General features: G+C 33.1%; 3 protein-coding genes and 1 pseudogene across 3 annotated transcripts; 3 read left to right on the top strand and 1 right to left on the bottom strand.

Annotated features, from left to right (window-relative positions):
* The first annotated feature begins 29,213 nt into the window (after positions 1-29,213).
* Positions 29,214-41,654, top strand: LOC100806144 (GPI-anchor transamidase). Its single transcript, XM_006605501.3, has 6 exons — positions 29,214-29,485; positions 30,599-30,886; positions 31,192-31,249; positions 32,134-32,211; positions 32,347-32,435; positions 40,343-41,654. Exons 2-6 carry the CDS (start codon positions 30,615-30,617, stop codon positions 40,395-40,397), a joined length of 552 nt encoding a protein of 183 aa, XP_006605564.1. The 5' UTR covers positions 29,214-29,485; positions 30,599-30,614; the 3' UTR covers positions 40,398-41,654.
* Positions 41,655-48,896: 7,242 nt separating this feature from the next.
* Positions 48,897-53,966, top strand: LOC100805074 (ATP-dependent DNA helicase PIF1-like; annotated as a pseudogene).
* A 2,476-nt stretch (positions 53,967-56,442) lies between these two features.
* On the top strand, positions 56,443-57,228 carry LOC100526868 (uncharacterized). Its single transcript, NM_001248333.2, has one exon. The coding sequence runs from the start codon at positions 56,502-56,504 to the stop codon at positions 57,075-57,077; it is 576 nt and encodes a 191-aa protein (NP_001235262.2). The 5' UTR covers positions 56,443-56,501; the 3' UTR covers positions 57,078-57,228.
* Positions 57,229-62,263: 5,035 nt separating this feature from the next.
* Positions 62,264-64,864, bottom strand: LOC100804537 (myb-like protein Q). Its single transcript, XM_003556682.5, has 3 exons — positions 63,925-64,864; positions 63,140-63,748; positions 62,264-62,838 (listed from the first exon to the last, which is right to left on the bottom strand). The coding sequence occupies exons 1-3, from the start codon at positions 64,439-64,441 to the stop codon at positions 62,504-62,506; spliced, it is 1,461 nt and encodes a 486-aa protein (XP_003556730.1). The 5' UTR covers positions 64,442-64,864; the 3' UTR covers positions 62,264-62,503.
* Between the last annotated feature and the right edge of the window lie 7,225 nt (positions 64,865-72,089).

Genomic DNA, 72,089 nt, shown 5'->3' with positions numbered 1-72,089 from the left:
GGAGTATTGACTCTGCTGCTGCAAGTAATGTGGCTGCACACCTGAGCATTTCGATCTCTAGCATTAGTAGTATCTCTAGATGCATGGCCCATCCCCTTTCTAGGGACTACCACCCCATCAATGGCTCTTTTACCAAAATATTCATCCATCAATTGCGTACTCCCTTCAAATCTGTAACATGAAAGAATGGTTTACTACATCATCAAAAGCTCAAACAAGCTACACAATTGTACAAGACAATAATTTTTACTAGTATATTGATAACAATGACTTATGTGCAGACCTCAATTCAAGCCACAACATAAAAGACTGGTCAGACTCAGACTTAGTGCATAAATTTGGTTTCAGATTCCATCAGGGAATAGGACAATTTCCCACTAATATCTACAAACTTGACCTGTAACAATGATAAATGTCTTCATAGCAATACCTTCTTTACATAAAAATTGGAACAACACAATATTAAGTTTCATAATTGATGAAATAAAAAGACATGTGATCTCATAAAGACAAACAAACAATAACCATTAAACCACTTTTGGTAGGTGCTACAAACAATATTAAGTTTCATTTTGAAACACTTTTGATAATACTGTACTCACGTGCGAGCAGTCTTCTGCCACTTCCACTAACACCCACTCATAAAACTAACAAAAAAAAAAAGTAGAACGATCTTGCTCTATTTTAACATTGGAAAAAGACTTTTTTTTTACACTCACTAGGGTATTGCAAGAACAAAAGTATTGCTTACTCAGATCATCCAGTAACTGAAATTCAAGGTCGCAGAGACACACATACACAAACTTTCATTCCATTAACACATGACTTGATTCACTTCAAAGCGCAGTACTAGTTGAGGAGCTCCTGTTTATTTATCATTCACAATTTGACATACAAACATCTGAGCAGGAAATGGCGCCTAAGAGCAAGTGGCAGCAATTCAATGTAGTAAAATCAAAGAATGCTTACATGTAATGTATGGTCACAAGGAAACAGAAGAACAGTTGACAATGGAAGAGCCTTTGGGAATAGAAAGAACCTTCCCGAACCAACCAAGTTGACCCCACAATTCCCCATCCGAATTCTTCTTCACTCCAATCTCAGTGCACTAAATCTCTATTTCATGCCCATTCCCCTGACACTCCCAAACCACACACAATTTCCCACCCAAATCAGTCATCGTAGCCCCACACAGAAACCTGGGCAAACCCTTCTCCAACCCCTTCAACTCCTCCCACACCTCGCGCCCCACATTGAACCCTTTGATTTTCCCCAAATAATCATAGCAGTACAAAATCCCTTCCACCATGCACGCCCTCCCCTTCCACCCTTGATCCAATTCTACCCTACGCTCTCCCACTCGTCGTTGCTAAGCTTGTACGTGATGCCACCGTGATATGCCATCACGTAGATCCGCTCCCCAACGACGGTGTTGGCGTGCATCTACTTCTCACGGACCTCCATCGGACTGGCAACCCTCTCCCATTGGCCAGTGGCGGGGTCGAGGACCAGGTGTCAGCGACGCAGCCACCGAAGACATAGATCTTGTCATGGAGGACTCCCGCAGCGGCGAATTCGCAGCCAACGCGCATGGAGGGACGACCGTGGAGCTAGTGGTTGAAGCGGCAGTCAAGGAGCCAGATGTTGGGGGAGGGGACGATGGGGACAGCCATGGCGGTGACAACGTCAACGACCTTAATGGCAGCCTTCTAGAGAACGTTGCCAGAGACATTGCTTCGTCCCTCTCACAAAGGCTATGGAAACCTAAAAGGGGAGTAAAGAGAGAGGGGAAGTCTAAGAGTCAGTAGAAGAAAGAGTGGAGAGAGAAATAAAATTTAAAAAATAATGAAAAATATTCTAAAACGGTTTTTACAAAACCGTCTTAGTACCTATAAAAATTTAGCTTTTATTTACGATAGTGCCACCGCGCCATATATTAAATTGGTTCTCGGGAAACGTCGTAAATTGGACGTCGTAAAAATAATGTTTTGTAGTAGTGTGTGAGACATTAATAACAATAGAGTTTAATTTATATCCACTTACATTGCAAAAAGTTCTATATTCTTAACCAATCAAAAGTTATGATAGATATAATTCTAAAGTAATTATTATAAAACTCAATACACTAACCATACATATCAATTTATAATTAAATATCAATGCAAAAATTCTTAATACTGCCAGTGCAAACTATTTACCCTAAACATTTCAATACAAAATTAAGATGAATTATAAGATGGGTCAGCTTTGTAGGTAATCCACCATGAACCACAAATCACAAACTTTGAATTAATCTCTAGTGTATAATCCTACCTTAGACCCTCTCCACCAAACTTTTTCTTCTTTCTCCCTCCCTTTACATTGTTTTGTTCTTTGACTAACCACCAAAACTCATCGCCACTTACCATCGTTAGAGGTAATTTCCGACGGCAATAAACTTCTCTCTCTCTCTCTCTCTCTCTCTCTTTTCCTCACTTTGTTTCTTCTTCTTTCTTCCTCTTTCTCAATACAATCTTCACCTAAACACTTCTTCAATGCACACTTTTTTATTTTATCAACACAAAATTAACGGAAAGTTTTCACTCCAAAAATGTGAAATGAAAAGTCAATCAACAAAAACTTACTTGTAATAACAGTTAGGAGTTTCGGCTCGACGAAGGCAACACAAGCAAAAAAAACTAACATTGACAATGCTAGTTCCAAATCAAATGAGACATCATCAAAATCAAGATATGATATGCCTTCGCTCTCTCACACCTCCTCCACATTCCACAAAACCCAATCCGATGTTGCCAAACTATGCGACTCATCAATCATCACGGTATCCCTCCATGGCGGCATCACAGGTGAGCGAGGTTTTGGGTTTGGGTGAAGATCGTATAGAGAAAGAGGAAGACAAGAAAAGAAAAAAAAAAGAGGGAGAGAGGAAGAGAGGAAAAAAAGTTGTCACCACCGAAAATCACCTTCAGCAACAATGAGTTTTGGTGGCCGGTTGAAGAATGGAACAAAATAGGGAGAAAGAAGAAAAAAATTGGTAGAGAGAACCTAGAGTAAGATAATACACTACAAATTAATCCAAAAGATTGTGATGTATGGTGGACGACTGATTCACCTTAGAATTTGTCCAAAATTAATTCATTCTTTGCCTAAAAAAATCTTTTTTTTTTATCTTACATCTTTTTAAATGAGGATTGTTGGTATAATAAGTGGAAGATCCACATTTAAAAAATTACATAAATATCTTGAATGTGTATATTTTACTCCCCCTAGTTTTATATAGTTGAATCCCTTATCCTTAATTTTTTTTACTTCTTTTATGATAATAGCTATTAATTTTACTTTTTAAATAGATTGTTCTCGTGACTTAAGGTCCTAGATTCGCCACTAGATATAATGACAACACAAATGAGTTCCTATAAAATATATACCAAGTTCCTTTTTACTACTAAAATTGTCAGAAGCAATATTTTAAGAGAAAAAAAGGTTATGCACTAACCGTGTAAAATATTGTACACAGTCATCCAATCACAATCACCATGTACATGGTAAATTTGTTGACTTTTAAAATAATTATCTTAAAATAATTTCAAACGTAATTTGTGATTGAATGAAAGTATAAAATTATTTTATATTATTAGTACATAGACATTAAACTCAAATGTTAATGAGTCTTTTTTTATATAACTCATTGACTAACATGGAAAATGAGGATTTATTGTCACTTGGTATTATTTTATCACATCATGCGACATTTTAAAATCTAACAATTATAAAAATAAAATGTTAAACTTTATTTTATATTATTTTTTTATCCATAAGAATCTAAATTTATGTAATGGTAATTTACCAGAAGTTGAGGGACACCAAGGATGCATTGAGTTATTTCAACAGTCCAGATGTGTTGCCTCGATGAAAGTCGTGGTCTGGCACATGTCTGTTGATCTAGTGGAGGAATGAAGTGTACATCAAAGATGCAGTTATGATCGCAGGCAAAGAAGTTGATCAAGGTGGACTCGTAGATTTGTAACTGTGTTCTAAAGTCTTTGAGTCCATCCATTAAAAAAAATTTGCCTCGCTGCTGTCGGACTCGTATTTGGTAGAGAGCTCCGTCATATCTGAAGTGAACAAACTCGGGGTAATTTGGTGCCCATTGTCGATGGAAGAATGATGGTATTTCTATAAAAGTATGTAGGAAAAAATTGGGAAAGCTAACTAGTTATATATTGTATGATAATAATGAGGGAAAAAATGTAAATGAAAGTATAGTAAAATATAACTTGATCGTTATTGGATCAAGTGGCCTCAGAATAATTAAGAAGGGAGAGTTAAATTAATTATTAATGTGTCTTGACTAATTAAAAAATTATCCTTCTTAATATTACTAGATTCAATTAGGCTTTACTACTAAGTTATGAGGAAGTAAAGAACAAAAACAATAGCTTAGACAAAAGTAAAGTGAAAATAAAAGAACACAACGGAAAAGTAAAGAGTGTAGGGAAGAAGAAGACAAACACAAAATTTATACTGGTACGACCACAACCCGTGCCTACATCCAGTTCCCAAGCAACCACCGGTTCTTGAGATTTCCAATAACCTTATAAAATCCTTTACAAGCAAAGATCCACAAGGGATGTACCCTCCCTTGTTCTCTTTGAACAACCAAGTGGATGTACGCTCCACTTGAACTGATCCACAAGAGATGTACCATCTCTTGTTCTCAGTATTACAACTCAAGTAGATGTACGCTCTACTTGTACCACAAAGGATGTATGCTCAAATGTGTTAAGACAAAGAATTCTTAGGCGGTTAGTCCCTAGAATCTTTGTAAGGGGAAACAAAAGATACCTCAGGCAATTAGTCCTTTGAAATCTTTTGTTTAAGGGAAAGGGAAGAATCAAAAGAATTCTCAGACGGTTAGTCTTTTGAATATTTTTTCAAGAGGGGGAAGGGAAAATCAAAAGAATTCTCAGGCGGTTAGTCCTTTGAATCATTTGGCAAGAGGGAGAAGGGATGAAAAGATAGCACACTTTTGTTTTCTGCAGAATTTCCACTTGTAGAAAAACAAAGTTTTGAAACAAAGTTTAGAAAGCTTTTTGGCAAAGAAAAAGCAATGGGCAATAGTTAGAGAAAGATTGTGAAAAAGAATTGTTTGGAAGAATATCATATATGTATTGAATGTGTGCCAAAGTCATGCTTTTATAGACTCTTCATGTCTAGTCAAAGAAACCATTGGAAAAGTAATGACTTTTGAGAAAACCATGTTAAGAGTTATAACTCTTAACTTTTTCTTCAAAATTGTTCACTGGTAATCGATTACCACAAAGGTGTAATCGATTACACAATTCATTTTATGAAAAGTTGTGACTCTTCACAATTGGATTTGAATTCCAACGTTCAGATTCACTTGTAATCGATTACTAATATAGTGTAATTGATTACACTATTTGAAAATCATTTTTGGAACGTTGTAAACCATTTGAAAAACATTCTGAAAACCACACTAGTCACTGGTAATCGATTACTGATAACTGGTAATTGATTACCAGAGAGTAATCACTCTGGTAACTTAGAAAATTTGAGAAAATTCTTTTGTAAAACAAAACTGTGCTATTTGGTTTTTGAAAAAATGTTTTAATACTTATCCTATATGAAGTCTTGACTTGTTGCTTCTTGATTTCTTCTCTTAAATCTTGAATCTTGGATTGGATTCTTGATGCTTGATCTTGAAGTCTTGAATCAATTACTTGGGCTTTTGGCATCATCAAAATTGCTTGGTTCATCATCATGAAGTTTGCTTCTACAATCGTTGTGGAAGGCTTCCATGAATTGCATGATCGACGGTGGCCTCACAATCGGATATGACATCTGCAATAAGCCAGGCATTGAAAATTTAGAAGATGAAATGTTGTGGTTGAAGCTAAGAGAAAAAACGATTGATAGGAAGAAAGGAAATTTTATAAAGAGGGCGCTTACTCTACTTGACACAGTGGAGGATGTGATACTCATTTTGCTGCTGCTCTGAAGGTGAAGGTATGGCGAAAAGATGGTGAGATGAAGTTTGCAGCGAAACGTAGGGTATAGTGTGGTGCAGGATAGTTTAGTAGTAGGGTGCAGATAATTAATTGATGCATCTTCCCAATGGTGTAAGTGGCAGTAGATAGCTTTTTGGGAACGGTGCAACCTCAATTGTTGTCTCTGAAGCGCCAAAATTAATAGGTATATCAGCAGTTCTGAAGGTGAATAGGCACGCAAGTAAGTGAGGGGTTTTTTGTGAATGGTTTATGACGTTTTGTATGATTGGACTTTAGTGATAGAGGTTGATGATTATCACGTGCATGTAATAAGTGAAGTAGCAATGTAATGAAAGCATGGAATGCTCTGGCCCCAAATGGGTTAATTTTCTGCCATGAGCTATTTGGGTTAATGGATTAGTTTGATTAACAAAAGAGGAATAAGAAACCCAATATAGAATATTATAGTTGTAATATGATGATTGTCTTGTAAAAAATTTAGTGTAGAGGATAATAGGATAATATGATTTTTCGGTGGAATTTCAATGGCTAGAATGTAATTGGAAATTGAATTTATTGATGATTATTTATACTACTAGAAAATGGAGATACTAAGTTGGTTAATTTGGGTATTTTACGACGGTTTTTAACCGTTGTTGAAATGGGCGTCGTAAAAGGTGAAAAGGAAATTACAACGGTTATTTTGAACCGTTGTCGTAAACTAAATTTTTTATGACGGTTATAGAATAACTGTCTTAAAAAGTCTTCACAATCTAAAACGGTCATTTAAATAACCGTCTTAGATTATCACTATGTTACGATGATTCTTAGAATAACTGTCTTAGAAAGTCAAGTATCCGATGACATTCTAAACCGATTCTACAAACAACTGTCTTAGCATGTCCACCATACTAAGATGGTTAATCCAAGAACCATCATAGATTTGGTTTTTTTTATAATTCCCCTACTCCCCAAAAGAAATGGGTACAACAAGAAATATATTTTTGATTTATCAATTAAATATGTATATATAAGTAGAGACACATTTTTACCTGAACATACAATCATAATATATATATATATATATATATATATATATATATATAAATTAGTAGATAGAAAACAAATTAAGAAATTAATGTACCTCGTCCTCTTTGTACAAACTCTGTCTCATAAATTTTTTCCTCACCTACATACGTCACAAAACTAATTAATAGATCCATATTTATTTGTCTCGTGCAATTCCTTTTTTTTTTGTGTTAACATTAATACGTATATTTTTTTCCTTTTATATTTTATGTTGCCACACTAGTGGCACATATTTATTTTATATTACTAGACAATTTAAATTTTATTCAACATCCTAAAAAATTGTTGCACATAAAGCTCTAAATATCTGACTTCACTCTGTTCTAAATGACAGACGTTAGCTAGAATTAAAAAACATGCCTTATCTGTGAAATGTAGCTAGAAATACAATTCATGGGTGTTCTAAATGAGAGACCGTAGCTAGAAACTAAAATTAAAAACAAAATTTAGCTAATAGTGATCAGCAAGTAATCCCAAAAATAATGAACCATGATAACAATATGCCAGGAAAATTAATTGGGACTTGGCAACATCAGCTGCTTCTACTCAGACTTTTCTTTCATGCATTTCATGAAAATCATCTTCAACTTTGACAATATAATATCCAGCACTGTATAAAACCAGATTAAAAATAAAAATTCAGCAAAGGATTAAAGTATTTTTTTAGTAGTGACAAATCTAGAGGTAACGAAATAATTCTCATTTAACTAATAAAACTAACGTTTACCAAAAGATTCTCAATTAACTAATATGAATAACAAACTTAATTCCAAAAAGTGAACCATTCAGTCATAGAACCTTTCTCCTGTGAAGACATAAACAAACAAGAAAAAGTGAGCTTATAGACGTTAGCACAGAAAATAAGTCATAAAATAATAGTATAAAATTATTTAATATATTTTCAACATTGTCATGGAGTTTTCTTATAACTTTTGTTTATACGTGCCTGAATCTAAACTTAAATCAAAACAAGGATCAAAGAACCACTTTTTTTTTCCTTCCTTATTTTCCAATATTGAAATCCAATGGCAATTTATATGCAAATCATCTCAATAGTTGCATAGAAATTTGATCTCGTCCTAAAACAAGTAGATGGAGAAAGCCATCTATTTACAATAGGAAATTATATTTATACAATTTAAAAAATATATTTAATAAGAAGAAAATAAAAAATATGATAACTAAAAATGTATTTGTACAAAAATTTGTTTATATAAATTTATTAACGTGATAAAAAATAAAACTATAAAATCTAATATTACATTTATTAAAAAAATTATATCTCGCTACAATATATGTGTTGATTCCTTTTTAAGTATAAATGGATTGTTTTGTATTTTTTTTAAAATATATTAAATATACAAATCATGTATAGCATTCGTTAAGATTTAAAATTCAGCATTTCTATGTTCTCCTTATCCTTTTAGATTTTGGCATTTACTCCAATTTCCCTTCCTTTAGTTTTGGACACGTGATCTGAAGCAAGACTTTTCTTGCTCTATAATATTATTAAAAGTGTGTGAGATAATAGCATTTCACATAATTAAAACGATACACGCACAATTCTATATTACATATCAAGAAAATATATTTCGAGGATCTAAGCCTTACGATAATTATATGTATAGTGACATACTAGTCAAACTCATAATACGTTTATTAGTCACCATATTCGTTTTTTTATTTAAAAGTGAAAAATAGAAGTTCAAACAAGCAGGAAAAGGTACGCCAACTACCACACACACTGATCCTTCCCATTCCTTCCCATTTTCTATTGCGCCCCAACCTGGTTGCTGCGATGTGTTTCACTTTTTATACCCCCTAACACCCGGCACCCTCTCTCTGTCTCTCTCTTAGTAGGCCTCTTCTCGGCCCATTCCCCAATGGCCCATCATCCTCTCCCACTTTGTATTTAGGTATTCCCAACTTTTCAGGACAAACCAAAGAAGCCAATTCAATATGAAGACTCTAACTATTACCACTATAACGCCAATTCATAAATTACTATATAATTAAGAATCATTAACTAGAAATTGACAAATTTCTTTTATTATTCTAACTATTACCACTCTAACTATTATTCTATCGATATTAATATATTCAAATAGAAATTGACAAATTGTTTTTATTATACTATTAATTCTATCGCTAATATTTATACATGTTACTAAATATCCATACTAGTATTAGTAATGGGAGATTTTCTATACTAGTTCAACAAAGAATGAGCTAGACTGGATCACTGCCCAACACACCACAATATGAGATCCTTTCCAACAATTTTCTTTAAGTAAACACAGTAACACAAATATTATTAATAGAATACGGTGTCTACTGCTTCTGCTAATAGCACTTTATGCAGCACATCATTCCAATTTAGTACATTCAACAAATTCATATTTTTAAATTTAATTCTATATAAAATGGACTATGATATAAGTGAGGGTAATTAGGAGTTTAATTATTGTTTTCATATTAGCTGATGAAAAGAGAAAAAATATCACATAAGTGAGGGTAATTAGGAGTTTAATTAAAAACATTAAAATGGTTTCTAAAATAAGATATCCCAAATTCCACACCTAAAATTTAAAAAAATAATAAAAAATTTAAATTAACCAATTTTGGTCACAAGTCATTAAACCAGGAATCTGATAACCAGAGCATGTATGAACTAGAAATCATCAATCAGAGTATTTGAGAATAATTATAGTTCAATAGTGTGTCAAATCCAAAAATTCAAGCAGACAAGTAACTTGGTCCAACCATCATCTACATATCTGCAATGGCATTGAAATATTTAAATGGCGAAAAATAGAGCATTTTCCATGGTTTACCTCAACACGTGGCTGTCCAGCAAGAATGTTTGCTACTGCAGTACCTACTACAGCATGACCAGCTTCATGCCGTGCAACTAGAGCCTTCTCAATTCCTCTCAACTTCGCAGTCTTCTTTTCTAAGGCAAACTACAAGTTGAACACATTGAGCCGAAATTAGATTCTTAAAGCTCAATTAGACCAAAAAAAATTTAAGACAATAAAATTTTGACACTAAATAAGGTCAATACATACAGAGCAAAATGAGTATGGAAATACTCTAAATGTATGAATGCAATACACTTGTCCAGATTGAGAAATAAAAAACCATGCTGCGCCAATATTCTATCAAATTTTCTATCTTCAAATGATATTAATAAGTAATGCTCCCTACTTCAATTACAGAACAACCTAGCCAACTAAAAATCTTGTGAACATGATATGAGGTTATATAAAAGATATTTCATTACTGGTAGTTTTATTGCTTGATCACCAAATTTACCCTTGGATTTATATGATAACCAATATCATGGTATGAGAATGAAAGACTAGGTTACTGCACATACAATCTTGGTACCAACGGAGTTGCTGACTTTTAGTTCCACCACTTCCCCTATGGCAAATATTCCACCACCACGAATATTGTCAAGGCAATGTGAAAATACTTTTTTCACCTTTCTAGATGCAGAAAGCTGTGAAAGCATAGAAAAATTTGATTGCCCAAAACCAATTATTCCATCAAGGGCTTCTTCAGAAGATGAACTCAATGTCACAGATTGTACAGCACCACATCTGTCAGCAAGAGATTATCCAGAGAGATATAAACGAGGGAAAAGTTGAAAATGTAAGATTTTCATTAACTCTATCAACCTACGAACCTATTAACCTAAATATTTCTAATTAAAAATAATACACTGAAACTTCCTACTTGAAAATTCATAATGGCCTCTTCATTCTTTCCAATAATATTCTTCTACATAGACTAGAGGCTAAACGGGCTAGTCCATGATTATTTATTAGCGCAACCCAACCTATATTATATTCAGACTATTAGATTTTATAGCACATTTTAATATTTCTAAAACAAATTAATTAAACACCTCCAGCACATTACACATAATAGAAAAGTCAAAACCACCCCCTTTTGAATACACTGCCCATAGCAACCTCTAAACAGAATCTCCACCCCTTATATTAACCAAGCCAACAAAGAAAGAACCAAAAGCCAACATCAAACCGCCTGCCAACATTAACTACCACTTGCTTAGGTCACCGCGCCCTCAATATGCGGTACCACCACAAATAGGCAATAAGCGAAGGCAATAACTAGTAATAATCATAAGAAGCTTGATATGTTGCGTGTGTCATAGTAACAAATACCTTCAGTTCAAATGGAAACCCCCAACTTAAAACATAAGCAGATATTCACACGGATTAGAACCAAAGATGATGACAACATCTGAAATTGACTACAGATCTTGTTTTACCTAACCTGTTGGTGACCGGAGATCGGTAGCACAGTAGTGGTAGCAGCAAAACAAAAAGACAAGAAAGAGGGGGCTTTGAGCACGACACCAGGGATGTTCTTGAACACGATCCCTCTATATCGGTCGAAGGCCGCTCTGAGAATGGCGGAGCCACCGCTGTTTCTGGCGACGGAGAGGGTGAGCGCGGGGTCAACGGAGAGAGTGTCGGAGGAGCTTCCCTAGTTTGGCGGCCTCCTTCTTGGCGGCCTTTTTGCTGACTTGGGCCTCCGACGATGCTGCGGCGGCGGCGGCGGGGTTTTGGGAATTCGAAGACGACATCATTTTGGCGTGGGAGTGTGGGTTTTGCGAGGACGTGTATAGTAGACCTCGTTGCGTGGAGCTCCGCATTTTTGCGAGGACAACGTGGATCGTGTATAGTAGAGCTTCGTCTTTTTGCAAGCGAAAACGCAAGAGACGGAGGAAGGGTTCAAAGGAGGCGCAAGAGACGAGACTCAAGGAAGCGCTAGCTAGTCTAGGGATTTCAAATTAATTAAGTACACGCGTGGGGTAAAAACAATGACGTTTCTATACATAAACCCGTCGTTATTTAACTTGACCCTAGTGCATTCTAAGGCGGTTCGGTAGAACCGTCTTAACCATCTTAGAATGTGTGTCATAAAAGAAAAATTATTCATTTTAATTACAAAATTGTCACCGCGTGACATTTTAAGGCTATTTATAACTGTCTTAGAATGCACGTCGTAAAAAGGATATTTTTTGGTAGTGTTTGTTAATAAGGAAATTATGTGTGTGTGTGTGTGTGAGAGAGAGATATTACTGTGGGTGTTAATATTATTTATAATGATTGGTTTGGCATAGTATAAGATCACAACTAAAACTTGTTTAATTATTACGGGAGTAGCATATAATGCAAGGATTTCGTGGGATGGGTCAGGTGTAATGTATTTTGGTATACCTGTGGGATTGCTATGTAAATATATAGTTATTCTCATGTTAAGGTAGTGTTTTTAGATAAAACAGGGTAAATCTGTGTTTTTGATGCAAAGCACACTAATGGAATAACAACAGTTTTCGATATTTATGAAGTTGCTCATATTTGATTAAGCATACAGTATTTTAAAAAAACAGATGGTTGCGGATTAAGATGTGATTGATTGCTAAATATTCATTGGTTGTCAGTATTTTTGTAAAGCAGTTAATTGTGTGATAATCAGAATATTATTGGTCAAATATTAACCTCTAAAATCAACTGAAATAGATGGAATTTATAATCACAAGAGAGTATTATAAATTTTAGTTGGAAGATTCTAATATAGCAACTGACATTATGTACCTCACAATAGAAAATTTAACTGTCGCTCATATGATGTTGTATTTAGCTGCATATTAGAATGCATATGAGTAAGTTATCAGTTGAGTAAAATGGAAAATAAATGGTAAGAATTGGGCTTTTGCAGCTTGTTATGTTTCTGAACACCTCTTTGAAAATTACATTGGTAGTGGAAGTCATATTTTTCTGGTCTTTATCATGAATCATAATTTTTAATCCTTTTGTTAAGTTGACCCTTGATAATACAACATATAATTGACCATGGCTAAAAATAGGTTTTGGCAAATAAAGTCCAACCATAGATAGTGATTGCCCCTGCGACTTGTTAATTGTCATTGCATAAGAGAGCATAATTGAAAATTGTCTTCTCAATAGTTTAAAAGGCAACAGTGATTGTGAAGGGGACATTGACATTCTTGGAATATAAACATTGTGGCCAAGATTCTTGCTGGAAATAATTTCAGTTGCAATAACATGTTTTGTCAGTCTTGTGACTACTAATCTAGTACCATTGCAGAGTCCTTGATTTTGGTCTAGGTTTCTTAACAGCATTATAGGACTTCCAATTTTAAGCTTTATAGAATGATTTGGAAAACTAGATGTGGTCAATGAATTAAGGAATTCAGTAGTAATTGATTGGAAATAACAACCTTCGATGGTTTCTAATTTGTCAATAGAATCAGAGCTTAGGTATTCCATGTGCTCACCTATGATTTTTAAAATTTCAATTTGAGTAGTCATACTTTAAACTGAAGTAATGCCAATTAGATAAATGATAAGATGATTACCTAGAATCAATGATAGTATATAATCATTGACCTATTCTACTGTTTCATTGGTTGAAGCTAATATTGCCCTGGATTTGAAGAACTGAGGATTATTGTGGTGCTGATATAAGTCTGGGAATGTTGATTTGACTATAGCATTGATTGGATCATCATATTCAGTTATGAGCAGGTGGGCAGGAAATTCAATTGTAGCATAACCATAATTTTCATGACCAATAATTTCATCTCCAATGTCTAGAATCCATTTAGCAAATGCGGCAGTTTCTTGTTCATCAATTGATTGTACATTACTTTGTAAATGCGTGTTTCTTGTTAGGCTTAATATTTCACATGAATGTCATAGATACGATGAATTGATTATTGCATTTATAATGTCTGAGCGATTTCCTCTTGGGATGACTGGTAATATTTGGCGAAAATCTCCACCGAATACGATAACTTTGCCTCTAAATATTTGATTGGAGCTTGATTTATTTGTAATAATGTCTCTTAAGCTTTGATCAAGTGCTTCAAAGCAAAATTTGTGAGCCATTGGCGCTTCATCCCAAATAATTAGACTTGTCTGATTTAGCAATTCTGCTAATTGACTGCCTTGATGTATGTTGCATGTTGAGTCTTCAAAAATTGGTACATGAATCTTAAATTTGGAATGTGCAGTCTTGCCTCCTGGCAATAATAGAGAAGCCATACTGCTAGAAGCAACCATAATGACAATTTGATTCTTTGCTCTCAATGAACTTGCCAATGTTCTACATATGAATGTTTTTCCTGTACCTCCAAATCTGTATAGGAAAAGCATGTCACCTTCATTGTTGTTGACAACTTGGATAATTCGGTTGTAAATTCATCTTTGTTCATCTACAATTATGGATAAGTTAACGATATATACAAATGAAGAATAATTTAATTGTTGATTGAAAGAAGCAAATGCCGGTTATATTCTGTGTATTTTAGTGATAAGTTTACTGTTAGGGATAAAATTTATAATATACGATTAGGTAGATTACCTATCATGGACGCAAAAAGATGATCAAATTCTGATCTAGTTTCATCATTGTTGTAATCGAGCTCTGATAATATCAAGTTGTTGTCTAGACAGGATGTCAAATTGATATTCTCAGGATATGGCATTGCAAGATAGTCTTTGAGTGATCTTTGGTTTGTGTGCAATAGTTCTTCAATTTCAAAAAATGTCCAATTCCTAAGAGCATGATCATCGATGTGTAATTCTAAGAAATAAAAAGCAAGTTGTTAAACAATGATTATGACTAATGGTATTCAAAATAAAAAAGAGTTAAAGCTAACCTGTGTTCACTGTTGATTTCCTATATCGATATGCAATGTCATCAGCTAACCAATGCCAACATTGGTTCCAAACTTCTTTAGGTTTGCTGATGGCACCTGTTAATAGCATTAACACAAATAATTTTCTTAAATAATTGGTCGTGCCCCAATCCTTAGCCTCTTTGATTGCTTCAATATATTCTCTATCATCTTGTAAAAACCCATGACAAAACATGTTTCTCTATATGTAGCGTATTGAATATTTGCAACAGTTCTAATATCCTTAAATGAAGTAGGTCCTTTGCAGGTACTACGCATCATCCTTAAATAAAACAATTCTCCTGTGGTTGGTGGGACCCATATTAGTCTTCCAATGTTATATCCTTTTTTCTGAGTTGCCATGATCTGTTTTTATTATTATATACAAACCTTGAAACAAATTGTGAATAAGTAAGAGTTCTGCCTTTGGGAATACATTTATTGGTGTCCATCCAAGCTAGAAATTTTGAATCTAAAATGCTTGGCTTCGATAGGACATCATCTATATCATCATGATCTTCGTAAAGAACATTAGGTTGACCTGGAAAATGGAAATGCAATCTCTCAATAGCAGGCTTTCTCCCATGGATTGGAAAAGCAAAGATTCTCCAAGCAGCTTTGCAGGGAGAAATGTATATGGCATAAAGATTGATTAATAAAAGTAACAATCAGCAAATGAATTATGCAGGTTAAGATAATATTATCTACAGTCTACATATTCTTTAAGCTCGTCATTTTGAATGCTAGGATTCTGAACTGCATCATTGCCATCATAAACCATAACAGCAGTCACTCTGTCATACCCTTTGTTTATGTATTTAAATAAATATTTGATTGAAGTACTTTGATTACACCATTCAATATTTACATGTGCTTGATATTTTCTCAGTAACTTTGGATTGTAAGGTACTATGTATCTATTATCAATGATAACACCATTTTTTGAAATTGTACGACCATCATTTCTTCTGTGATAGACTGGATAACCATTTGAATCCAAAAGAGTCTGAGGCTAAAATACTTTAGGATAAAAATGATTGCACTTGCCTTCTTTCATACATGGAGACTAACATTGTAGAATTCCATATAGGTCATGTATCATATGATTTTGCACCAATCTATACAGTTCTGGGTCATTTTCATGGGAAGGTATTTCTGCTGATATTATCTGGTCAATATCATCTGAAGATGGATATTTATTGTCTGGGTGTAAAAATAACAATAAATGGACGTGAGGAAGTCCTCATTTTTTAAATTCTATTGTATGCATATCTGCGATAGGTAAATGATAGTATTAATAGCCAAACAATAACATATAAATATTTTAGCTTTGTATTACATGATAACCAAAACTTGAAAAAAGTAAACTGCTGTGTAAGTTTAGCAACAAAAAAAATAGCAAACTTAGACAAACAATAACATAAAAATTTAGTATTTGTATTATAGCATAAGCAAAAGTGCGGAAATGATAAACTGATGTCTAACTTTAACAACAAAAATTATAGTAAACTTATGTTAGTCAGTGAAAACAACTAACTTTTGTGTATAAAACTTGTGTAAATTGTATCAAACTCTTCCAAATTATGGTTATTTTGTAGTGTTATAAGTATTTTCTGTTAAATATAGGTAATAAATACTTAGTACTTCCATTTTGTGTGTTTAATAATCATTTTCTCTCAATTTCAGGTTAATTAGGTAAGCTTTGAAAAGTGTTGTTTTTCACCTTCTCGCTAAGCCACCTGCTCGCTTAGCGAGCGTCCGCTAAGCGCAACACTCATGGGCTAAGCGCGAGGAAGACTTTGGAAGAAGATGAGTTGTACAGGTTCGCTAAGCGCACCGCTTCATCTCACTAAGCGCACCACTTTAGTTCATCCGCTAAGCGAGAAAGGCACACGCTAAGCCAAAATTCACTAATGTGCGCTAAGTGGTCCATAATTGCACTAAGCGCATGAGCACGAACAAGGCCACCTATTTATGCCTGAAATCAGATTTTAGAGAGGGAGTTTGGACTGGGATTCAGAGCTTTGCATGTCTAGGGTTTCTAGAGAGAGAAAGGTCCAAGTTCCAGAGAGTTTTGAGAGATTTTGTTGTGTGAAGATCTGCAGAGATTAGAGCTTGAAGCAGGAGCCAGTTTGAAAGCTTGAGATGAGTTTGTGAGTGATTGTGAGATCCTAGAGGTGAATGAGACATCCTCACCACTTGTATTTTTTCAATCTTTCATCTTTTTCTTCTCTTTATTGTAAAGAAGGCTTCCTGGTATGGAAAGCTAAATCCTCTGTTGGATCTTCCCTGTAAGTACCTGATGTAAATATATTTCTATCTATTTAATGATGTTTTGTGTGTTCTCTGTGCTATCTGTTTTTTACTCCAGTATGCCTTTACCTTGATCACGTAGATGCATGCTTTGTTAGGGTCATTCAACAGTGGAAATTGGTCTGACTCTAAAGTCCTTGATTGTACAGGGCTAAGTTGTCGTACTATCACGAGGAATCAGGGTACGATAATTTAGTTGTGTATGTGTGTCTTAATGCGGTCCTGGTTGAGTTTAGTCTTACAAGAGGAATCTGCGGATGATGCTTGATCAGGATTAGGCTAAACTATCATAAGGAATTGGGGTTTAGTATCTTAGGAGACACCATAAGAACACATGAGCATTGTTAGATAGAGAATATCTTTGTAGCATCAGGCACCTATTAGGAAGGCCAACGTGTTCTCTACTTGTTTTTACACATCATTTCTCTCGCGTGATTTTCTTTCTTTTTGCACAGATAGTTTATACACCTGTTCATACTCACACTTACCTTTACACACCAGACACTTATTTGTTGAAATAGCTTACCAAATAACACAAGTTCCCCGAGTTTTCGATACTCGGTTCTTATCGTTTTATACTACTTGTGCGATCCGGTGTACTTGCCAAAAGTCGAACAACTTACATGCAACAACTTTTTTGAGCAAGTGATGCTTTGTTAAGTCTGAAAGCATTTGTTCATATTTCAATCTGAAAATTCGTGAGACAATGTCTGGCTTGTCTGTTGCTTTCATATTCAAAGGTGAAAGTAATCTACGAATTTCAGGCCAATTTGGATTACATGTTAGAGTAATAAAAAGATTTGGGAAACCAACATGACTACATATTGTCATACCATCAAAATAAAGTTGATCCATGTAACGTGGGATCCCAACAAAGGTTGAAGGTAAAATGACTCTTTTCCCTTTAGTTAAGCCTTTGTTTGTTCCAACATCCAATGAACTTTGTAAGCTGCAATACTTGTCAACTCTAAGTTTCTTTTGGTTGTTTCTGATGTAGCTAAGCCTCTCCGATTCAACCATGGTATATCCTTCAACAATGAATTGTTGAAATAGTTTCCTAGAATGCAATAAAGTTTGTGCTTCATTTGACCTGGAATGAAGCCTATAAGCGAACCACTGTCTCATTGTCAAACAATTTCTCTTTCATTTTTTGTTGGCTGATGTAGAACGGTGAAGTATGTCAGCTCTATATCCTTCTTCACCATAAGGGAAGAGTAGAGGGTACTGTAGGCCTAGATAGCTAGAGTGCAATTCATGGATTCTTTGTAGTTCTCCATTTTAAGTTTCAACAATAATATCTCTTTTTGAGCTTGGATTAAAATCACCAAAAATAAGTGCAACAACTTTAGGAACATTTGAGATATTGTATACACGACCATCTTTTTCACGAGTAGCTATCAATTTCAATATGATATTATCGACTTGACTATCTGCCAATCTATCCCTGGCCATTCTAAAGCTTTTAGCATGGGCATTGTGTTCATCCAGCATGTGACTTAAACGTGAAACAATCTGGGGTTGAATTCCAGAATGTTGGCTGTAAAAACCAATATTAAAACACATTCATAACTGTGACAAAATATCATGCATCAATGATTTATTTTTTTGGTAATACAAAAAAAGGATTACTACCTCATGACATTAATTCTATTTTGAACTTCATTTTCTGTGTCAAAGATATATAGTTGTGCAAATTTGGGTTCTTTTCCAGGCATCAGTAATAGGCTGCCTATCCGGTGGCATGGTTGGCCCTGTATTCTAATTGTAGGAGGTCTTCTGGAATCATTAATTGATTTGTCTAGCTTAATACCAACAAAAGTAAAGGCAAACATCATGTTATACGCTCGTATGTTATGTTGATAATTTTTACTATCAATTATATTATCATCAAAGAGAAGTCGTTGGAGATGTTTGGGTGGATTTTGTAATGATGGAAGTTTAACTTTGCCATCTCCACAGCATAAGCTGAACCTTGGAGTTGCACAATTTTTATCTTTTGATATTCTTTCATTATACCACATTTTTGCAATACAATATCTACATTGCATAAGTTGGTCACCAAGTTCAGAATATCCTGAAATTGTTAAATACGATAGTAGAACATGATGGTAACAATCGTGAACATTAATTTAAGAGCATGTGAACTGATATGCTTAACCATAAATTAGAACTATAGTTATCATCTTCAATGTTGATTGCAGGCTGATTAGCCGAGGATTCGCAATGCTCATTTTCAGTTAAAAAATTAGAATCAGAACCTATAAGAATTGGAATTAGATATGATAGGAACATTTTAGCCATCGCGAAAAAAAGCATGAAAGGATTTTTTTCGTAGTACCTTGTGTGGATTCAAAATTTACACCTTCTGATGAATTAGATGCAATCACTTAAAAATAGAGGGAAAAAATGGGATTAAGTAATATAATTCAATTCATTTCTTGTGGAACATGGTATATCATATGTCTTACTATCATATTCTGCATATTTTGAAGTGCAGTCCATAGTTGGCTGTGAAGGTGACTGAGTCTGAGGATGTCGTTTCTGCTGCATGATACGTTTCCTGTTGATCCTGGCCTTTGCGGAATTAGATCTCTTTGCATGTTGGTAGTTCTGCATGTTGAATATGGGTAATGATAGAGTTGAGTGAGTTATAAGTTAAATAGAAGATCTATTTTGAAATCAAGTAAGAGATGTTTCTTTTAAATCTCGAGGACATCGAATAAATTTAGAAGATGAAAGAAATGGCAGATGAGGGACCAAGACTATAATTCGACATTAACAGCTAGCAAAATGGGTAATATAGGAATGATGACACTTGGTTGCACAAACATCGGGTTTTGGGACTGGTGCTAAGCTTGCAATGAAAGATATTGTGTATATAGGACTCAACTGTCAATCTAGCAACACAAAGAAATGGCAGATGAGGGACCAAGACTATAATTCAACATTAACGGCTAGCAAAATGGGTAATATAGGAATGATGACACTTGGTTGCATAAACATCGGGTTTTGGGACTGTTGCTAAGCTTGCAATGAAAGATATTGTGTATATAGGACTCAGCTGTCAATCTAGCAACACAATTTTTTTTATTTGCACATTTAAACGTGTAACATCGGCAATTCAACTTTATAGGTTGAATTTTTTATTTGGACAATGTTGAAGAAAAGATGGAACAAAGAACTTAACAGAACCTTGTATAAAAAATGGGCTATCGCTTGTTTATATATTGCTAGTTTCCTGTACTCTAAATTATTTTTTGTATTTTTTTCTCTCCATCAATTAGACTTATTTATATAGTGCTCGTTTCCTGTAGTCGAAATGGGTATTGCTGCACTTGCGTGACTTATGAATTAATTAAAAAATGCTAATTGAAATGGACCAACAGATGATTTTAGCTAAACATTGACATCTGGAAGAAGGGGGTATGTGGGAATGATTGCACTTGCATCTAGAAGGATCTGTTGGTGACATCGATGAAAAAGTTCATGTGAAACACGTTGTGTATGTAGGAATACGGTGTCAATATTGAGAGCTGGATTTATTTCGAGCACACATGGATTCACATAGTGATTCTATCATTAATTTATTGAAAATGTCCAATAAGGGGATTCATTTGGCTGATTTAATTGTGTGGAGCCTCTTAAAAATTCGCCATGACTCGCAAATCATCAATTTGGTATAAATGACCTGTGTTTAGTTGAACACCTGATATAAAATATAATTATCATTGCAGAATATTGCCACGTAAAATAAGTTCTTTTTTGTAAATAAAACTTGTCATTTTATGTTAGAAACACATTACATATGTAATTGTTAAGTTAACAGGTGCAAAAGCTTTAGCAAAAGCCATCGCACCGGGCAAAACTCCAACCCTTTGCAAAAAGAAAAACAAAATCTTAGTTAATTTGTTTTCTTTAATTGGCCATGTCCTTTAGAAATTGACTCATAATTGAATAAATTGCAATCTGCTAAAAATAGCTCATAGTTGCCTTTAGAACTGGTGGAAAATATAACACAAAAATGGACAGCATCAACAAACAAAATAACATGAACCCAAAAAAATGGATTTTCCCTTTCCACCTCAGGAACGCATAACACATGACAATGTTGGGAAAAAATATCACAGAGACACATCAGCAAAACCACATAATTTTTTGATAATTCCACAACTTGGCAACAGGACGGTCAAAAGACAACCAAAACAATTTGGAATCAGCTAAATTCATTTAATGTGAGAATGTCTAGCTAATTTGTTAGACAAAAGTTGGGCTGGTGAAATTTGTGAGCTTCTTGGCTCATCATCAATTTCATCAGATGATAGACTTTTTTTGGCGTTAATGGCAACCCTGCAACTAGATCATGATCTGCTGTCACAAACACAGATTGCTGCATAAAACATAAACTGGTAAATTAAATGGATGCAAAGTTCGCAGCAGGCTAATTTTTTTATTGCTTCATAAAAAAATGTACCACCAAGACCCATAACAACAATCTTAGCTTATAGATTCAACTTGTGGAGCATCATTGCAATCAAGGTTTAGACTATCTACCTTGGAACATGCCTGCATGATATATAACTTAAGAATAGCCAAAGGCATACATTATATTGCTATGACAAATCCACGAGTCAGAAGCTAGAATTGAATTACATACCAAAGAAACAAAATATTACTCATAAAATAAGATGCATTATATGATAATACATTAACATACTTCTATTTTTACCCTGTTGACTTCATCCGTTGATTGACCAATCAACTCAGCACATTCACTTCAAGTGTATACCTGTCAATGTAGATAACAAGCTAAAGGAAAATCCTCAATGAAGACATACTAATTGAGCAGGAGTTCAATTACCTCAGGACAGGTTGATCATTCTCTTTGCCACATCCGCATTTGAATGGTGCTGCCTCTATGTCAGTTTTCTTGTGGCATTGAATGCAAGTTGGATAACACCACGAATGATTATCCATTACTATTCTGCTAATTGTGCCCACGGTAACACAAACAATATCCTGGAGAAAAACCATAGGCATCAAATTTCCAATGAACTCACGGCAGAATTAAATAAATACCAGGCATTAGCCTTAATCTGTTAATCTCAACAAATCTAGACTAATTGGCCTTTTCATTGTAACGAATAAACAACAAACATAAATAACAGGACCACCTTCAAAATGACATTGATCTCAGAAATCGTTTTTGCCTAAGCTTTTGAAAGAAATGCATCCTTTGATGATAACTAGCTTGACCCTGAAAGTTGCGATCTTCCTTGACCGCAAGGTGTCAAAACTAGCCCAACCTCAATACCTAAATCTGAAAGCCTATGGGAATGGAATATATAGGAAAGAATAACAACAAAGATTCAACATACTTGATGCACGAATTTTATAGATACAAAGCAAACGACATGACCAAAATACCTCTCCCTGAATTCTTGGATTTCCAATACAGGTTCATTAATCAATAATTGTGAGGCCTTCAACAAATTACTCACTGAAGGTGGATAGGATCCTGTAAGTGTGGCAAAAAAAATAGGAAATGCTATGTAATGAGCACCACAACTGGCAAATATGACATCAGACTTACCCTGCCCTTCTTTGATTCTGGCATGTGTCAAAATGATAACCATCGGGCCATCATTTTCAATCTCATTCAAGTAGGCTAAGAACTGTAAATAGTAATTTTCCCAAATAGTGCAAGATAACACTTGGCCACTATAGGAAAGAAACAACAATAAATGTATCAGTTAATAACCGTCAAATTTAGATAACAATCACGGAGCAAGGCAAACAAAAATGGTGACAATATCAATTTATAATGACCAAATATATAGGGGGGAGAAAAGATTGTTGTACAACATAACCTCAAATCCTTGATTTTAAAAACAACCCTGGTATATTTTTATGAGACATGGCGAAAGAGCACCTCATCAACGACGCCAATAATGTCTTAAAGAAGCAGAAAATAAAGACAGGTCATTTAAAAAAAGATAAACATTGTGACCAAAATGAGTGGACAAATTGCGACTGAGCTTACCAACCAACAGGCCAGCCTCGAAATTGCCATAAATGATATTGGAAAATTCAACAAATCTAAATTCCTTAAAAGGAAGGTCATCTAAATTGGATTGCCCAACAACAGTAACTCCAATAAAAACTAATTTATATTGATGCTCACAGACTCTGAATTGACCATCATTCTTCATCACTTTAAAATTATGCATGACATAAGTGGAATTTTCCTTCAAATCAGCTTTCCAAGACTTTAGCTGGTCTGCCTTACAAACAACATAGATTTCATCTCCCTGTAACATGCAAAGTATGTAAGCAACTGATTGAATGGTTAACAATCCAACAACCAAATAAACGAAAAAAAGCATACATCAGAATCTACAATAACAATTTCAGCTTGCTCAGACTTGTTGGGAGTCCCAACGAACCAAAGATCTGTGATCCTTACAGCAAGTTTAAGGGTTTCTCTTGACCCGTCAATAGACTTAATCTTGTCAGGAGTACGTGCCATAATTTTGCATAGAATTGCCACTCCTAAATGGATGATGTAATGAATCCAAAAGCATGAGCAAAAATAGTCAAAAGGGCAGACAATCAGTTACGGACTAAACATGCAGATACAAATGCCAACAATGACCAACCAATAAAACACAAAAGTTAAACCTTCACACATGGAATTCAAACAAAACAACGTAACATAGTATAGAAAACAAACGGAACCCAGTGAAAAGCAAAGCAAGAAAATAAACAAAAAAAAATAAAATAGGAACATAAAGTCTAACTACACATGCAACCACGGATAAGACTCAAAAGGAGCCTAAAAAGTAACAACAAAGACCACACTAAGAACTACATATGCACCGACCTCAGCCCAAAAGTATTACCTTCACTCCTCGCAACCAAAGCGAACAACTCACCAAAGAAAAACTAGAAAACAAAGGGAGCTCAGCCAAAAACAAAGTACCAAAGTCAGTAGACAACATAAAAGGACACGAAAAAATAGGACAGGAAGGGAAAATTTAGTAAAGAATTATAGAACATGAAGTAAACAACAAAACAATAACAAACTGGCTAGAAAAATAGTGGCAGTCGCGCCAAAACTCGCACCTTGAACTGTAGAAGAAACCAAAAAGGAAGAAAAGAGGCAAGGGAATAAAATCAGAAATCACCAACCCAAAACCACAACCTCAAACCAAAATGATAATCAGCAAAGCACGTGGCAGAAGCAAAGGAATGTAGGATGTGCATGTTAACAAAATTGCAACTGAAATGTTACAACCGCGTGACACCAAAATTGGAAGTGAAATGTGAGAACCAAGGCAACAAAAAACAGCAAGCCACGTACCACAAAACGAAGTTGAGTATCTAGAACGCAGCGAAAAGCAAAGCAAGAAAATCAACAAAAAAATTTAAAAACAGGAACATCAAGCTTAACTACACATGCAACACCATTTCATTTCCCACAAAACGAAGTTGAGTATCTAGAACCCAGCGAAAAGCAAAGCAACAAAATCAACCACAAAAAACATAAAAACAGGAACATCAAGCTTAACTACACATGCAACACCATTTCATTTCTGTATTAACATAGTGGCACAAAGAGTACCACGTTGCATCTAGACTTCAAACTCCAAAATTATTGGTTAATAAACTTAGCCAAAAACAAAGCATGAAAGTCACCAAACAACAAAAAAGGACGCGGAAAAATAGAACATGAAGGAAAAATTTAGTAAAGAATCATAGAACATGAAGTAAACAACAATACAATAACAAACGGGCCAGGAAAATAGCGACAGCCGCGCCAAACACAGACATGCACAACATGCACAAAAAACTCACACCTTGAACTGCAGAAGCAACCAAAGAGGAAGAAAAGAGGCAAGGGAATAAAACCGGGAACGACCAACCTAAAACCACAACCTCACACCAAAATGCTAATCAGCAAAGCATGTGACAGAAGAAAAGGAATATAGAATGTACGTGTCAACAAAATTCCAAATTGCAACTGCAATGTGAGAACCAACACAACAAAAAATAGCAAGCCATGTGCCACAAAACCAAGCTGAGTATAAGATTACCAAAAAACCAGCAAAAGTGTCAGATGTCAAACATTCAGCCATGGACACAATAGACATTTTGCTCTACTTCAGTTTTATTATATAGATATAAATTTTGGAGAGCACAAAAGCAAGTATCAGGTTATGCCAAAAACCTGCCAAAAAACAAATACTAGGTTATAATACGAGACAACAACTTAATTGTTCCTACTCCAACTATCATGGACCACTAAAGATATTAATGTGGTCGTTCACCAGTTTCTTCTTTCCTAGTAAAATCATCTTCGCTGGTCTAGAATCCTCTACTTTAATCGTTGTTTATTATAGTTCTATCCTTTTCATTTTGGAAAGGAGAAACCAGATTTCAAAAGATTAAGAGGACCAAACATAACTCTTCTTGCATTATAAATAAACTACAAAAGAGAACGGTGGTTCAGAGTATATAAAGTTCTTGTGATATCATGTCTTAAAATATAAAATATAGAGTATGGTCATTTTTGATTAAAAATCTTAAAGGTCATTTCTTTATATTTATAATTCACTATGAAGATATTTGTATTATATGAATATGAAGATGTTAATAAATTTTAAGAAAAAAATCATTTAACTTAAATATATAAATGTAACACATTAGAAAAATCTAAGAACTAAGATATTACTTTTTGGTAAAAAGAAAAAAAAGAAGATATTAGCACTTTATAATCATTTGTTATATTTTAATTTAGATATAAAAAAGAGATAAAATAAAATAAAATAAAGTTAGTCTATTTTTAAAAATAATATACAAACAACATTCAAAAAATTATCATCCAACTATTAAAAAAATAATTTGGGGAACGTCTTCTTATTCTCATTGTGGGCTCTGGGTGATCACATTCATTTGCCACCACCCTAGGGTCGGCCTTGATTAAAAACGATGTATATAGAGAGTAAAAGGAATTAAAATGATATGCAGGGATAGGGATGACAAAGTTCTGATGCCAATTTTGATCTTGAAATCAAATTAGAGTAATTCTAATTTTTCTATCTAATAAATAGACATAGAATCTCTACTCTAACCACATCGAAAAATAATACACATTCCATCTAAAGTGATTATGTGTTAAAAGCATTCTTTGCAATTAAAATTATAAATGCTATCAAATTTATCTGCTAAATTATAAAAAGAACTATGCCTGGAGGTTAATAACCTAATTAAATTAAATATACTGTTATTAAATTAAATATACTGTTATGATTTGGTGTACAAAATTTCATGACAAAGTATATCTACAAAAGTATCTACAAGCACAAATAATTATTAATTCATTAAAACTATAGAATAGATATTTATCCACAATTTTTCACAGGAATGAGTATGGATATTATAGTACTCACTCTTTTCCACACATTCTTTTCTTAAAAAATAATAATTATATTTTGTAAATTTTATGATTAACAGTAACGGTCTAACCTGAGTTATACATGTTTGGAAAAATTTTATGGATATATATAATTTGTTAAAGAAAACATGCATAACCTGAGTTTAAAGAAAACATGAATGTAACTTTCGAAAACCTGAGTTTCATTGATGGAAAATTTGTTAATTAACTTAATTAATCATTAAAATAAAAGTTCAATATATAACAATACTACTAATAATAAAATAAAAAAAGTTGTAGTTGCGAAGAATTTTGTGCTTAAGAGAAAAAAGAAATAGTTGTGAAGAATTTGGTGTATTCCTGTGCATATACTATTATTTGTGTCAATTTCATATTTAATTGTGCTTGTAGTTGGCCAACTTTATCTTCTTTTTTTTCTCCTTTTCCTTTATTCTTTCTTGCTTTCTCTTACTTTTTCTTTAGTTGTAAATTCAGCCCTGGCCAATTATATTGGTAGCTTGTTAAAGCAACTTTTATCTTCTATTTGTTTCTGAGGATAGACATTTGTCAAGTTTAGCTGTTCTACAAGTGTCCCTGAAATCAGAGTCAGGGAAGAAACACAGATATTTCATAAGTTGTTTTCATGGGAAGGAGACCACAAATTTTTATGCACTTGTTGCTGTTGAGGGACCCACCTCATGTGGTGGCATTATTCAGTTGTGACCTTTTTGTTGCTTTTGGCAGTCCTTTCCTAAATTCCTGGCAGTACTCTAAATCTGTCAGCATATCTTGATTTTGGCTTTCATCAAATGAATGGTAGTAATTTAGTAAATAGCTGCATGACCTACTATTGTGACTCAGTTAGTTGGATTGAATTTATTCTATTTTTCAACTTAATCTAATTAAATTTTGTGCATGTTCACGTTAAAATTTATAAACTTAAATTTGGGGTTGAATTTAAGTTTGCAAATAGAATTTGTAAAAATATTTCAAGCTTTACTTCTTCGGAATTGAGTTTGTAAGTAAAAATTTACTCTCAATCATATTTTTGAGGGGTAACGAAACATGACTCTAAACTCATTTTACTGGTATTTTTAAAACTTTGAAATTCAAACACATCCTTAGTTGAGTTGGATTGAGTTTATCTTTTTTTTTTTTTACATCCCAATTTAATCCAGTCAAATTTTAATTAGGTTACATTGAGTCATCAAGTTGAGTTGTTAAAAAGCTTCACCTCTTTAATTCTTAAAAAATTATTAGAAAATACCTCAAACTAAAAAAACAATAAAAAAATTTTCAAAATCAGTATTTTCAAATTTTGGTTTGTAACTATTCTTTGATATAGGGTCCAAGAGAAGAAGTCAACCACAATCTATTTTTCAAAATCTTGTAACATAATAGTATTTAAAAATATATACTCAGTATTTAAAACACTATCTATATTCATATGATAAACCATAAACATGTAACCTATTTAAGTAATAACTCATTCAAAATGATAAATCATAAACATGTAGCATGTTTAACAACTCACATTATACATAATATTGATTTACAAATCATAATATTTAAGTCAACAATAATCATAAAAATATAATTAGTATGAGAGCTTATGTTAGACCTTTGAGTTTTCTATATTAGTATACTAATATTAGACAATTAGTATTTTTTTTGTTATATATAATATTATATATTTGAGTTGAATTGGATTTGATCAAGTCCAACCTATTACTCAATCTAATTCTAGTTAAGTTCACTAAATTATTTTTTATTATTGGTTATTCACCAACCCTTTTAGTAACATGTGGCGTTGCATGTTATTTGCCATTTTGGTCATTATATGTTTTGCAAGTGGCTGTCAAACCGTCAAAATATAAATAGGATCCAAATTTATAACAAATTAATAATTTAGGAAGTTATATAACATTAAACACTAATGAGTTCAACTAAGATAGATGTTCATCAATGTGTTTGGTTTAATCATTTTCAATATAAAAAAAAAATCTTATTTTCGAAAGCATGTAAATATGTTCCAAAAGTTAGATTCCAAAACAAATATATTTTTGGGAAATAAATTTCATAAGTATGAATACTTCACATTCTTTCTAAATTTAATTTTTGAAATATTGAATCCAATACAAAATTATTGTTGAAATAAATTTGACTAATAATGTTATAGAGGTGGGTGTGTTTGAATTTTCATTCTTAAAAAAGTAGGTTAAAATAAATTTTTTGTCCTCATAAATATAAAAATGTTCAAGATTTGTTTTTGTAAAATTTTCAATACGTTTTTTGTCCTTATAAAATTAAAATATATTTTTTTCTTGAGATAAGATTCGAACATCCAAATCTACGTGCATAGTATTTTTACATCAATTATATGTATCATTAATATAAAAAATATCATATTTATATCAATTATTTGTATAATCGATATAAAAAATCATATATGTTTAGATTTACTAAGCTTATATTTAAACCAAAAAATGATATATTTTAATTTTGTGAAGACATGTATTAAAAATTTCAACAAAAGAAATTTCAAACCCTTTCATATCTAGAAGGATGAAAAATATTTTTTATAAAAAAAAAGTATGAATCAGCTCTTCTTCTTGCACCTCTTTGCTTCTCTTCACACTTCTTTTTCTTTTACCTTTTAGTTTTTCTGATATTCCAGAAATACCCACCCTCTGTCACCTTCTCCCCCTCCGCTGCAACCCCACTCCCGCGGCCGCACCGCCTCAACAACGCCAAAGAGATCTCTGCAGGAATCCTCACCTTGTTGGATGTCTCTTTCATATTAAAGTTCCTCAGGCCATCTAAAGTAATCCAATCAAATTCTACCCGCTTTGCTGAGGCGGCAGGCTTGACTGTCTTTGATAGCACACTGTTGTCAGTGTAATGGGGCCTCTCTTGAGTTTCTTTTTATTATATATAGCAATCCAATTACGTCTCTGAATCTATCTCAAGAACTTCATCTAGGATATGAAGAGTACCATATTATTGGCCTAGCGTTAATGTATTGTTTCTTCATCTTTTTTTTAAGTTTGTTTGGTGGTTGACAGGGTAGGAAATAACTTTCAGTGTTCATAAGCTGCTTATTAATGGCTCTACCTTGAACTAGATTCATTATCTAAACCATCTTGAATTTTTGCTAATTTGTGTCATATAGTACATTAGTTGGGCGGAGGTTGTCTAGGTTTGCTTCATCAAGTCTATCTTTAGGCTTGAGATATAAAATATCTAAATAAGCTTTAAGATCCCTTTAAATTAATTTACAAATAGATTGAAACATATAGTGATATTTAATTTAATTTAATTATTCATACATTTTTCTCTGGAGGCTCTTGTGGTACTATCATGTAAGTAATAAATTTTTTTTGGAAATGGAAGTGTTGATATTAAGACTTTGCTTCAAAATGAGCCTAATTGAGCTAAGCTGGTCCTGGTAAAGAACTTTCTTTGATGATTTGAATGTACATTAAAAGTAGTTTAGTTCATCTATTGAGCAGTTGTACTGCAATAGATTATGAACTATAAGCCATAACTTCTCTGCAGTTACCTAGGTTTGTCTCTTTTGTGAAAAGTTTGTTTACATCCAGAAAATATATTGCACTTGCATGTAATATTTTTATGTTCATCTTCATTCTAAATGTTATGATCGCTAGTGGTGAAGGTAGAAGTGCTATAATGTTCAATGGCTATAACTTGAAAAAAGGCCCTTGTTTATTTTCTTCTCTCATCTAATTGTTTCTCAATATCTTGTAGTATTTAGAAGAGAAGATATTTGTATCTTTCTACCTTTTTGGGCTTTTGATATGTAGCCTCTTTCAGAGGATGATTGTTTGCCTGCAATGGCTCAGGTAGATTATTGTGGCTATGAAGTAACAGTGGAAAACTTTTTACGGGTACTTACAGGACGTCATGAAACTTCTGTTCCATGATTGTTTTCATGTAATGGCTCAGGTAGATTATCGTGGCTATGAAGTAACAGTGGAAAACTTTTTACAGGTACTTACAGGACGTCATGAAACTTCTGTTCCATGATTGTTTGCCTGCAAGGGCTCAGGTAGATTATCGTGGCTATGAAGTAACAGTGGAAAACTTTTTACGGGTACTTACAGGACGTCATGAAACTTCTGTTCCAAGGTCCAAGAGTCTTCTTAGTGATGAAGGAAGTCATATTCTTCTGTATATGACAGGGCACGGGGGTGATGAGTTTTTGAAGTTTCAGGACTCAGAAGAGCTTCAAAGTCATGATTTAGCTGATGTTGTGAAGCAAATGAAAGAGAAGCATAGGTATTGATTATTATTCAACTGTTTATTTGTGACCTATGAATTGTAAATTGATTACCTGGATGAATAATTTGTTAATGAAGTACAATTTATTGGGGTGACGATTTTTGCTTAGAAAGAGAAGGGAGGATAGTGAGTCCTTAACAGAAGTACAAAACAGAAAACACTAAAGATGAAGAGAAATCACAGGAACAAAGCTTTTTGTGTCATTGACAGATAGACTAATGAATCAGGACTCTGATTTCATATGCTTATCATTATTAGGTAAGAACTCATTTTTGACTCATACTTATATTGGGATTTGTTAGGTTTAAGGAGCTTCTAATAATGGTGGACACCTGCCAAGCCTCTACCCTGTTCTGCCAGGTTTCCAATTTATTTTATATGCTTATCATTCTTGAAAACTCCTATGCCAATTCTTATGAAATAACAGTATGTGACTTTGACTCTTTTTGAGTTTTCATTGTCCAGAATTAATTAACACATATCATTGATGGGCAAAATTTTAGTTTTAGAGTTGATATCGGTCCAAATTTAATGAATACCTTGTGTTCCTCAATAGATGTACTTTGTTGAATGATATTCTTGCCCTTGATGGCACGGTCATATTTTCCATCACTGGTAGAATAGTGCATTGGTTGGGGGCATAAAGAAGTCTGAAACTCTATTCCTCATATTTCTTTGTTGTTAGGCTGTTTAGCTGCTATTAGATGGTCTATAATTTGATGATTAAGGATATACACCTATATTTAAAGAGCATCTAATTCTATTCTGAATTATTTTTCTTCTGTATAAATGATGGTTACTTTACTTTCAGTCATGGGCATTGCTATGGCAATTAAATAATTTTGCTGAAAGGAGTCTTACAAATTTCCTATACTGAGGATTCTGGTTTTAATTTTATCTTCATGCTAACATAGACCTACATGATTAATTGTATAATATATTTCCCTCCCTCATAAACATCATATCATGGACTACAAAGAATACGAATTTATCCAGTCTGCTTTTGTTTTTTGTTTCTTTTCTTATCCTTCTCTAGCTTGTCTTCCTGGATTAAATCGATATTCTTAGCACTTAGTGTGTATTCATTATTTAAATGTATAGATCATTCCAAGCCAGTCTGTTTCATTGTCCACCTGAAATTTAAATTTCTTATTATGTTATAATAATAAATTATTTTCTTCTTTCTAGTTGATTATTTTCCCCAAGTTTTGTTTCTGACTGCATTCCTTTTCTAAGCATGGCAGCTTCATTCGCCAGGTGTTTTGGCAATTGGAAGTAGTATGAAAGGAGAGAATTCATATTCACCTCATTTGGACTCAGATGTATGTATGAATTTTATAGTCTGTCATACAAGTATTTGACATAATCTGCTACAGTTTTCCATTGGGTTTCTTCTTGTTTAAGTCCAAGTTCTGCACAACTAAAATTCTTTTGTAATTGTTCTTTAAAATATACAGGTTGGTGTTTCAGTTGTTGATCGCTTTACATTTTACACTCTTGCTTTCTTTGAGAGGCTGAATATGAATGACAATGCTTCATTGAGCGGGTACATTCAAACTTCTTATAAGCCTTTTCACATTAAGTATTTAATCCTTGCTATCAAGTGTCTATAGAGTATGTGTGTTCTTTCTTTCATGTTCTTTTAATTAAATTTTACTTTCCAAACATCTTGTTGCAGTTCTGTTTCTTATTCTTTGTTGAAACAATTCTCTTTAAAACTCAATTGGCGATTATCATTTGTAAATGCACAAAACCATTATCCTCACTTATTTGTTAAGCAACTTCATAAGTCCAGACTTAAGAGCAGCTGGAAATCTGGAATCCACAAATTAAATTATGTTTGCAGCACATCAATGAAGGCTAAATTGTGTACTCAGATTTTGTGTGTTTGTTTTGCAATCTTTTCAATTCATATAATCCAAATTTGTTGATGTCAACTGCATATTACAGAATGGATTGTAACTAACGCCATTTAGAGGAGTTAATAAAATTATGGACATATTTTTAATCTTTTGTTCTTTTTTTTTTTGTAAATTTATTGTTTTTGTGGTGAGGAATCTGGTTTTCTAAGGTTAAATTAACCTGTTACTTCCTGAACTATTTGAGGATTTTTAATTGGGTCCCTGAATGTTATGAACAGCAAAGGATAATCCTAGAATTCGACTAGGGACCTCCCAAAGAAAGGATGAAGAGAGGAAAAGGATTCTATTATTTTCTCTGCTCTCTATTACATACTAAGCATCCCTTATATAGAGGCACAAGCCAATTTAAAAGTCAGGAAGCAACATGTTGACTGCATATTCCCTATGGACCAATATCCTCCTGCGAGCTCAACACTTCTGTTAGAGGGAATCCACTAGGTGCTTGACGATTCTGCATTTGGGTCGTTGGTTTGTGCCCTCAATGGTGCTTTGCTGGTTTGTTTTCTCCCTCATAACATTTTGTGGTCCATCAAAACCAGCTTGTCCTCAAGGTGTTGGGGCTTCAAACCATGGCTTCCAAAAACAGTACCGAGATCCCAAATTAAAGTGGGTGTAGGAATGAGTGAATGTAGATTAGTGTGGCAGAGACAAAGCCATTTGGCAGCATCGAGAGTGGCGTAGAGGGTGAGGAGGAAGGGGTGGTCCAACTCCTTGTTCCTGACCTTGGCGGTGAACATGACAGAAAGCGATAAGCGGAAGTCGGAGGGAAGGATGCGACGGCTGGGGAACTCCGAGCGGATCCGGTGGATGGCGGCCCAGTATGGGTTGAAGGAGGACGCGTGGGACTTGCTGTTAGCGAGAAGGTAGGAAGCAACAATGGGGAGCGGAGCTAGCTTGGGTGTGAGACTTGGTTGCATGGGTGCAAGGCATGGAATTGAAGTCGACATGGGAAGCGGAATCGATATGGGGGCATCTGTTGGTGGTGACTTCGCAGGGGAAGAAGATGGAAAGTGTTGAGTGGCATCGCGAAGGGCCAGCCGCTGAAGAAGGTTGGACAGTTTGGTCACCATGGCGTCTACGACAGCAGTGAGTTTGAGTTGAGTGGAGGTGAGTTCCGCGATGGTTGCTTCAATGCGGTCCATAGCGAAGTCAGTGATTGATGCTCAATGAAAGCACCAAATGTTATGAACAACAAAGGATAATCCTAGAATTCGAGGACTAGGGACCTCCCAAAGAAAGGATGAAGAGAGGAAAAGGATTCTATTATTTTCTCTCCTCTCTATTGCATACTAAGCATCCCTTATATAGAGGCACTAGCCAAGGGTGCTGCTACGGAAACAGAAGGTGCTAGAATGCGAAAAGAAAATAACAGAAAAATAGAAATGGCGACAATGCAGTGCTGCACGATGGGAAGCAACATGCGGACAACATATTCCCTATGGACCAATATCCTCCTGCCAGCTCAGCACCCTCTAACAGAATCTATTAGAGGGAATCCACCTAGTGCTTGATGATTCTACGTTTGGATCGTTGGTTTGTGCCCTTAGTGGTTCTTTGCTGGTTTGTTTTCTCCCAACTAACACTGAACTTTTAAATTATTTTAAATGAGGTGCATTGCTCACAAAACAATTTATACGACATTTTCTATCTCTATCTTGCTCCTCATCATTTTTTACATCTCATTTTGCTCTCATAAAATTTGTTGTACAAATAAATTTCTCATTTTTAATTGGATCCCTAGGTTAGGGTTTTGTTGAATTGGACAAAGTATTCTTGACCCCTATTAAAATACATAACCAGATAAGTTGCTTCGCATACCTGAGAGTGTTCCCAACATAGCATCATGTGTAGATTGGATTCCTTTCGTGAAATTTAGTGATTTATTTCATTAATAAAGTATTTCTATCGTATGTTGTCTATACAATGTGTTTCATCATTTACCTCCATTCAAGTATCATATTTATTCTATAGATCATTTTGTTAAGCTATTACCTGAGTACCCGAGCGGAATAGTAAAACCACAAGCAAAATTCTACTCACATAGGGGCCAGTAGGTTATTTTAGTGTTTATGCTTATGTAAGTCTATATCATTTATCATGCATTACTGTCATTTCAAAAATTCAAAAGTTTTGGCCGTGTATATTTTTCTTTGTGTTGAACTATAGATGGATGATTTAGTTTATGTTCAATATAAACACTTGGAAGCTTCACCACCTTTAATGTGCGAGATTAGTAGATTGAATTGCATCAGCTTTAGGGGAAAAGGCCAATCAGTCAAATCCAAATGATTTTCATAGGTTATGTTTAGCCCTAATTTTTGGCTTGAAAGCTATTTTAAATTTAAAGCTTAAAAGAAGTAGAAGTTGTTTGACAATTTTAGCTTTAGAACTCATTTCAAACTAAGCTCCATTTCATTGTCCCACATTGATTTGTTCAGGATGAGAGGGACAGGGAAGTTATGCATCTTTTTTTTTAAAAAAAAAAAAAAGAAAAGCTACTTTAGTTTTTTTTTATTAAAAAAAAGCTACTTTCCCCCTTTCATTTATAAAAATTAAGCTCAATTTTTCAAGAGCTTTGATTGGATTTTGGCTCAACTTCTCCTTTTAAGGACTAGAAAAGTTAAAAAAGAGCTTTGCCAAACACTACCTCATAATTACTTATAACTAGATAGTTGCTCGTGCCGATGCACGGGCTAATAGTAATATTTGAGTTTTGATAAATGTCAAATATTACTACATGTATACAGTTTTATAATGTTGTTAATTGGGATGATAATAATGTTGAAGTATCGGTAGAATGAAAACATTAAATACAATATGAATATGATACTAATCTCATGCAATTGTAGATAGTTTCGGATGGTATTGTTGTGATTATCATGAGATACATGTTGTTGTAGTGAATGAGAGTCTGCACAATGAATAGAAATGAATCTATTGATTGCATATATAGTTAAGATTACTGAACATTTAAAAATCCCAAATAGAACGTTGCTAATATATACAATACTAACCTAAAAAGGGGTAAATTGATGTGAAAATGCTTGAGTGGCTATGACCTAATAACAAATTTGCAGCATTTCCCTCGTTTTTGTTCTCCTGCATCATAAAGAAATAAAGCTATTATATCAAATTTGTTAAAGTATTATATTGTGTAGACAGTTGTATTGTGTAGACAACTGTATGTAGACAGTTGTATTGTGTAGACAACTGGTGTAGGTGTAGACAGCTGTATTGTGTACTAGTTGTATCTTTGTAACAGTAGTCTTGACAGGTTTAGAAAAGGCTATTTTTAGTGTGGATTCTGTAAAGCCTAAGTAGGAGCAGGTTCCCTAGTCTGAACCTGTCTTTTCTTCTTTCTTATTGTACTCTTTCTATTTTATATAAATATATACAATGTGTGGCTGAGAAAAAAAAAATCAGCACTTCTCTAATGTAATGTGTATCTCAAACTTTTCAACAATGTAGTCCTTAACTTTAACATAGTATTAGAGCGGGTACGATCTCGTTCTGACTGTCTCCGGCGTCGCCGTCGTCTTCGGCCACCGTCTGCCGTCGTCTCCGACTGCCGCCTCTGCCTTTTCTTCTGACGAACCCAGGGTTAGGTGCGCCTTGAAGAGCGCGACCCATCATTGGAAGTCGGGTGGCCTGAATCTCAGCCACACGCCGCCTCCAGTCCGCGCCAGATCCAACGCATGCAGTCCACGCGTCACCCTGCTGTCACCGGAAGCTCGTCGAACCAGTTCCAAAAGTCTCATCATCTCCATCTGGGCATGTTTCAGCCCCTGTTTTAGTCTCAACTGTTCCAGCTCTTGCGTCCCCTTCTTCTTCTCCATTAGGACTTTTTTTTTTATCAGAAATGGCATCTGTCGGTCCTATCTTCTCCTTCTCCAAAGTCTCTTCTCTGGAACTCTCCAAATTCTCTGTTCATAAAATGGCATCTGCAAGTCCTATGATCTCATTCCGTTGTCTCTACTGCTGCTAGTCGTCTACCACTGTCAACCACCATCGTCAGCCACCATTGTACTTGTCTCACTCTGGCGAGTCCTATCCACTAGTCAGATTCCACTGTTGTCGTCGGAGTTGTCACTGATTGACTGTTTTGGACTGTTCTTCACCTCACAGTTCATTTCCACTGTCCTTTTCTTCTATTTCCATCTTCAAGATCATTGTTGGAACTGTTTTCGGTCCATTTATCACAAATATGGCTGGTCCACTACACACACACACATATATAAGGTCATATGCATGTCCTGTCTGCTCAGACCTCCTCTTTTGGCCCTTCTTCTTTGTCTTCAGAACTGAGGCATGTTCTGGTCCTATTTAAGGCCTCGCTTGGTTTCTTGTCTCTCTCTTTTGTTACAAACTGCAACATTGTTACCAAGCCAGAGGGTACCCATTGCTTTGGCTTGAAGTCCTTCCTCAAAAGTAGTTGCTAAGTTTGGTATGGTTTTGAATGTTTTCAAGGCTCCCCTTCCGGCTGCCTTCGAAGTTGCATTGTGTTCTGGTTCTGAAAAATGTCAACTTCAGGCCCTGTTCTTTCTATTTCTTGGACATCCTCCATTGGACTTTTGAAGAAAGATTGGAAAATTTGAGTTTGCTCAGTTTGGGTTTGGAGTTTCTACCATGCTTGCAAGGTATTTGAGATTATTCCCTCATCATTTGTCTCTCTTAACCCTTTGTTGTGCAGCTCCATTGTCTCTTGTCCTTTTATTCATTTGTTGTGTGGTCTGTTGGTTAATATCGTTGTCCTCAGGTTCGATCTAAGTCAAGAACCCTACTATAGGTCATTTGTTGATCCTGTTGTCCAGCAACCTCTTCCTTGTCTCTGTCCTTGAAGCAATTGTTGTCCCCGGGGTTCAATATGGTCAAGAACCCCTACTATATATTAAAAAAAAATCATTAAGCTTTTTCGATTCTATCCATGGTGGTTAAGCATTGATGTCAAGCTTCTACCATGGATAGTTAAACATTGGTGTGTTGCTTCTGCCTTTATGGTGGTTAAGCATTCAAATATTGTGTTTTGCTTCTGTCTTGAGTGGTTAAGCACCATGTTTAGCTTCTACCCTTGATGGTTAAGCTTTGGTTTGCTTCTCCCTTTTAGGTGGTTAAGTGTGTTTGCTTCTGTTAAGTGGTTAAGCATTGTGTTGTAGCTTCTTCTTAATGGTTCAGCATATTCCAATTGTCTTTGAATGTTTTCAATCATTTTCAATCTGTTACCAATGTATTTCCGACGTGTTTCATTGTCTATTTTTCTACTTGTATTGTTCATCCCAAGCTAGAAGGTGGAGCCAGCTGGAAGTGTTGACTCCACCTTCCATCTTGAGGGGGAGTGTGTTGGTTGTCTCCTAATCAGTACTAATCATTCTAAAGGCCAGCCCCATTGTGTTGTTATCTGAGTTTGGGATCCCTCCTTGTTTTGGTCTGAGGAAGTTTATCATGGCTCAACATCTGAGTTTCAGTCATGGGTTTCAATCAAGCAATCAAGCTCCACTGCATCATCTAACTTAGAAGAAGAATCTTCCACCCACACTAGAGTTCTCTAGCTTGGAGTTGTTATATGTTTGGACGCTGCCAAGTCTTTTCATAATTTCCATCCCCCTGCACACTCTTCCAAATATCATATGTTTTACCATCTGAGAGAGGGGCATGGAGCTAGAGTAATAAAGAACTAACTACCACTGGTGTGTGAGCAAAATCAAAATGTAGGCAAGCACAGAAGGTGGTGCAGCTTGAGATGCTTCAGCTCATGTTCCAAGCTTGGAGAATTTAGTTTATATGCTCCAACTTCAGGGGGAGTGTTAAAGTATTATATTGTGTAGACCGGTGATGTAGGTGTAAATAGCTGTATTGTGTACTAGTTGTATCTTTGTAAGAGTAGTATTGACAGGTTTAGAAAAGGCTGTTTTTAGTGTGGATTTTGTAAAGCCTAAGAAGGAACAGGTTCCCTAGTCTGAACCTATCTTTCCTTCTTTCTTATTATACTATTTCTGTTTTATATAGATATATACAATGTGTGGCTGAGAAAAAAAAACTCAGCACTTCTCTAATGTAATGTGCATCACAAACTCTTCAACAATGTAGTCCTTAACTTTAACAAAATTTATTTGAGATTTGATCATAATCAAATTGCAAAAGAGTGTGCATGTTGAAAGCAGTATAAGTATTGGTAAAGTAAAATATGTAGTGTATTGTAATTCTCTGATTATAAATTGATATGTTGAAAATGAAGTCAATCAGTAATGTTGTAGGTAGGAAACATTAGTATGTATTACTATATAGTTTGATAGAAAGTGAATCTGATTTATGATAATGCATATGTAACAATAAGAATTTGGGAAGCATACCTTGTTTATAAGTTTGCAAATACTTCTTTATATACTACATTAATGGTAATATTTTTTGGAGTGTCTTGTTTGTCATGAATAAGAATATGCAGTCCGTTTTCATTTTGCACTCATGAAAGTGTAACATATAGCTGGCCATGGGAAAATACTGGGTTTGGTAAATACAATCCTACATGTGTCAATGACTATCCCTGAGACTTGTTTATGGTCATTGCAAATGAAACCATAAATAGAAACTGTCTTCTAATTAGTTTGAATGGTCATGGGGAATCAGAAGGAGACATATTCATTCTTGGTTTGTATGTCCTATGACCTATATTTGGTCCAGTAATAATCTTTGCTTCAATCACATTTGAACCAAGTCTTGTGACAATAAACCTAGTTTTATTGCATAACCCATCTGCCTGATCCAAATTTCGTAATAGTATGATGAGAGTGTCAACCTTAATTTTTAACTTGTGATTAGGTATTCTTGATGTTTTCAACGAGTTCATAAATTCAAGTATTAGAACTCCAAATGCAGGATTTAGTAGTTCATCAGATTTATTAACACTATTAGTACTACAATACTCTTTCTCCTCAGTGGGTATCAAAGCTAGGACATAGTCATTTATACTGTCAACAACATCTTTTATAGAGGCTAGAACAACTCTTTTTTGCAAGAAATCTTCGTTGCTATAGTTTTGTAATAAGTTTCTATATGTTGCCTCAACAATTGCCTGGATAGGATCATTAAAGTCCTTGATAAGAAACTCATCTGGAATGGTGATTTTTCCATATCCATCATTAAGTTCTCCAAGTTTGTCATCGCCTATGTATAGTAGCCAATCAGAAAATTGTTTGCCATCTCCAAGTTTGGTTTGCAAACGCATGTTTTCTTGTCAATTTAAGAATTTGACACTGATCCCAAATTTATGATGCATTTAGAGTTGGATGGACGATATTAGAGCGATTACATCTTGGCACAACAGGTAGTATTTGACGGAAATCACCACAAAAAATAATGACCTTTCCTCCAAAAGGTCTATCATTGTGCATGATGTCTTTTAAGCTTTTATCAAGTGCTTCAAAATTGAACTTGTGACAGATTAGAGCTTCGTCCCAAATTAATAGTTTTGTCATCTGCAGCAATTCAGCCAAGTCACTCATTTGATGAATATTGCATGTTGAATTTTGTGTTGCAGGCACTGGTATAGCAAACTTAGAATGTGTTGTTCTACCTCCGAGCAGCAGTACTGAAGCAATCTCACTTGAAGCTACTGTTAAAACAATTCCACAATTAGATCGTATAGCAAATGATAAAATTTTCCAAATAAATGTCTTCCCGATACCACCATATCTACAAAGAAAATAAACTCCACCCGATTGACTTGCAACAACACGCATAATCTTATCAAAAATAAAAGTCTGCTTATTTGCATTTAGTAATGTATACATCATGAATTAGTAGTATAGATTGTTGGGAATGAATATTATATTAAGAAAAACTAAAATATGTTGTGCATACCTGCTAGTGAGTGACAACATTTGTTGAATTCAGTGCACAAAATTTCCTTATCATAAGCCATTTCATTGTAGATGAGCTTATTTCCATGTGGATTGGCAGCATATCCTATTGGGTATGACATTGAAGGAAAATCTCGTAGACTTTTCCCGTTGGCTTGCAGCAGATTTTCAATTTCAGTCAAACATAGATGCATTATTTCTTTGTCAGTTAGTTGAATGCCTGTGAATAGTACAGAAATTACTTCGTTAGTAAGTGACTTGTTTCATATGAATGATATGCAATTATTTAGGATGTTTGAAATTACCTTGTCTTTTATGATTAAATAGAATATCATCTGTCATCCATTGTCATGTTTGTTCCCACACATATTTTGGTCTATTCATGGTATTCATAAATAGCAGCTTCACAAATAACTTTCTAAGAAAGTGTTCAGATCCCCAAGTGTTAGCTTCTCGTAAAACACCAACAAATTCTTGATCATTTCCTAGAAAACCTTTTGCAAAACATGTTTCTCTAAATGTATTGTAGACCACATTTTCTATTGTTCTAATATCTTTCTAAGATTGTGACCCTTTAGCGGAGGATAGCATTATCCTCATGTAGAATAACTCTCCACTTGAAGGGGGTACCCATATGATCCTGCCAATTGTATTTCCTTGTTTTCTTGGTTGCTAGTATCTTTTGTGTGCAACATAAACGAATTCGGACACATATTTAGCATAAGATCGATCCTGTCCATGAGGGTATATTTTATTAGAATCCATCCAAGCTTTAAACATTGATTCTTTTATTGTACTCTTTGATAGTACTGAACCTATTTGTTGACTATCTTTTCAGTAAATAGGTAGGCTGTTGATTTTCAAGGTGAAAATAGAGACATTCAACTGCTGGTGCACGTTCATGCATTGGGAATGCAAAAATCTTCCAATATGCCTCACAGGGCAACACATACCTGGTGAATGAATAATAAAACATATACACATAATGTAACATCCCATTTTTCATAAACTAATTTAAAAATAATTTTTATTTATAAATAAATAGAGTTTAAAAAAATGATCATGTTTTTATAAAGAAATAAATGATGAGAAATAATGGTTTGAAGAAAAAAAAATATTTGATTTATTCATTTGATAGGGAATAAAATAGAGTTTCTTTTTATAAAATATTAAAAATAAATAAATAGAGTAATAATAAGTTGCGTGTACCCTAGGTATAAATAGCAATATTAGGTCAGGTTTAGACTGACGTTGTCTCTTTTTTCCCTCACTTTCGTTTTTTCTCCTTCTCCTTTCAAAACTCTTTCTTTTTTTCGCAGCCCCCAAAACTTGTCTCAGAAAAATGACGATCTCGGGCTCATTCCCCGTTGGATCGTCATGAAATTTGAGCACCACCTTCACAACCCAATTCCGAGAATTCTCACCGATGGAAATTGTAAAAACATGTCAGAGCTAGGAGGAATACCCTTCACACAGTAGCTTTCTCTTTTCTCGTAGAAACCCAAAACAGTCTTAGTAAAACTATGATTCCGGTTTCGTTAACCGTTGGATTTTCATGAAATTTGGATACGTTGTTCGAAATTTAATTGTGCACACTTCTACCGTTGGGATTTGCGAGATAATATTTTTGGAGGGAAAAAAAGGAATCACATGAAGACAGTTCAATCTCTTCTCCGTCTCTCTGATGTTTGGGAATTCTATCGGAGCAGTCGAAGGAATAACTGGAGGAATCTCATGGAACCGCTAGAGATGCCGCTATCGCTGTCGGAAGACACGTGAGTCCGCTCAGAGGTAAGGGATGAGTTTATCGCAATTGGGGGTTAGAATGAACATGTGTAGAGATCTTTAGAGAACTAAATTTGGGTTTATTTTAGGATGTTTATTGAATTATAATTTTCTCTTTATGATTATAAATACAATATTATTGTGTTTTATGTACCAATTGATGTCCTGATGAGAATTGATTGATAAACTTGAGTGCTCTTGATGTCTTTGTGTTTAACCCATGAATTTGATTAATTGATTTTGATATAATTGTGAGAAACTATTTCAAGGATTTTACACCCCATGTTGTGATAAAATCTTTTGCATAAATTGTTATGTTGAGGTTATGAAATGATGATTCAAACTGTGATTATGTGATAAATTGAACATGTGACGGATGATGAAATACATGCGTATTGAGATGAGATGTGTGTATTGAGTTGTGAACTATGAACTATGCAATCACACAATTGTAAGACCCTTTAAGGGCGGCGAGTATTGTGATGGGATCCATTGTGGGAACCCGACGAGTTAAAATTATTTTGAAAACAATTGAGTAGTTGTGTATATTGCATAGTTCATAGGTAAAGTGAATATGATTCATGAGATGTGATAACATACTATTTTGAGATTATACCATTGTGATTGAGATCGAGTGTATGTGATAAATTGTGTATGTATGTGATTGAGATGTTGTGTGCATTGAGTATTAACTATGAATTGTACAATCACACGACTATAAGTCCCTTTAAGGGTGGCGAGTTAATGCTAAGTCCCTTTAAGGGCGACGAGTTAATTTTAAGTCCTTTTTTGGGCGACGAGTTAATGTTAAGTCCCTTTAAGGGCGACAAGTTAATGTTAAGTCCCTCTTAGGGCGACGAGTTAAAACTATTTTGAGAACAATTGAGGAGTCGTGTGTTTTGTGCAGTTCATAAATAGAGTCTGTGTGCTAAAATGTTTTCTGGGTTGGACCTGAATCAGGAGGGAGAGGCCCTGACGGACTATTCGGAGTGTAGGCCTTGGGGGTCACACGGTTTGAGTGCTCCCTTAAGTCTATGTTGATCCCATATGGTTAGAGCATTCTCGCAAAATACTGTGACCCTGACTGGTGTCCCTATGATATTACCTAGTGAGAGTGACTTGACTTGCTAGTGTGTGGTTTGTCTTGTCATGTACTCCTAGGCGCCCGACGAGGTTTTTCACTGACATGGTACCACATTGCATATAGGCTTGAGTCTTAGCATAACTGTTGCATACGCTTGCTAATTGTTTATTATGAAATTAATGTGTTATTATGTCTTGATCGGAGTGTGTGATTCTTGTGTATTGTGATTGATGATTAAAAAGTGAATTTTGAATGACAAAGTGATGAAATAATGTGAGATATGCTAAGTAAATTGTATTTGGCTACTATATGTTGTCTTGTCTCTCTCTAGAAGTTAGGAATGTGATAACTCACTCCCGGTTTGTTGTTTGTGTTTGGATCATGTGATGATCTTGAACTTTATGTTCGGGGGAGCAGATGAATAGGTGGATGACTATGAAGAACCTCATGCTAGAGGACACGGGAACACAACGCTCTGATAGGATGTGACATTAGGATATAGGTTCTATATTAATTGTATGAAGTTTAGACGGTCTTGTTTGAGCCGAGATGACTTTATTATTTATTTGGACAAGTTTGAATATGATGTAGAAGAAAGTGAATGTGAGTCTTTTACCCCTTTGAAAGGCTTGTATTTAAAAATGTTTTAAAAATACTTTTAATTAATATTTAAATTTTTATTCCTTTATTAGTATATATGTGAGGGGTAGAGGGTGTCACACATAATATGTATTAATGAATATAATCGGGAAGGGTATTTTGTGTATAGATATTATGCATTTAATGATCAGATGATTGACACATACTGACAATCAAGATAGTGTTTAATTTCATCATAAACCTCAGTTTGTTTGTCATCCTGGTTTTGCACATTAACAATAGCTATTGTAATCTGATTGGATCCTCTGTTGATGTACTTAAACAAATATTTGATTGATGTACTCTGATTGCACCATTCTACATTTAGGTGTGTTCTATATTTAAGTAGGAGATGTGGACTATATGGCACAACAAATCGATTATCAAGTTGAATACCATTCTTTTGAACTGTATGTCTGTTGTTTCTTCTTCTATAAACTAGAAATCCATCTTAGTCAAAAATTGTTGTTTGGTGGAACTTCTTTGGGAAAAATCTAATACAGTTCCCATCAACCATACATGGTACCCCTGTATTTGGCAGTCTACATGGTCCATGAATCATATGGTTATAGACTATTTCGTACAATTATGGATGTGTGTCCTTATTTGATATCTCAGCAGAAATGATGTTACCAATGTCTTCTGGATTTGGATACTTACTTGAAGGATGCAGAAATATTAAAATATGAGCATGAGGCAATCCTCTTTTTTGTTACTCAATGGTGTAAACAACTGTAGTCCAATTGAAATATTAGCAGCATGATTATTAATGTATATTTGAAAATATAATTGTAAAATTGAAATGTAAAAAATGATTGGTAGAGGTGGTAATTACTTACATCCAACAATGACACCAAAGATATGTCCACTTTTGAGATCATTCATCAATTGATTTAGCTTCATTTTGAATATCCGTGAGACAACATCAGGGGAATCCTAAGGTGTAAGATTGCATTTCCTAACTTTTTGTTGAATTCCTGGTCATGCTGGATTACATGTTAATGTCAAGAATAGGTCTGGAAATCCAATATGGACACAAATTGTCATACCATCAAAATATAGTTGTTTCATATACCTCTGACTACCAATAAAAGAGTTCGGTAGTATAATTCTCTTACCTTTTTCATTGCCAAGTGTTTGGGCCTCATTATTACAGGCATTCAAATTCATGTACTTGTCTACTCTGAGCTCCTGTTGATGTTGTCTAACATAGTTTAGTTTTTGAGACTCAATCATACAATAGCCATCAACAATCCATTGTTGAAACAATCTCCTTGAATGTAGTATTGTTTGAGTTTCATTGTCCCTTGATTGCATTCAATAACAAAAATATTCACGCATGGTAACTTTTTTCCTCTTTGCAGCATGGATATTTAGATGATCCTTATGAAGAATATTTGATCTATAGTCATCTTCACCTTTGGGGTACAAAAGGGGATATTGTAACGACAAATATGCAGGATGTAGTTCATTTATTCTTTTGAGCACTCCTGTTTGTTTTTCAATGATGATATCTCTTTTATTGCCTGTATGCTCGTCACCAACAATCAAAGCAGCAACTTTAACAGTATTTGACAAGTTATATAATCTTTCATCTGATTGCCTATCACTAATGAGTTTTAGTTTGAGGTCACAAATAGCTAAAGATTGTAGTTTGTCCCTTGCCATTCTGAACTTCTGTGCATATCGATTGTGCTTATCTAGCATATTCTTGATTCCAATGATAATCTCTTCATCAAGAATATCTTTGATCCTGAACATTGTTGAAGGTGCATAACCAAGTGTTCATGGTATACAATATTAAAAAGACATTTTAAAAACTATAATGTAACATGCAATTTTTCGAATGTTAAGACTTACGGGTTTTGGGCAAGCCTGTTCTTGACTTCGTTGTCTGTATCATAAATATATAGTTGTGCAAATTTGGGTGGGTTATTAACCATAGGTAGGAGACTTCCAATAAGTATAATGTTGATGGCACTAATTCGAAGACGAGCGATGTTTGACAATGGTGTGCATTGTGTATGTAGTGTAGGACTGTCATCAATAAAGTGTGGGTCACATGTTGAGATATGCTTACGCTTTTCTGCAATAACAATGATTATAACTGAATTAGTATTTATAAAATATGTATAAATCAATTGGGGGTTTGTATTCATTGTTATCATTAGATAAATGCTGACTTGGAGTGTCAAAACTTTGTCTTCTTGCTTGCAAAATGTGTTTTCTATTTTTTCTTTGTTCGGCAGAATTTTTCATTTGAACTTTCAGTTGTCAAAGTATTCTGCATCATTTTGTGATACTTTGAAAATCATAATTTAAGATCAACATATAATGGAGCAAGATGTAGTATTATTCCCGTATATGTAGCAATATAGGAATAGTAGTGACTTAATATTGTTTAAGAATAAATAATGTAGCAATTTAGGATCACTGACAAGGCGTAGGTTCCAAATATTTAACCATATATTTCAACCAAGCACAAATTCAATAAAATATGTCAAATAATATGTATATTTGCCTTTTGTCAAATCTGTCGATACAATTTTTGAGGAGTAGGTTCGAAATGGCACACACTATCATACAAAAGCTGCCAACACAATTAATGAAGAATACATATCAAATATTGTAGCGGTGATAAAAGTCTTATGCTAATCCACACAAATGTCTAATCATAGACTTGATGGGAAAACAAAAAAGCGAGGGAATGTACAAGGGGCCCTTCTTCTTTTTTCTATACTAGCTTCTGATGAATATTAATGGAGAACAATATGAAATTGTTCTTCACCCAACTTCATCAACATTAATTCACATTCAACAACAAGTAAAAGGAATATGATGATAAATGATGAACGAAATGGGAAGCCGAAAAGCAACATTTCTACAACAATACAACTTACCTTCATCATGAACAACAAAAGTTATATTTTCTACTCCTAACTCTGAAGTAAAGTTTCTATCTTTATACAATTTATTATATGTTATACTTAATATTCTATCACCCTTTCATGTACATTATTTATTCTTAAACAATATTAAGTCACTACTATTCCTACATTGCTACATATATGGGAATAATACATCTTGCTCCATTATATGTTGATCCTAAATTATAATTTTCAAAGTGTCACAAACTGGTGCAGAATACTTTGACAACTGAAAGTTCAAATGGAAAATTCTGCCGAACAAAGAAAAAATAGAAAACACATTTTGCAAAAAAGAAGACAAAGTTCTGACACTCCAAGTCAGCATTTAGCTAATGGTAACAATGAATAAAAACTCCCAATTGATTTGTACATATTTTATAAATACTAATTCGGTTATAATCACTGTTATTGCAGAAAAGCGTAAATGTATATCAGCATGTGACCCACACTTTATTGATGACAGTCCTAAACTACATACGCAGTGCACACCATTATCAAACATCACTTCGTCTTTGAATCAGTGTTGTCAACATTATATTGGGGAATTTCAAATTTGACACAAGATTTAGTCATTGAACGTATCGTCAACGCTTCTTCAATCCAGATGAATATGTTGTACAAGTTTGGGAAAGAAAATTTAACTTCACTAAACCTCAAACGACCATCAACTTCTACAGAACATACAACCACAGGTGTTGTTCCAATTCAAACTGTCAGCACGTCTCAACATATACATTCAGGAAGATATACATTACACAAATCAAATCTAATAGAACATATTTCATATGATAGTGATGAGGAAATCAATATAAACCAGACAAACATTGATATAGGTAATATGTGGTTATTGTTATTACATCTAAAATGACTATATTCGTGAGGATTTTAATTACATCATGTCAAATTGTTCACCATGTATATTTAACTTCCTACGTATCTGCTTACTTAATTAGATATACACACCTCATTTTAGATTACACAAATTTGTGTCATCTAGATTATTCATTTGACGACCCACCAACGGAGGATGGTCATTATAGAAATCAAGATACACCATATGATCATCAAAATACCGGTATTGACTTTCAACTTACATTTTGTTGTCTTTTCATTTCTTTTGCACGTGGGGAGAATCTAAACTTCCAAATTAATTTGTTGGTCCAACATACAATGATATTGGAGATCCAATTTGGCAATACAAGCACTGTAATGTTATGATATGGTATGATAAGAGGATTAACAAAAACAAGCAGTCCAAAAACCCAAGGTTTGCATTATGTTGTGGTGATGGAAAAATACAACTACCTCTACTACAACATGTTCCACAACCATTGAGGCAACTACTATTTGACACCAACAGTCCACAAGCTAAGAACTTCCAGAAAAATATTCATTCATACAATCTAATGTTTGCATTCAAATCGTCTGGTGTCAAAGTTGACACAACCTATAATACTGGAAGAGGTCCTCCTATAATTCGCATACATGGTCAAGGGCATTATTTTATTGGGAGTCTCCTACCTATGGTTAATAACTCACCCAAATTTGCATAGCTATATATTTATGATACAGACAACGAAGTCAAGAACAGGCTTGTCCAAAACCTGTAAGTCTTAACATTCAACAAATTGCATGTTACATTATAGTTTTAAAATGTCTTTTTAATAATGTATACCATGAACGCTTGGTTATACACCTTCAACAATGTTCAGGATCAAAGATATTCTTGATGAAGACATTATCATTGGAATCAAGAATATTCTAGATAAGCACAATCGATATGCATAGAAGTTCAGAATGGCAACGGACAAACTACAATCTTCAGTTGTTTGTGACCTCAAACTAAAACTCATTAGTGATAGGCAATCAGATGGAAGATTATATAACTTGCCAAATACTGTTGAAGTTGCTGCTTTGATTGTTGGTGATGAGCATATAGGCAATAAAAGAGATAACATCATTGAAAAGCAAATAGGAGTGCTCAAAAGAATAAATGAACTACATCCTGCATATTTGCCTTTGCAATATCCCATTTTGTACCCTAAAGGTGAACATGGCTATAGACCAAATATTCTTCATAAGGATCATCCAAATATTCATGTTACAAAGAGGAAAAAAGTTATCATACGTGAATATTTTTGTTACAGAATGCTATCAAGGGACAATAAAGCTCAAACAATACTACATTCAAGGAGATTGTTTCAACAATAGATTGTTGATGACTACTGTACGATTGAGTCTCAAAAACTAAATTATGTTAGACAACATCAATAGGAGCTCAGAGTGGACAAGTACATGAATTTGAATGCTTGTAACAATGAGCCCCAAACACTTGGCAATGAAAAAGGTAATAGAATTATACTACCGAGCTCTTTTGTTGGTAGTCAGAGGTATATGGAACAACTATATTTTGATGGTATGACAATTTGTGGCCATGTTGGATTTCCACACCTATTCTTGACATTAACATGTAATCCAGCATGGCCAAAAATTCAACAAAAAGTTAGGAAATGCAATCTTACACCTCATGATTGCCCTCATGTCTCACAGATATTCAAAATGAAGTTAAATCAACTGATGAATGATCTCAAAAGTGGACATGTCATTGGTGCCATTGTTGGATGTAAGTAACTACCACCTCTACCAATCATTTTCTACACTTCAATTTTACAATTATATTTTCAAATATACATTATTAATCATGTTGCTAATATTTCAATTGAACTGTAGTTGCTTACACCATTGAGTGAAAAAAAAAGGATTGTCTCATGCTCATATTTTAATATTTCTGCATCCTTCAAACAAGTATCCAAATCCAGAAGACATTGATAACATCCTTTCTGCTAAGATACCAAATAAGGACACACATCCAGAATTGTATGAAATAGTCTCCAACCATATGATTCATGGACCATGTGGACTGCCAAATACGAGGGCACCATGTATGGTTGATGGGAAGTGTATTAAATTTTTCACTAAGAAGTTCCACCAAGCAACAATTGTTGGCCAAGATGAATTTTCAGTTTATAGAAGAAGAAACAACGGACATACAGTTCAAAAGAATGGTATTCAACTTGATAATCGATTTGTTGTGTCATATAGTCCACATCTCCTACTCAAATATAGAACACACCTAAATGTGGAATGGTGCAATCAGAGTATATCAATCAAATACCTATTTAATACATCAAAAAATGATTCGATCGGATTATAGCAACTATTGTTAATGTGCAAAACCAGGATGGCACACAAACTAAGGTTCATGATGAAATTAAACACTATCTTGATTGTTGGTATGTCTCAATCATCTGATCATTAAATACATAATATCTATACACAAAGCACCCTTTTATATTCATTAATACATATTATGTGTATATGTTTTATTATTCATTCACCAGGTATGTGTCGCCCCCTGAGGCATGTTGGAAGATTTTTGCATTCCCAATGCATGGACGTGCACCAACAGTTGAACGTCTTTATTTCCACCTTGAAAATCAACAGTCTGTTTACTGGAAAGATAGTCAGCAAATAGGTTCAGTACTATCTAAGAGTACAATCAAAGAATCAATGTTTACAACTTGGATGGATTCTAATAAAATATACCCTTATGGACGAGATCTTACTTATGCTGAATATGTGTCCAAATTCGTTTATGTTGCACACAAAAGATGCTGACAACCAAGAAAACAAGGAAATACAATTGGCAGACTCATATGGGTACCCTCTTCAAGTGGAGAGTTGTTCTACATGAGGATGATGCTATCCTCCGCTAAAGGGTCACAATCTTACAAAGATATTAGAACAGTAGAAAATGTGGTCTACAATACATTTAGAGAAGCATGCTTTGCAAAAGGTTTTCTAGGAAATGATCAAGAATTTGTTGGTGCTTTACGAGAAGCTAACACTTGGGGATCTGCACACTTCCTTAGAAAGTTATTTGTGAAGCTGCTATTTATGAATACCATGGACAGACCCGAATATGTGTGGGAACAAACATGGCAATGAATGACAAATGATATTCTATTTAATCATAGAAGATAAGGTAATTTCAAACATCCTAAATAATTGCATATCATTCATATGAAACAAGTCACTTACTAACGAAGTAATTTTTGTACTATTCATAGGCATTCAACTAACTGAAATTGAAAATCTACTGCAAGCCAATAGGAAAAGTCTATGAGATTTTCCTTCAATGTCATACCCAATAGGATATGCTGCCAACCCACATGGAAATAAGCTCATCTACAATGAAATGGCTTATGATAAGGAAATTTTGTGCGTTGAATTCAATAAATGCTATCACTCACTAACAGGTATGCATAACATATTTCAGTTTTTCTTAATACAATATTCATTCCCAACAATCCATACTACTAATTCATGATGGATACATTACTAAATGCAGATGAGCATACTTCTATTTGTTATAAGATTATGTGTGTTGTTGTAAGTCAATCAGGTGGAGTTTATTTTCTCTTTGGATATGGTGGCACCGGGAAGACATTTATCTGGAAAATTTTATCATATGTTATACAGTCTAATTGCGGAATTTTTTTAATAGTAGCTTCAAGTGGGATTGCTTCATTACTGCTGCCCGAAGGTAGAACAACACATTCTAAGTTTTCTATACCAGTGCCTGTAACACAAAATTCAACATGCAATATTCATCAAGGGAGTGACTTGGTTGAATTGCTGCAGATGACAAAATTAATAATTTGGGATGAAGCTCCAATGTGTCATAAGTTTAGTTTTGAAGTACTTGATAAAAGCTTAAAAGACACTGTGCACAACGATAGACCTTTTGGAGGAAAGGTCATTGTTTTTTGTGGTGATTTTCATCAAATACTACCTTTTGTGCCAAGAGGTAATCGCTCTGATATCGTCCATGCAACTCTAAATGCATCATACATTTGGGATCGTTGTCAAATTCTTAAATTGACAAAAAAAAACATGCATTTGCAAACCAATCCTGCTTCCCATACCAACCATCATGACCTCAAACAATTTTCTGATTGGCTACTAGACATAGGCGATGGCAAACTTGGAGAACCTAATGATGAATATGACAAAATCACCATCCCAGATGAGTTTCTTATCAAGGACTTTAATGATCCTATCCAGTCAATTGTTGAGGCAACATATCCAGACTTATTACAAAACTATAGCAACGGAGATTTCTTGCAAAAGAAAATTGTTCTAGCCTCTACAAAAGATGTTGTTGATAGTATAAATGACTATGTCCTAGCTTTGATACCCACCGAAGAGAAAGAGTATTGTAGTGTTGATAAATCTGATGAACTACTCAATCCTGCATTTGGAATTCTAACACCTGAATTTCTGAACTCATTGAAAACATCAGGAATACCTAATCACAAGTTAAAAATCAAGGTTGGCACTCCCATCATACTATTACGAAATTTGGACCAGGCAGATGGGTTATGCAATGGAACTAGGCTTATTGTCACAAGACTTGGTTCAAATATGGTTGAAGCAAAGATTATTACTGGACCCAATATAGGTCATAGGACATACATACCAAGAATGAATATGTCTCCTTCTAATTCTCCATGGTCATTCAAACTAATTAGAAGACAGTTTCATTTGCAATGACCATAAACAAGTCTCAGGGACAATCCTTGGCACATGTAGGATTATAGTTACCAAACCCAGTATTTTCCCATGGCCAGCTATATATTGCACTTTCACGAGTGCAAAGTAAAAACGGACTGGATATTCTTATTCATGATAAACAAGGTATTCTAAAAAATACTACCATTAATGTAGTATACAAAGAAGTATTTTCAAACTTATAAACAAGGTATATTTTCCAAATTCTTATTGTTACATATGCATTATCATAGATAAGATTCATTTTCTATCAAACTATACAGTAACACATACTAATGTTTCCTACCTACAATATTACTGATTGACTTCATTTTCAACATATCAATTTCTAATCAGGGAATTACAATATACTATGTATTTTACTTTACCAATACTTATACTGCTTTCTACATTCACACTCTTTTGCAATTTGATTATGATCAAATCTCAAATAAATTTGATATAATAGCTTTATTTCTTTATGTTGCAGGAGAACAAAAACGAGGGAAATGCTACAAATTTGTTATTAGGTCACAGCCACTCATTTACCCCTTTCAGGTTAGTACTGTATATATTAGCAATGTTCTATTTGGGATTTTTAAATGTTCAGTAATCTTAACTATATATGCAATCAATAGATTCATTTATGTTCATTGTACAGACTCTCATTCACTACAACAACATGTATCTCATGATAATCACACCAATACCATCCAAAACTATCTACAATTGCATGAGGTTAGTATCATATTCATATTGTATTTAATGTTTTCATTCTATCGATACTTTAACATTATTATCATCCCAATTAACAGCATTATAAAACTGTATACATGTAGTAATATTTGACATTTATCAAACTCAAATATTACTATTAGCCCGTGCATCGACATGGGCAACTATCTAGTATAAATATATAACTTTGATCCACTGAAATCCACACTACTCATCCAAAGAGAACGCCCAAAATAAATATCAGATTTTTTTTTCAAGGGCCACGTGACCAACCAATTTAGACCACTTGCCCCAAGGGAGTTACTATTGGTCCCATTCCATTTTCTATTGGCCACTACCAAGGGCCTGACCCTTTTATATTCCCAAATTGTCCATCTCACGGAATCATGATTCTCTTGTGTAACCATTTTCGCACCCCCTTAATCACAACATAATCATAATTCTAATGCAAAATGTATAACGGAATTACAATTCCATTGTAGATCTTTTGTCAACCCAAACATTACAACAAAATCATGATTTATGTGGTTGCATTTTTGGCACCCCCTTAACGCAACAAAATTGTGTTTTGGTTATGAATTTTTTCACAAACAACATAATCATGATTCTATTGTACTATTTTTTTAAAAATAATTGAATAAAATATGGTTGATGCTTTAAGGGGGGTACTGGAATCACGATTCCATTATAATGTTTTTAAAAAAAATGAAAAAACAAATTATGATTGTACAATAGAATCACCATTTTGTAGTGTCCTTCGTTGTGATTTTCTAAAGCAAAAAAAATAGAAAATGTAATCACAATTCTATTGCCTATTTTTTCAGAAAAAAATATAAACGGAATCATGATTCCATTGAACACAAATTAACGGGAAAAAGGGTACCTTAGAAGAGTTGGGGAAAGAGAGACAAGAAGGGTTGGGCATGGGTAGGGAAGTGAAGGAGGAGGGTAGGAAAAGGAGAGGAGTTGGGGAAGGGAAAGAGTAGGATTGGGGAGAAGAGGTAGGAGAGCATGGGGAAAATGGAGGGTGGAGTTTTTGAAATGGGTACAAAATGGGGTTTTCACAATAGGGTAGGGGGCAAAAGCAAATTGTGTAGGGACCAATAGTATTTTTCTTGCCTCAATTGTAAGATATTGAAATCCAACAAGATATTGGGGGCCAAGGGGAAACATTACAAAATAAAAAAAAATGGAGCAACTAAATAAAGTAAAAAAATAATAAATAAAAGATAAATATTAATTTATACACCAATTATTCAATATTTTGGATGAGGTAAACAAAGAAAAAGTTAAAGGTGCATTTCCATTTTTGGGGTGCATGAGTTGAAAGAAAAGAGAGATAAAAAAAAAGATTATAAATGTGTAAATAATATGATTTTTTTCCTATAATATTATTGCAAGAATTTATCAATTAATTATTTTTAGTAAGATCTAAAGATGAGCTTGGATGGGTTAGGATGAGTTTATCTCTCTCCTCACTCGGCTTAAAATTTATTTAGGGTCAATTTCTTGAACTAAAACCTAACCTGATCAAGACCTAATAAATTAGGGAAAAGATTAGGCCAACTTGATCTATTATTGTAATATATCAATTTTAACATTGTGTATAATTAAATCGTAGAATGAAAAATAAAATTTAAAATAAGATATATTTTATGATATATATATATAATATAAGTATTATTACAAATATAATATCATATTATACAAAATATTACTTATTAAAAATATTAATATATATTTGTTAAAAAAGGTAAACTTTTTAAAATACTATAGGACTTATGATCGAGTTGGGACAACTAAGACAGCCTAAACTCTTTCTCAAAATATATCAAATTTAATTTTTAAAATTCAAATTCTTCCAAAACAACTTCAGGCGAAATTGGATTTGGGGACGAGTTGGGTCTTTATCATTCTTAGCCAACACGCACCAATTTTGGGATATTGCTTCTTGTATTCTTACTATTGTGCCTCATTACATTTAGTTTGGATTGGTCTTTTCAAAATGTAATAAGATGCAATACGAAGGGATGTGAGTGCAGGAAGTTTTGGCCCTTTTTCTGTCATTGAGATTTTAGTCATTCCATTAACAGTTGTGCTTCATTTCTTTATCTCAAGCAACTGCATTTTTTTCATCTGCCTCAACACTTTGATAACTAAAACTTCACAATGGGCATAAAAGCACAAAAACCTAGATACTCTCCAACATGAAAGGACAAAGAACAAATTTAGTTTTTCACAGCCTTAATAGCAAGGCAAAAGTCCTTACCATTTCGTGGTAGTTTCAGGGACAATTTCCTTTCCGACACGCGACCACGTTTTTTTCTTTTGAAACGTACCCTTATCGTGCAACACAAGCACCGATTGCTATCAAATGTCATCCTATTTTATTATTGACAAATCGAAAACCACTTTTTTTATTTTTTTTGAAGGGGTCGAAAACCACTTAAGTCTCAACGCATACGTACATGGCACACAATATTCATATAATAATAAATTTTAATTTACAATATTTTTATAATATTACTTCTTTTTTAAGAAACTTTTCTTTCTTTTTATTCATCACGCTATTCATAATACCACACGATTTTTTGTTCTCTCTTATTTTTTATATTTTTCATGTTTGTAATTTTTTTTGTACAAACACAAAAAAAAAAAAAAACCAAACAAGAGTCCTATCTTAATCGCCAAGCATGTTCGCAGTCATTGTGTAATTTGTTACTTCCATTCTCCTTTTGGAGTCTTCTTCCAAGTCTTTGTTTTCAACTGGTGAGTTTCATAGAAATTGCACATATATTTCTTTCATTTCCCAATGTGTTAGTGCTAAGCAAAAGAAAACTATGTCCCACTATTATTACTTTTTATTATAAATAACGTACTTACTTTTAATTCCCAATTCCCAATGAACGCGCTTATTAAGTACTAATTCAGTTAATTATATGGTGAAGGTTCACTTTTATAGGCTATATATATGAATCCAAGAACTCATCCATGCACAATAAGTCCTGCCCTAAGGGTGAATGCTAAATATATGTGATCTTTTTTTTTCTATCAATGGAGCAAACACATGGAAACATAATTATATCTGGATTATCTTTGTGTCTTAGAATTCTCCTTAGTGATATTAAATTTATTAATGGTTTCCTCTCAATTTTATTTTTTTCTTTGCAGTCTTTGGGCAATTGGGTCTCACGAAATTGGAAAAGTTGTGGCACCAAGAAGCCTAGGAGTTATTCAAGTCCCGAACCACAAAACCACAATTTGAATTTGAATTTCATTCAACATGGTGTAAGATTGTGCAAAGAAGAGGTGATTGTGGTAATGCAAAAGCTGGGAATGAGTGTTGAGCGAGATGGGGATGGAATAGAGGACTTTGGAGAACAAGAAATTACTCAAATGTCTGAAAATGAGGTTATTAGTGTGGAAGAGGTGAAGGAAGCTTTCAATGTGTTTGATGAAAACAAAGATGGGTTCATAGATGCTGGTGAGTTGCAAAGGGTGTTGCGTTGTTTGGGTTTGGAGAGAGACTTTGTGCAGTGTCAGAAAATGATTAATGGGATTGATCAAAATGGAGATGAACTAATTGACCACAACGAGTTTTTCATGTTGATGGAACAGAGTTTTTGTTGAATATATATATTATATCCTCTTAGTCTTGCATTGCAAGTGATGCTTTTATTTTCTCTCTTTACTTTCTTTGGGACATGAGAAAGAATAATCAAATATCAAGGAGATATTAGCATTTTCTTAGGCTTAATTTTTTATGCCATTATTAATTTATGTCATCATTGTACGTGTTGTATATATAAAAATAAAAATGTGTTAGAAATCTTTCCCAGTATTGAGTTTGCTATGTTAATTCTGTAATTTATTTTGAATTATAACTTTTTCTTGTTTTTAACTAATAACCCAGTTAAATACCTACTTACCCTACTATTAACCATTTGTCAATTACTCGAAGAAAACTAATAATATACGTAGTAAATTAATTAAGGTTATTATGTGTATAGTTATTTAGTTTTTTCTTTCTTCCCCCTTCTAATAACTGTGAGAAAGAAATGTTAGCGAGGGCAAAAGATTCAACAAATTAAACTTAAATTAAGGAAATATATATTAAATCAATTTAAAATAGAATATTATGAGGAAGAGATTAGTAGTACCAACGGCTATTTGGTGAAACATTTTTTTTAATTAGGTTTAGTTGTAAATTCATTATCCAACTTTCATTATTTTATAAATTTTATCATTCATGTCTTATTTTTACAAATTTTATCATCTAAATTTTTAAATTATATATATTTTATCACCTGTCACAAAAAAGTTAACGATAAAATAAAACAGCATCGTTTTAGTTATCAACATGATGATAAAATATATAAAAATAATATAAATGGTAAAATTTACAAAATTGGAGAAGTTGAATGATAAAATTTATAAAAAAAAAAAAACATACATGATAAAATCTGTTACATTATAAAAATTGGATAGTAAAATTTACAAAAATAAAACTTAAGTTATAAAATTCACAAAATAATAAAAATTTCATCATAAATTGAAAAATCAAAAGGCTTAATGGTAAGTTTTATGATGAAATTTTTATTATTTTGTGAATACTACTTCGTACAAATATTATCATCAAACAAAAAAAACAAAAATTTACCATTCCACTTAGACAATTTTCCAAAACTGGATAAATTGAAAATACCCTTGTGACTTTCACAGGAGCATGCAAGTTTTGTGCGAAGCAAAACAAAATGAGGGGTTTTGACCATTACCGGGCTTCTTTTTTTTTTTTTAATTTATCAAATGGAGGCAGTTCTTAAATTATTTATCAATTGGGGGTAAATCGTATGGATTGTTACAAGTTGAGATACAAAAGTTGTATGATTTTCGGGACTTTTTTTTATGAAGTCATAAACTATTTTATGATTTTTGTTATTTTTTAATTTTTATTTATTTTTTAAAATTAAATGAACTAAATTCGTATAGGACTACACGACTTTAAAGTTGCCAATTATCTTGCAACTTAAAGTATTATTAATTAATTTTGACAATTAATCCTAAGAAAACAATAAAAATACTTGTCAAAATAATTTAAATAAGAAAATAATTTACTAATAAAAAACTTCTTAAAATAAAAACAACATCATACATTAAAATAATCAAAACAATACAAATTATCCACAAACATAAAATTAGACAGTACACACACAATATATATATATATATATATATATATATATATATATATATATATATATATATATATATAGAACAAGCAAATAACTATTAACAAATCAAGTACAACAAGATAAAATATTACAACTCATATCTAAAAAAACTGATTGTGAGACATCATCCCAATATTAGTATTTTTTTAGAAAAAACGTTACATTTTTTAAAATATTTTATTTACATGCTTTTTTATCCCTTGCAACAAATAATTAATAATATTATAAACATAAAAATAGAAAATAAATAACTTACAAATAATATTTTATAATATTAGAAAGAAAAAAATAAGTTGCAAAAGATAAAGAAGGACATGACTTTAAAGTCCCAAGAAACACATGACTTTGAAGTTGTAAGATATCACACAACTTCAAAGTCGTAATATTTTTAAAAAAAAAAATAGCTAAAATCATCAAAATAGATACGACTTTATTAAAAAAAATAAAAGTCTCAAAAGTCATACAAATTATGTGTTTAACGTCATAATCATTCATACAACTTATCCCATTTGATAAATAATTCAAAAATTATCCCATTTGATTAATTAGAAAAAAAAAAATTGTCCCCTAATGGTCAAAACCCCACAAAATGAAGTGCAGACCATGTTTGACATCTAAGGCTTGAAGACAAGACTAAAAGTTAAAATACATATATGATTTTGTTGTTATTACTTTGACTTCAAAAAAGAATTTGACTCTATATTGTACCTCCATCCTAGTTGATCCAAATTTCATATTAGAAATATACATAGATTAAAGTTTGAATATTTCGAAAGATATAAAGACTAAAATCAATGTTTTAAAAGTAAAAAATATTTCTTAAAAAAGATTAAAAGCAAGGTGTTTCTAGGCAAAATACCTATTAACAAAAAGAACCAAAAAAAAAAAAACCTATTAACAAGTTGATATACACAATGCCTAGTATCCATCCTTTACAACTAGGACTATTGGGATATTTGATCATATTCACTCCCTTTGATAGTGTTGATCCAACATAGTGCTTTTGTCGTCCATGTTCTTTTTTATCTCTACACATTTCATCGCTTTACCAGAAATTTCCTCTGTCTCTGCCCCTACCGTAATCCAGCTTGGTAGTTTCCACGGCCTGTTCGGCGTTGAGTCGTGGGGTTTGATGGAAAACTTAAAAAGCTACCTTAACCCTAGTGACAATCATTGCAGGCCGTTAACTCTCTTATTGAGGCTGAAGGCAGAAGGACATTGGCGTTAATGATCACAATTAGATTGGGCTTCCTTGCTCCCCAAGTGGGCTTGTTCCTTCCCAAAATTTTGGATCGCATGGGCCACCACCTTGGGCCGTCATGCTACGACGACAACCTATGGCCCTACTACATCCACACACACTTGACACTAACTTGGCATGACCAATCAACAGTGGTTTATGTCAGGTGTTACATGGCAGAGTAAGTAATGGTAGGGTCACGACACAACATTCATGTTTTTCTCATCGTAACACATCAACGATCACTATCACTATTGTAATAAAATGAGACGGTGACGTTTTCCAACTCTTCTATGGTTTCAAACCCATAATTTATGGAATTACAAGTTCGGCGATGCAATGTCACATTCAATGCGCGCTCGAGTTAAGCTCGATCAAAACATTAATCTTACACGTTTTCTTTTTTACTGAATTAATCTTGCATGTTGGTTAGTGTTTTCAGCCCCAAAAAAATTTAATTTAGATATACGGTCATATTTTTTTATATGTAAGAATCAAAAATAAATATACAATAATTTATAATAATTCATTTTCAACCAATTCTACTGAGATCTCATTGATATTTATCTATGGGTACTATGAACGTTTGATAGACATATAATAAAACTTTATCCAATTGCAAAATCTTAATAATATAATGAATAAAACGATGAGATAAAATGAGCAATTCTATTAAATGTTTAATTGGAAAGAATCGCAGTGATTGTATATGGAAATGAAATTCATAAAAAAATTATTAAAAATTACAATAAAAATATATTAAAAAACATTGATTATTATTTTTAATAAAAAAATTTACTTACAATCTTTTACTAGTTCTAGGAACACATTTGACAATAATCTTCTCAATTAAAGGCAATCACTTTAATATCAATAGAAGTGAGATAAAGAATTAAAATTAATAACATTTAACAAAATGAAACACAAAAATTTAAAAAGATCTGAAATAACTTATACTTTGTTATGTGAAGAATAATGTAAAAATAATGTCAATAGTAGACTCCCTAATACACATTTGATTTTTGAAAACAATCAAAAAAAATTATAAAAATCGTTTGGATCCTACTTTTGATTTTAATAAATCTCATTCACAATTCTAAATAAAATTTAACCAATAAAAAAATATGTTAAAAGATATGTTTAATAGGTCTTCCTAACGTGAAAAAACTCCCTCTATATACCAGTATAAAAGTAACCGTCAAATTTTGTCAAACATAGTTTTGATAACAACGGCTTTTAAAAGTCATTCATTGGCAGAGCATATATTTCTTAAGTTTGCATTAAGTGTGAGATTTAACAGAAACTGATATATTTATGATGGTCTTTTTGAAACGGTCAACATAAATGTATCATATTTTTCCAAAGAACCAACAAGTTAGTTTATTTAGGATCCATAGTTCCCCAAACGTAGAATCTGCATATCAAGAGGCCTAAAGTAAAAATTAAAAGAAATTTTTTATTTTAAAGAAAAAGATTATATCTAAAACCTTTTAATTAATATATATAACATTTTTATTTTAAAAAAAAACTAATAATAAATGTTGATAGATTTAAAATTCAACTTTTAATTATTTTATATTTAGATCGGTCCTGTTCCAAAGGAATTCAGTGATGAACAGCCACATATCCCATCATGTGAGTAGCATGAATTTTTTCAAAGAGATTGTTTTGGTGATGGGGGAAGCATGCTCTGAACAGTTGGCCATCTTGAATGCTCAAATGGATGAGGTCAGTTGCTGAAATTGTGCCTTAGTTATTGCATCACAGCCCCATGAGAAAAGGATGTTCCCAACAGTTTCCCATTTTCCCAATTCCCTCCCCACTACTTTTTTTCCATCATCATCATCATCATTCCCCCAAAACAGTTCCACACACACACAAAAAAATATTAACACTTTTCTGTAGTGAAAAGTCAAACCACCTTAACTTGAATTGAAACAATGACCAGGAGTAAAGTAACACATTAAAATTTTACAACCTTAAAAATAAGGAGTATACATTATACACTATACTACTACACCAATTCTTGTCCTATCATAGCTTCTTACACTTATCACCCTATTCAGTCCTTCTGTCTTCTAACATTGTTTTAATTAGTACCTTCCTATTCTTAGCCATATATTCTAAGTATATAACAAACGAATGTCTCGGACACATTTATTATCCAAATGATCCGTTTCAATCTTCATTTGGCTGGTGGCCAAATTTAACCAAAAAGGGATTCTTAATTATTATTTATTAGTATAGAAAGCAGCAAAAAATAATTAAGAGAAGACAATGGTTATGTATAGTAATCAAATCTAAATTTTATTATTATTTTTTTTATTGAGGGGGGGGGGGGGGGGGGGTGCCACGGGGATAAAAGAAAGGAAATCACAACAGAGATTCATAGGTTGTGAAGTGTGATTCTCAACAACAGGAAGTGACGCACGAGATCATCACAGTCACCAAACTGAAGCAGACTATCCTTTCTGTTTACCTCGAATGGCTTTCTCAGCAATGTTGGACCACACCTATATTGAGGAGCTTCCGGGAAAAAAAAGTTTGCAGCTTTTTGTTTTGTTTTGTTTCGGTTCTAACTTTGATCAAGTGGCTCCTACTCCAAGGAAGTCAATAAATGGAGGTGGAATTGTTGTTGTTGCATCTGGGGGGCACTGATCACTGCTCAAGTTTTGATGATCTCTGTGTTCTTCTGCTGCCACTGATGATGATAGTGAGGCTTCACTGTGGCCTAATAAAATCTGTGATGTGGAATTTGAGAAACCGTAAAAGTTGTTGTGATTGTTTTGTTGGTGGTGGTGATTCATTAGCATCACATATTGGGGGTATTGAGGGTAGAAACCAGATGAAGGTTGTTGTTGTTGGTGATGAAGGTTCTGGCCAAAATACTCTCCCACCATGTCACTGCTGCTTCTAACACCTACAAATCCAAATAGCATAGTTGTGTTCAACTATAGAAAAAAAAAAAATGGGACTTTTATGAGTATATGCAAGTTTTCCAAAAAGGGTTGCATCAGTCACTGTTGCAGACCAAACTGATAGATGGAGATTAAAACATGGGAAAGTAGGATATTTTTTTAATTTAACTTTGTTTGAAAAGTTGGAAATAGTGATTAGTTGAAGGGTAGTGAGTAATGAAATGAGGCTTTTTGTAACAAGAAACATGAAAGTTGAGAAAAAACAAGTGAGACTGAAACGGACATTGGACATTTGACACACACCTGAAAAGAAATCAAGTGATGTTTGTTGAGGATACAAGGCAATATGAGGAGGGGCCAGCTTGGTGGTTGAGAATGGTTCTTTGGCTGTAGTCATGTGGGGTGAGGAATTTAAGCCAAATTCAATCCCACCAGAAGAAGGCACTACTCCTCCATGGAAGGATGCAGCAGCATATGGAAAACTAGACATCATGTTAATGTTGTTGTTGTTGTTGATGATGTTGTTGGCAAGTCCTCCATTATTTGAGAGATTGACACAATAGGGTGGTGGTGGTGGTGCTTGTTGTTCTGTGTCTCTGGAGACAACAATGCTGTTTGTCGTTGTTATTGTTGTGTTAATTTCATCCACTCTTCTGTAAACAGAAGAAGATTGGCTCAGCCTTCTTCTCCTGTAGGCACTGGACTGTTCTCTGTACTTTCTTGCCATTATAACATGCCAGTGATTCTTCACAGCATTATCTGTTCTCCCTGGGAAAAGCCTTGCAATCATGGCCCATTTGTTGCCATAAATCCTATGTGCCTGCATCAGCCTCTCTTCTTCTTCTTCACTGAATGCCCTCCTATTGATCCTTGGATCCAACTGGTTGAACCACCTCAACCTACAACTCTTTCCTAAAATCACAAAATATAATAATAACATCTCATCAAAACAAGGATTAAAAAAAACAAAACATATCATGTCATTATAATTAAAATATAAAGGTAGAAAAAAGTTCTTTTAAGAAAAATGAAGAATAAGAATATATATGATAGTACTACGATTTTGCACTTGTTTTTACTTTTCACACCTGATCTTCCTTCTAACTTCTCAGCAATGAGGTTCCAGTTCTGAGGGCCATAAAGAGCAACAAGCTCCTTGAGTTTGGAATCTTCTGCTGGTCTCCAATGCCCTCTAGCACAAAGCTTGGAATGCCCCGAACCGCCACTATTAGAATTATTCTCATTAGGGTTGTTCTCATCGTTAGAGTTATTAGCATGGTGGTTAACTTTGTCACTGTCTTCACCAGTACTGCTATCAGAGCCTTTACCCTCTTCTTCTTCAGCAACATCATCACTGTTGTTGGGGCATTCCCTCATGAAGGGAAAACCCCAGTTTGTGCCCCCGTTGGAGACATAGCAATCTTGGTGATGAGAAGAAACCACAGTACCGTAGTGGGAACAAAGAGAGAGAGAGTCCATGTCGGCATAGACCATTCCCATTGAAGGAGGAGAAGAAGAGTGGGAGGAAGAAGAAGGGTATCTAGTGAGGCTATTTGTGTTCTCTTGTGAAGAAGGGTATATCACCCTAGCTGGCCATGCCTTCATCTTTTTGTCTCACAAAAGAAGAAGTAGAAGAAGAAGAAAAAGGGTATGTGAAAATATGAAAGTGTTGCAAAGTGGCAAAAGCTAAGAAGAAGAACAAGAAGTAGAAGAATATTTTATGTGATGACGATGAAGAGGAGGAGTAACATTGAGAGCAAAGTTTGACAGGACAGATAGTTCAAGGGGAAGAAGAAACAGAAGACAGATTTTTTTGCAGGAAGTGTTAAAAAAAGCTAAAGTGCTTTGGTTTCGAAAGTGTTCAAGTGTTGAAGCCTTTTTAACAGATGCCTACACTAATGAAACCATTGGTTCAATGAGAAAAGAAAAGAGAGAGAGGAAATTTTGTGTGTGAGAGAGAGAGAGAAGTTTGAAGTAGTTAGGTACCCAGACTGAGGCAATGACCCTGGCATTCTTCATTTAACCAGTTGCTGTCATTATATTACTACTATTTATTCTATTCTTTTAACAAAATCACACCTCACTCACACGTGTGAGAGTGAGAGACAGGAAGAAAATAACTTTTTATATATTTTCTCTCTCTCATTCTCTCTCCATTCATGGGGGGGTTGCAGGGTCTTAGGCTGTCTTTCTCTAAATTGACAAGAAAGACACTAATGTGATGGGTGCTTACTTCGGCTTGTGGCAGCAGCAAGGGACACCTTTCTTTTCAAAGCACATCAAAGTTTTTTTTTTCTTAAATATTTTGAAATTCCATGATAAATTACGAAATTTTATTCAAAGTCCTATTATTTTTTTATTTTATTTTAAGTTTATATTAAAAAAATTATTTTAAATCTGAGTTATAATCAGTCAAATGATTACATATCATTTTATAAATTAATATTTTAAATACCATCTAACAATTATGATGATACTACATCGTTATACAACTAACAATAAAATTTTAAACAAAAATTTTAATATATCAAAATTTAAAACAATAAAAAAATTATTAGACATCTAAAATAAAATTCAATTATTTATAAAAACTTTAATCATATTTTGTTATATTTTTTAATTAGAGGGGCTTTGTTGCTATTGCTGCACAACACAACGGAACAAGCCTTGTCATGCTCAAATGCACTAGTAAATATGACCCTAGCTAACATACATATAGCATAGCCTATTCATCAAAATCCTCTCTCTCTCTCTCTCTCAATTTCAATATCTCTGTCCCCATCAACATCAGTGTCACCCTACTGCATTAGTCCCTCGGCTTGTGCTTGTGTTTTTGCTTGGTCGTGTTGTGTTATTAACTAGATTATTATGTGCAATTCAAAGAGGGTTCAGTAACCTTGGTTTCAGTTGAGGTAACCACTTGAAATCGACCTAACGACCAACCAAATCCAATCCCTTCGGTAAAGAATTACTCTATACAATACACGTACCTCAATTAATTCACTGTTACATTCGTTCCTTTTTTTTTTTACTTACTTCAAAAATCATGGTTATTTCAATTCATTAATTAGATATTAATTTTGCTCGTATATGACTGTGTTAGATTAAAGAAATTTTACAAATAATGAAAAATGAATATAAATTCTCATGTTAAATACATTATTCTCATTCATGTGAATTACATGAATATAAATGCAACAAGCTCTTGACCATTATGTTAATCCTTATTTGTAAGATTTAATTATTTAATTCATCAAAATAAAAAAACAATTAATATAATTGATAACAATAAATTTATTTTAAATTTATATGTTTTAAAAATATCATTCTTACTAATGTTTCTCTCTTCTAAATGCATATTAATATAACATTTTTTTATTTAATTAGAAATATTTTTAATCTAAAAATAATTAGTGTATAAGAGAATATAAATTTGATCGTATATAAAGGAACAAATACATTTTAAAAAATTTGATCTTATAAATAGAAACGGCCGATCCTTTTGAGTTTGTTAATTATTAGTTTGTGTTGACTCATTGTTACATATGTATAAAGTATGAACAGACTTTGTATTCTAATTATTAGTTTAATAGTTATGTATAATTCCATAATGTTATTTAATTATAAATTAATAAATTTATTATATATAATGAGTTATGATAGATTATGTGTTAGTCTTTTCTATTTTGAGTACTACTTTTAAGATTAATTCATGTATTATTATGTGAATTTAGGGTGGATTTGTAATGTTTCCTTAAATGTTGTTTATTTAAATAAATTTTTTTGCTCGATTTTATTGTTCAGATATTAATTATATTAGTACTTACTAGTGTAATTTTTACTCTTAGTATTTCTAAATTTAAATAAAAATAATTTAAAGTTACTGCTTAATTTAATTAGTTTAACACATTTAAAAATGTTGGCCAGAAGGAACTTATTTTAACATTTTTATTTTTTTACAATATTTTAACATTTTTCTTAATAGGCCTTATTTTGCAAATACAGATTAAAAAACATTTTTCTTAATAGGTGATGTTCGTTTTAATCTCGAAATTGCTTCCTCTAAATTGAGTAAAGGTAAAAGAAGTAATTTTAGTAATTGAGTGGTATCAGTGGGTTCTGTCATTTGTAAAGATGTTTTCTTACTCCTCTTCCTCATATAATAATTACCATCTGATTCTGTCTTTTTGGAAAACCAAGCTCTGATACCACTCGAATTAGTTGCCTCAATTGATTCATAGATATCTATTATCTTAGTATATTTGTTATGCTTTTTGAGCCACCCTTGGGCATTAAGCATCTTTGGATAACTTCGACTCAAGATTTCTACAGACCATAGAGATAACCCCCAATTGATATCAATATTTGGCGTTCTGATACACAAGATCCTCAAAGAGGCGAGTGTAGAGCATACTAGCTGGTGAGAGTTTCAGATGATAAACATTATATAACTCGGAGTTTCAGAGAAGAGGGAGTTTAGAGAATGGACATTTTAGTAAAAAGAGAGTGTTATTGAATTCAGTGTGCCTAAACATACAAACTAGTCCCATTTATATAGGAAGACGACGTACATTAACATACAAGGTCCTATCCCGGGAAGGATAAGATTATTACAAAAGAAGATAACAAAGAATCTACTTTTCTAAAAGCAAAAAAAGGTTGAGTCATAAAGCAGACTCAAGATAAGATTGAGACATAAAGCAAATTCTGACTGACAATAGACATGTGGCACACGATGAGAAGGATAGGATTTCGGCCATCCTTATCCTGAAAAGTCACTCTCTTACTGCGCACCTTTATACATGATTCCTTTAGCAGTCCATTAGTCTGATCTGGTGGATAATGACAAGTTGTAACGTTGCACTTCTGACCGGGTGAGACTTCCATACACTAGATGATAATAAGGATATCGCTTTTTGTATAAAAACTCCTCCATCAATTGAGCATTGTAGTCCTCCAAGTCTTGTTCTAAAGCGAAATTGCCATCAGCTAAATCTTTTACCCTTTGGAACTCAAGATCTGAAACATAAATCTCTGTGCGATTTTGACTGTCATTAGCATTCTAAAGTATTATCCTATCAGTAGGATAACAATCCATTGACCTTTGGGATGAACTTGGTAGGTTTGGGTCCAATGGTCTGTGTGAATAATTATTAATCTCACAGAGATGTCTTGTCAACTCGATCCGATAGCTTTCATCTAAAGGATATGCTTCAAAAGTTCCCCAAATTTAAGCTTCATTTCTAGACCAAAGTTGTCCTTATTCCATAAAATAAGGACAATGAATAATCACAATAGAAACTAGATTTTCTTATGTGATCTTCAAGGATTCCTCTTTGCCATTCAATGTCTATAATTTGTTTCAGCTTCATACGCCACCAAGCTAAAGGAGAAAATTATTCTAACATCGTCCATAAAAAATATTCATCTTTATATGGATCTGTCAATATGTGGTATGTCATCAGGGGCTTTAAGGCGATGGGAATAGAGTATTGAAATGTATTACAGCAAATAGCCCATATGGTTGGTTCACACAAATCCCATCCAATCTCACAAAAAAGTTCAAACATAGCTCCAAAGGGTATTTCAAGGTCAAATATTTGTGTGGAGTGTATTTGAATCTCATGATTTCGTGAAGGAAATGGAAGTAATGAGACTTAGCATATTGAAGAATTTATGTTGGAGTATGGATAGCCAAACCCTAGAAGGAAATCCCTAATGGTTTTAGTTGTATCTCCTAATTTTGTGGGAGATTCAACTGACTCTTGGGAAGAGATATTTAATTTTGTAGGTTCTTTTTTTGGTTTTGATTTTTTCTTATAAGCAGAAGCTGTAGGTAAAGACCATGATGAACTAGCTTTGGGAAAAAAGTAATCTTGAGGGTTTTGGAATGGAGAATAGAAAGTAGGAGAATGAGGGGCTAGTGAAATTGTCATCAACTAAATCTTCTACCCTTTGGAACTCAGGATCTAGAATATAAATCTCTGTGTGAATTTGACTATCATTAGCATTCTGAAGTATTATCCTATCAGTAGGATAATAATCCATTGGCCTTTGGGATGAACTTGGTAGGTCTGGGTCCAACGGTTTGAGTGAATGAATTAATATTTTTATATATTTATGATTTATTATACATTTATTTGTATATTGGAAAAGTCAAATACCATGCTGAACAAACAAATTAAGCCCTCACAATAAATAAATTGGTCATACTCCACAAAATAGACATAGGGGATCTCCAATATTTGGCTAGTCGAATAGCCGAACACCCTCTAAACAAAACCAGATACATGGAATACATGGCTAAAGTCATAAGTATTTTGTTGACTAAATAGTTGAGTACTCCCTTTAGAAGAAGAATCGAAGGTGCGAGGGCTTCAAGCACCAAAGCACTAGGAATACTTCATAACCACAACCAACAATAAACTATAAGAATATCATAATCAGAATTATATAAATAATTAAGCATCATAATAATGATTATTTAGACTAGATTATCTTCTTTCAAGAACAAATTAAGCTCTTTTTCGCTAACAACCTTACTTTATGTAGTGGTTATGCATATATAACTCTCCCATTAACACCTGCTTTCTTTTACTAAGGTCTTTCTTTTGCTCAAATTTCATTTTTTATTATTTTATATTAAAAAATGTTAGCAAATTATTATTATTATTCTCTAACACAATTTTCAAACATAATATTTGTTAATTTATTAAAATTTATTAAAAAACATAAAATTTAATGGGTCTCACTCTTTTTGAACACCTATAATTTTGTAATTTCGAACTAATAATAATAATGTATGTTAAAAAATTTGTTACTATAACCCTCCCTAATTAGCAAAATTCTCTTACTTTTTTACTTTTAAGTCTTATTTTTTAATCATTAAATCAATGTTATATCTCATTTAAATATGCTAATTGAATATTGATTTTCGATCACTTAATCAAAATCATGCTGAGGCTCTAGTTAATTTCAGTTCAAAACCATGTAAGTGTGTAACAAAAACATAATTATAACAAAATAAAGATAAAAAAAAGGAAAAGAATGTTGCTTATATAAGGAATTCCCCTAGGCTGGCGATCAAAACGAGAAAAAACGAACCATATGGATGCTCCAATGTAATTTGCAAAATGTAAATCCAAAATTATTTAATACGTCAGCGGTATATATCAAAATGAATAACATGATATAAACTTTTAAAGTATATAAAAATATGAATATTTAATTATTTTTTTATTGTTCAACCATGATAAAATTTAATTCGTTTAAGATAATATATATTAATGATTGGATTAATAAAATTATTGACAATATAATATAGTTGTTGTGAGTTACATTTATGTAATTTGATTATTCTCATATGGAGAATAATCAAATTATATCAATATAACTTATAACAATTATTACATTATAATTTTTTATATAAAATATAATTTTTATTGATTCAACGTTGAATTATAGTTAATTATTATTTTAATTAATTGTATCAAAACTAAATAATAATAAAAGAGTAATCAAATAATTTATATATATATATATATATATATATATATATATATATATATATATATATATATATATATATTACTCAAATAATTTTTGGTACTTAAATTTTATTTATTTATCTGTTTTTGAAATAAATACATGTCTAAGAAAATACGCTGATGACATGATTAATAAATTACCATGTCACAAAATCAACATCATTTAAAAGTTATTGAATTATTGATTCAGCAGTCAAGTCATTTTATACAATAAATACCTTTCTAAAAAATAAAAAATTATCACGCCAAAGAAAAACAAAATAAAAGTTAGGTTTTAAAACCAAAACGCCGGTTAATACTATGTATTCTTTAATAAATTATAAAATAGTAAAATTTTATTCTTTTAATACTATATATTATAATTACCTTCACATACTATCATATATAATATTATTTTTAAATTTTTTATAATATTATAATTACAAAGTAAAAAACCGTTCAAAACACGAACATTATCTCTATATAAATTCTCTCATTTCTATAATTATTATTGCATCTCCAATAAAGTCAGCTGTCAGGCCTACATATAATTAATGGTTCTGATCATCATTCATCAAAGCAAATATCCCACGGAAAAGATCTCTGCACATTCTAAATTTCCATCCCAATCGCATGTACCCAATCCAACAAGAAACTTAAACAGAAGACGGAAAAAGAAAAGAAATGTATGGGAAGGTTTTTTTTTTTTTCTCCTTATAAAATATGTTTGCTTCTTTTTCCTCATTAATGTATTTTTAAATAACACTTTGAAAGTAAAAAAAAAAGTTTTGAACAGTAAAAAATGCTATTTAAAATATTTTAAGGAGGAAAAATAAAATAAACATATTTTATAAAGACAAAAATAATTTTTTTACAAGAAAAAAAATAAAAAATAAAGTACTAAATTGCAGGAATAAAAAATATATTTAATTTTTTTTAAAGTACATGCATGGTTACATGGAATTTTATTTTTAAGCATACTTAACCCTTATTAGGTTTTATGAAATTGCACATTATTATTTTTTTTGAACAAATACACACTGTTTTAATTCTTGAAAGTATATAATATTAGTCAAAAATAGGAAAAATATACATGACTTAAATAATAATATTAGCATATATATTAAGGATAAAAATGAAGTAACTGTTTAAGTTGGAGAAGTTAGATTGAAGAATTGAAATTTTCAAGTATTTATTTAAAATTTTCTTAATTTTAAGAACTAATATGGCATTTAAGGGTGAAAATAGATCATACTACTATACAGAGGTTATGATTTAACCTCCATCGTACTCATGTCAAAACTTTAATTAAAATGTATTTTTTATCTTAACTCTCTAGTTTATCAAGAAAAATGAATCTTAATTAATTCAAAATTTGGTTGGAAGGTAAGTAAAATCTCACTAATAATTGTTTCTGACAAAAATTAAATTTGAATAGTACCTGACTAATATTTTAAAGTCTATTTAATTAAAAAGGTTAAATTTTTAGTCCAATCTAAAAGTCTTTTAGACCTAAAAAACCCATCTATTTTAAAAAATATAAAAATATATTTATATTTGTTGTGAGTTTATCATTATATTAAATTTGTTATAATGTATTAAAACTTTACAATTATTTTTTAAAATGTCAAGCATGGTAATCTATATAAAAATTCAACCTTCAGCTTATAAGTTTATTAAAACATAAATTTACTTCTCTTTAATTGTAAAATATGTTTTTAAATAAG

This window comes from Glycine max, chromosome 20 (genome assembly GCF_000004515.6).
Source record: "Glycine max cultivar Williams 82 chromosome 20, Glycine_max_v4.0, whole genome shotgun sequence".
In the NCBI taxonomy this organism is placed as follows: Eukaryota; Viridiplantae; Streptophyta; class Magnoliopsida; order Fabales; family Fabaceae; genus Glycine; species Glycine max.
Note: the sequence above shows the minus strand (reverse complement) of the source record. Positions and strands in the feature narration are given on the sequence as shown.

Excerpts from the sequence above, each read along its gene's own strand:
- LOC100526868 (NM_001248333.2), top strand. The coding sequence starts at position 56,502 with ATGGAGCAAACACATGGAAACATAATTATATCTGGATTATCTTTGTGT.
- LOC100806144 (XM_006605501.3), top strand. The coding sequence starts at position 30,615 with ATGAAACTTCTGTTCCATGATTGTTTGCCTGCAAGGGCTCAGGTAGAT. Across the intron at positions 30,887-31,191 it reads CAAATGAAAGAGAAGCATAG|GTTTAAGGAGCTTCTAATAA; the intron begins GTATTGATTATT and ends GGGATTTGTTAG. Across the intron at positions 32,212-32,346 it reads CACCTCATTTGGACTCAGAT|GTTGGTGTTTCAGTTGTTGA; the intron begins GTATGTATGAAT and ends TAAAATATACAG.
- LOC100804537 (XM_003556682.5), bottom strand. The coding sequence starts at position 64,441 with ATGAAGGCATGGCCAGCTAGGGTGATATACCCTTCTTCACAAGAGAAC. Across the intron at positions 63,749-63,924 it reads GAAGTTAGAAGGAAGATCAG|GAAAGAGTTGTAGGTTGAGG; the intron begins GTGTGAAAAGTA and ends TTGTGATTTTAG. Across the intron at positions 62,839-63,139 it reads ATCACTTGATTTCTTTTCAG|GTGTTAGAAGCAGCAGTGAC; the intron begins GTGTGTGTCAAA and ends TTGGATTTGTAG.